General features: G+C 40.1%; 3 protein-coding genes across 6 annotated transcripts in view; all 3 read left to right on the top strand.

Moving 5' to 3' along the window:
- The first annotated feature begins 42,465 nt into the window (after positions 1-42,465).
- On the top strand, positions 42,466-59,844 carry cnot6l (CCR4-NOT transcription complex, subunit 6-like). Of its 4 annotated transcripts, XM_061672744.1 has the most exons (13): positions 42,466-42,597; positions 45,754-45,849; positions 45,937-46,058; positions 48,616-48,802; positions 49,970-50,055; positions 50,179-50,268; positions 51,754-51,822; positions 51,915-52,072; positions 52,859-53,013; positions 53,103-53,254; positions 53,778-53,984; positions 54,744-54,967; positions 57,275-59,844. In XM_061672744.1, exons 3-13 carry the CDS (start codon positions 45,947-45,949, stop codon positions 57,533-57,535), a joined length of 1,701 nt encoding a protein of 566 aa, XP_061528728.1. In that variant the 5' UTR covers positions 42,466-42,597; positions 45,754-45,849; positions 45,937-45,946; the 3' UTR covers positions 57,536-59,844. The 4 variants fall into 4 exon arrangements, with proteins under 4 accessions (XP_061528728.1, XP_061528727.1, XP_061528726.1 ...); XM_061672743.1 differs by lacking the exon at positions 45,754-45,849; XM_061672742.1 differs by lacking the exons at positions 42,466-42,597; positions 45,754-45,849 and adding an exon at positions 42,636-43,100.
- A 396-nt stretch (positions 59,845-60,240) lies between these two features.
- On the top strand, positions 60,241-69,361 carry mrpl1 (mitochondrial ribosomal protein L1). The gene is made up of 9 exons (XM_061673541.1): positions 60,241-60,316; positions 61,064-61,163; positions 63,317-63,587; positions 63,830-63,913; positions 66,591-66,662; positions 68,519-68,630; positions 68,698-68,798; positions 68,888-68,969; positions 69,208-69,361. The coding sequence occupies exons 1-9, from the start codon at positions 60,286-60,288 to the stop codon at positions 69,312-69,314; spliced, it is 960 nt and encodes a 319-aa protein (XP_061529525.1). The 5' UTR covers positions 60,241-60,285; the 3' UTR covers positions 69,315-69,361.
- A 1,989-nt stretch (positions 69,362-71,350) lies between these two features.
- The window catches only part of fras1 (Fraser extracellular matrix complex subunit 1), a 229,904-nt gene continuing 229,165 nt past the window's right edge, over positions 71,351-72,089 (top strand). Inside the window, 1 exon segment of the mRNA XM_061672741.1 lies at positions 71,351-71,677. Coding sequence (XP_061528725.1) covers positions 71,608-71,677 — 70 coding nt within the window. The 5' untranslated portion in view covers positions 71,351-71,607.

The raw sequence follows: 72,089 nt of genomic DNA, 5'->3' as shown, positions 1-72,089 counted from the left end.
AACTTCAGCTACATCTAATCCTATTTCCTTCACAGGTCTGTTAGTGCATGTGTGTGTGCATGTGTGCGTGCGTGTGACAGTGTGTATTAAGGTGAGAAAAAAATATATGTGTGTGTGTTTGTCTCCAGCTTAATTCTTTTTCTGCCGACTCAGCAAAGCCCCGACACACCTTTAACACGCACACATATATACGCAGACACACAAGCCATCAGAGACTTTGCTGGACATTTGGATGCAATTGAAAGCAGTATGAAAACAGGAAACAGAAACTCAGTACATGTGTCTTTGTTTTTATTTTCATGTTATTGTGTTATTTTATTTATTTGAAGAATTCCCACTGCGAGTCGCGAGTGTGTTGAGCAGCAAAGCTAATGGCGCACCGGAAACATCAGGCGCAGCGTGACGCATGAGGAAAGTTACTTTTCTCAAACTTAGCCAAGCTTATTTATGCATACAGATGCTGTGTACTTATTTATCTCATTATTATTTCATTCCAACACCAAACTTCCATATAACCCTTCTAAAAAATTGGTTGTGATTCATTTCTGATGTCTTTGTCTTGTTTAAAATGTTTTTAAGATGACACTGATGATAATTCAACGTTAAGTGTATTTCTTTTTTAATAATAATGAACATTTCCAAATGAATATAGAATGTAATTTTTTTAACGTTGTAATGGATTTCTAAAGTCAGACTATTACAATTTTGATATTCACTTTATGAAGTACTCAGAGGGAAAATGAATAAATCATGAACAATGAACAAAATTATTTAAAATAAAATGAAATCTGAAATGAAATTGACACGCACAGTTGAAAATCAAAATGGAAAGTTATCGCACGTCAAAAATAATTTAGATCAAAACGGAGCCCGACTCTGCGCACTAAAAATTCAGTGTGGACCCGTACATTTTGAAATTGAAAATGGGAAGTTCCCAACTTCACCCACGGTGAAGAAATTTGGTTCAAAATGGAACCCGCACACTCCAAATTCAAAATGGCAGCTGTATATTTCCATCCATTCTCTCTCTTCCATGTTCTGGACCCTCCACACTTGAGAATCATTACATTGAAACAGTTTGTGGACACAGACAGTATACATGAATTTTGAAATTGAAAGTTCCCACAGGTCACAGTCATTTCATCCAAAATGCAACACACACACTCAAAATTCAAAAAGAAAGCCATGCCTTCGAAATTAAAAGTATCCCACAAGTTAATTAGACTTAAAATCGAAATTCAGTATGGACCCCATGCACTTGAAATTGAAATGGAGCCTGTGCAATTATAAATCATTCAATTCGAAACCCTGAGTGTATGGACTGTGCACACTCGAAAAATTCTCACTGGAGCCTGCAGACTTCAAATTGAATTAATTCGGAATGGATCTGCACACTCGAAAATCAAAATTGGAAGTTCCCACACGCCCAAGTAATTTAGTTCAAAAAGGAGCTTACACTCATGCCGTGTACACTTAAATTTCAAAATGGGCCCCACGAGGGCTTGTACAGAATAGAATACTAGTCGAGTTTACTACTTCGAAATGGCAGCCTTTGACTAGTCGATAGTCAAGTGTTTTTGGTTTGAGGAGGCGACTGAACGCTTGTAGCAACACTGGATCAAATGATTCCTTCCATCATCTTAATTGACTACAATTGTGCTCTATTTCTGTAAGTGCAGCTTTGGTACGAGAGGGAGAAACAGTCCTCTCCCTGAGCCGTCACCTTATCGTGGTGGAGGGGTTTGTGTGTCCCAATGATCCTAGGAACTAAGTTGTCTGGGGCTTCATGCCCCTGGTAGGGTCAGGTCCTAGGTGAAGGACCAGACAAAGCACGGCTCCAAAAACCCCTATGACGAATAAAATATATGGATCGAGGTTTCCCTTGCCCGGACGCGGGTCATCGGGGTCCCCCTCTGGAGCCAGCCCTGGAGGTGGGGCTCTAAGGTGAGCGCCTGGTGGCCGGGCCTGCAACGGGCGGGCACAGTCCGAAAGGGTAACGTGGGTCCCCCTTCCCATGGGCTCACCACTTGTGAGAGGGGCCATAGGGGTTGGGTGCAGTGTGACCTTGGCAATCCGATCCCCGGCTACAGAAGCTTGCTCTAGGGACGTGGAATGTCATCTCTCTGGCAGGGAAGGAGCCCGAGCTGGTGTGTGAGGTTGAGAAGTGAGCTGGAGAGCGCGCCTGCTGGGGCTTCCATCGTTCTGCTGGGGGACTTTAATGCTCACGTGGGCAATATCTGAGGCGGGCTCTCCTATCTCTGGGGTTGAGGTCACCGAGGTGGTTAAAAAGCTCCTCGGTGGCAAGGCCCCAGGGGTGGCTGAGATTCGCCCGGAGTTCCTCAAGGCTCTGGATGTTGTAGGGCTGTCCTGGTTGACACGCCTCTGCAACATCGCATGGACATCGGGGACAGTGCCTCTGGATTGGCAGACTGGGGTGGTGGTGGTCCCCCTTTTTAAGATGAAGTTGGTTGGATGGATGGATGGAAGGAAGGAAGGAAGGAAGGAAGGGAAAGAAAGAAAGAAAGAAAGAAAGCCAGCCAGTCCCGGTTGACAGAGTTGTGCAAACCTTACCTGGCCAAGCACACTGAGCAGAGGATTTTTTTCCTCTGGCTGGCAGCCACATCCGTGCTCGTGTTCTAACGTATGTGTTCGTCTTAAATTCTGTGTATGAGCTGTCCATTGACAGCACTGATTACTATACTACTACTACTTACTATAGAGTAGATTACTGCAATGCATTTCCTCCACCTGTGATTTTGTTTTCATTATAGTACAGGACTGAAAAAAAATTGATGAAGTAGCATGTGGTCCGTTGTCCAAACTTATTTTGTACTCTCTGTTCCAAGTAACTGCAAAAATAAATTGTATAGTGTCTAGCATAGCATATTTGTCAGAAGACCTGGTTTACTGCATTCTGCCCCATGCAATGTCTCCTCTGGAAATACAACTTATGTGTGTGTGTGCGTGTAAACGGGGTTCATTAGTATAGCGACAGCCGCTAGCGTTCACGCCGCATCCACACCACCTGGGACACACATATACACACGAAAATGTGCACCTGGCCGATAATCTACAAGAGTGTAAACAAAAGCATGCACACACACATCTTTCAAAATGGAGTTCTATGTTTGCTTTATGAGGGTGTGTGTGCGTGTGCGCGTATGTGTGTGTGTTTTATTGTGCTGTTATGGCTAAGTAGCAGAGCTAACATGAAGCTAAATGACGCAAATAAATAGCAGGGGAAAGGCATATTTGTGTGTGATGTACACAATTGTCAAAGAATTGGTTCACCACCAGTCTGCATGCATTCTTCCACTTCGCCATTGCTTTGGTTTCTGTTTCAGTGGGTTTTAAAATCAAAGGTCGACATGTATTCTTCCACTGTGCCATGGCTTGGGTTTCTGTTTTAGTGGTTTAAAAAAAAAAAAAAAAAAAAAATCACCCGTCTGCATGTATTCTTCCACTTCAATGTAGCTTTGATTTCTGTTTAAGTGGGTTTTAAAATCACCGGTCGACATGTATTTTTCCACTTCACCACGGCTTGGGTTTCTGCTTAAGTGAGTTTTAAAAGTCACTGGTCCACATGTATTCTTTCACTTCGTCGCTTGGGTTTCTGTATAAGTGGTTTAAAATATATATATATATATATATCACCAGTCTGCATCTGTTCTTCCACTTTGCTGTGGCTTTGGTTTCTGTTAAAGTGGGTTTTAAAATTGTATGCATTCTTCTTGTATGTATTCTTTCATTACACCACACCTTGGATTTCCGTTTAAGTTTGTTTAAAAATCACCAGTTGACATTGATTTAGAGTAAATGTGTATAAGGTGATGAGCAATGTGTTAGTGTTCGTGTTCGCTGTAATCTCTTATTTTATTAAATAGAAGCAGATAAACCGAGGATATGAAAGTGTAGCATCATGTGATAGGAGGATGAAGACCATGAGGAGGGAAGACGAAGGGAGGAAATGAAATAAAGACAAGCGGATGGGAAGACAAAAAAAAAAGTTTGGAAGTTGATCAATCGTCGCCTGCTGGCGGGAGCGTCCGATGTTGCAGTTCCTTGTTCAGCAATCTGTGCTGCCCGACAGTGAAACATAACACACGTACGCACATATATGTGTACATACACTCATGCTCGAATGCAGGAACAAGAGAACATTCTTGTCTTTGACTTTAGAGACATTCTGCCTCTCCTAAATGGACAGCCATTTCTCTCTCTCTCTCTCTCTCTCTCTCTTTTTGTTTTCTCACACGCAGGCATGCACACATGTAGTATAGTGCGTTTTGAAAATTTGAAAATTTTCTATTTGAAAATAGAGAGAGCGCGTGTGAGAGGGGAGGTGAGTCTCTCTATGTGCCCACATGAGCTGCTCATCCACGAGTGTGATTTTTTATTTTTTTTTAACCTGTCCTGTTCAGCTGCATGGCCATGCGGAATGGCAGATCTGTATACCTTCTCTTTTGTAACAGGTTTGCTGTGCAGCAGGGGAGTTTGAAACACTCCCTCTGCTTATTTTATAATTTTTTAATGATTCTGCTGTTTATTGAAAATGCAGCCGGACGGAAAAGGGGCTTTAGGGGACAGACAGAGGGACAGAACGGACAACAGGAATAGGGGTGAGAACCGCAGTAGAACAATAGTTAGACAGTCTCGATCAGGGGTGGGCAAACTTTTGCGCTCAGGGACCACATTGACTTTTAAAGTTTGACAGGCGGGCCAAACCAGGACCAGATGCTTAAATATAAAAAATAAATATATATTTTTTTAAAAAGACATTGTAGTGTTAATACTTAGATGTACTTTTAATGGGAACCGTGTTGTTTTGTTGATCACCTTTTGTTTGCCAGTGCATCAAAGTGTTAGTTTTGTTGTGGCAATTCTCAGAACACATGTGAGGTGTTCATCACTCAGCTGGGATCTGTAGGATGTTTTGTTTGTGTTCATCACACTAAAAGTCACATATGTAGAGCCAAACACCGCCAGCATCCTGTGTGCCATCTTCTGGATTTTTGGAAATTTGTCTTCGCCTAATGAAGCATAAAACTCATTCAGTTTGAGAGTTTTTTTAACTCTTTTAAGACAGCGTCACAATGGAGATAAATCAGTTCCATCTGCAGCTCCCGTGGTGCTGTTTCAGGTTCTTGTGTGACTGAATCTTGGATGACAGTTTGTCAGATAAAGGTGTTTTGCTGAGCCTGCAAGCTTGATTTTAACCGCCGAGCCGCAGCGGGTGGGGGTGAAGGTACTGCCAACACAACAAAGGACTTCATCAGGGGGAAAAAGTGGAAGGTCATAGGGTGGCCAAGTCAATCACCGGACCTTAACCCAATAGAGCATGCATGTTACCTCCTGAAGAGGAGAGTGAAGGCAGAAACCCCCAGGAACAAACAAGAACTGAAAGAGGCTGCAGTAAAGGCCTGGAAAAGCATTTCAAATGAAGAATTCAACAGTCTGGTGAAGTCAATGGGTCACAAGCTTGGTGGAGTTATTGCAAGTAAGGGTTATGCCAATTAAATGATATTCACTTTAAGTTAATTTAATAATGTCTATTCCAATTCTGTGTCACTGATGGTGTAGTGGTACACTTGCCTGACTTTGGTGCGGGCAGCGTGGTTCAGTTCCCACTCAGTGACGATGCGAATGGTTTTCCCTGTCAATAGGTGACCTGCGACTGACTGGCGCCCAGTTCAAGGTCTAATCCGCCATTCGCCCGAAGCCAGCTGGGATAGCCTCCAGCTTCCTGTGACCCTAACCAGGATAAGCGGTGTTGAGAATGGATGGGTGTTCCAACAAGTTCCCCACTTGAAAAGTGGGTGGCTTCAAACAAAAGGTGCTCTGTCCTGAGTTGTTTAACACATCTAGATGTTAATACCATGAAATAAAAGCTGTAATTCTGAACATTCGTCTTCTATTCATATTTTGATCTAAAACCCAAATCTCTTTGGTATACAACAAAAACAAAGGACTTGACCTTTCTGTTCCAATACTTTTGGAGGCGACTGTACATACACAAATAGTACATGTGGACACATATACAGTAGTACACATGCATACAGTACAAACAGATGCATACATACATACACACCTCTAGTGCACGCTCAGACACAAGTAGTACACATGTACACTCAACCATTTTACACACTTTCAAAACAGCCAAGATTTTGACTGAGGGTGCAATACCCCACCAGATCCAACAGATGGCGGTTTGGTATCCACAAGTGCCAAATATGGGCAATGCCTCAACAAGGTCACATGACAATCACACATAATGATTGACAGCTATGTGAACCACTGCACTATCAAGAACAACCTTGTTCATTTTCTACTAAATCTACTCGTAAAATCCGATTTTTGAATCATCCTGCTAGTATCCTTTATAACCTCCGCCTTTTCGTTATTTTTGTTATGTTTTGTGATTCTTTAAGAAAAAGCCTGATGAGTTGATTAACATTCATGGCAGGCGGTGTTTTTATTGCGCCCACTGCAGGGTATGCCTGCGTGTGTGTGTGTGAATTTGCGTTCTTCGCACTCAATTTTGGTGATAAAAGAAGCAATTTGTCGACTCGTCTGGGTGCTTGTGCACACAGTTTAACTTACTGACGCTTCTACGGCGTTTCATGGAACAGCCCGTGAGGTAAATTGGCAATTTCTATTAATAATACATGCATTTGTGATTGTTACTGGCACAAATAACGAGTCAACATCTCTGGAGTTGCTTCTTCAATACTCCCCCCCCCCCCTATAATTTGTTTTATTCTTCATTTTCTCCTCATCTTTCTCTCCAGCATCACTTTCTTTATTTTCTCAGAGTAACTACTGTATTATGAATATGTATTTTTTTATGTTAACTCCAGTACTAATGTTGTCGATACTTTTTTTCACTCAATTACTTGATCAGTCCATCAGTTACTTATCCAGTCTGTCACTCAGTCAATTAGTTAGTCAGTTAGTTTCTCAGTTTACTTTTAGAGTCATTCCGCTAATTGGGGAGTTATCATGTTTGTTTTTAGGTAGTTTGTCAGTAAGTTAGTCAGTTAAGTTAGTTTTACAGTCAGTTATCTAGTTAGATAATTAGTCAGTGAGCTAGTAATTATTTACTTAGTTATCCACTAAGTCAGTCGGTCAGCAAGTTAGTTGGTTGTCTCGTTAGTTGGCCTGTCAGGTGGTTGTTATGCGCCCAGTTAGTTCGTTAGTGTGACAGTTTGTCACTAAGTCAGTTATGCAGTTAGTGCATTATCAATTTAGTCCGTCATTCAGAAAGTTAGTTAGTTGGTTAGTTAGTTAGTTAGTTAGTTAGTTAGTGTACATAACATATTCCCTTTTATTCCAATGATGTCTTTCCCTTTAGCCTTGGTGAAGCAGCATGCGGCTACTCCGTCTGAGTAAATAACTGCATGTTTGTGATCACCGGGTGCTCCTTATACTAAGCACGCGCGTGAAATCAGCTGACATGCGAGTCGGGAGACCGTGTGTACTGCATTCCGTCTTGCTCTATGCAATGTCTCCTGTTCCTTGCTCGAAAGACAAGTGTGTGCGTGTTTCAGCGCGTGTCCCGAGTGACAACTAGGACACAGCCAACGTGTGTGTTTTGCTCCTGACTGTGAATGTCATTATTTGCTGCTTTAAGTCAATATTTTCTGTGCAGTGTATTTATACACAGCGTGTATGGGAAATCATTGTGACACGTGCATCACCTCTTCCTCATCTTCATCCTCCTCTTCTTCTTCATCTTCTTTTTCTTCTCTCAATGTCACCAGCTAAGTTCAATTTTTTTCTCTTCTCGCTGCTAATTCAATTAGCGAGATGCCATTGCCACAATTAGACTTTTCAATTAAGGCTGCACAACGGAGCTTTTCTGCTCTGCTTTTTTCGTTCTTCTTTGTGCTGGAAATGAAAAAATTACGATAAGACACGCTCGCCGTAAATATCCATCCATCCCTAGGAAATATTTATAAAGTATTCATACAGCAGATAGAAAAGTTTGTGCTGGAAATGAAAAATGACGATAAGACACGCTCGCCGTAAATATCCATCCATCCATAGGAAATATTTATAAAGCATTCATACAGCAGATAGAAACGTTTGCTTCTCCTCCCGAGAAGATTTTTTTTTTTTTCAAATTGAGTTGGACAGGTTATATTGTAGGTTACATTGATGGTGGAAAATGTTTTTCAATTAATCTCAGTCTTCACCTGGCATTTGAACAGGAGCGTGTAGACTTTTATATCCACTGCAGCTCATCTGATCATATATAATTATTTATAGTTTGATGTTATTTGAGATGATTTTTTTGTAAATGATTGTATTGTTTATATTTTAATTTACATTTTTTTGAAATCATTTTTTATTTAATTAAATGGAATATCATTACTTTTCATTTTTTATATTATCTTTTTATTTATACATTTGCTCATTTAATTTAGTATAACCTTTATTACAACTTTTGATTTTATAATTTTAATTTTATTTAAAATTTTGACTTTAGTTTATTTTAGTTTAATATTATTTGCTATTGTGGTTGTATTGTATTTTTTGTTTAATTAAACACTTTTAAGTTGTAATACTTTCTATTATTGTTGTATATGTTAAGTTATTTTCTTTTAAAAGTAATTTCATTAAATATAATCCTTTTTATTTGAAGGGTATTATGTTCTTTTGACAATTAGATAGGATTAAAATTAGTGGATATTATTCATTTTATACATTATTGTTTTTTAGAATTTTGTTTTAAAATTAGGCGGCACAGTGATGACTGGTGAGCACATCTGCCTCACCGTTCTGAGGACTCAGGTTCAAAACCCGGCCTCACCTGTGTGGAGTTTGCATGTTCGCCCCGTGCCTGTGTGGGTTTTCTCCGGGTGCTCCGGTTTCCTCCCACATCCCAAAAATATGTAAGGTAGGTTGATTGAAGACTCTAAATTGCCCGTAGGTGTGAATGTGAGTGTGAATGGTTGTGTTTATATGTGCCATGCAATTGGCTGGCGACCAGTTTAGGGTGTAACCCGCCTCTCACCCGAAGATAGCTGGGATAGGCTCTAGCACGCCCGCGAACCTAGTGAGGATAAGCGGTCCAAAATGGATGGATAGTTTATCTTACTTTCTGTTCTGATTGAATATGAGTTATCATTTCATTAAATAATTTCACTGTATTAATATTTGCTAATATTGTTTTTATTTTAATTTTACATTTTTATTTTAATGTTGAAATTATTTTTAAAGTACTTTAATGAAGTGTTCTTATTCTTCATATTATTTATTTTAAAATGAAATTTTATCGATGTAACTCATCTATATTTTAATGTTATGTTCTGTTTTTAAATAAGATTTAAGATAATTTTATTTTTAAATTAACAGATATTATTTGTTTCAAATATTTTTTCCAGTAATTATATTTCTCTTTTTTCCTTTTTCATCGTGTAGATAACTATTAGTTTGTAATTGTGTAGTTAACTACATTTAATACTACTAAAAATATCTGATTGTATTATGAGCCACAGCTGGGTCGGTGGAGCGCTGAACTTGTCAACTAAAGCAACAATTTCCGGCATTGATATACTGTATATCACATATACCATATAATAACACATAGTAATAAAACAAAATGTCAGAAAGCAGGAGGCAGGTGCACACAGCTGACAAGGATCTGGATTTTTCACCACAAATTGATGATGATGAAGATGATTCCCAGGGTAACGAGTGCGAGGCAAGCGGGAAGAGAAAGTGGGAGGGCAGCACCAACGTGCATGACGCTCGCCGTTTTGTCAAAAGATGGGGGGGAAAAAAAGAAGAACAAGAAGCGCTAATTAAAATGTTTGATGGGAACGATTACGAGAGTCTTTTCAGGAGACGCTCAGCTGAGATGTCAGATAGTCAAAGCCAGGCGCAATTAACATAAAGTTGCTTGAGTTATGCGAGTTTCCTGTTTTATGGTGAGTCATCAAACTTCGTCGCCATGCTCCACCCGCATGCATTGACAAAAAGTCAAATTTTTTGTAATTTATTATCATCAATTCTTCTAGGATACGTGCTTCAAGTTTGGGTAGCAATTCGACAAAATCTCTGAGGGTGAAGAGCTGGTCCACTGTTCCACAGCCAGGACGCAAACCACACTGCTCCTTCTGAATCTGAGATTCGACTTCCCGACGGACCCTCCTCTCCAGCACCCCTGAATAGACCTTACCGGACGTTCCCAGCAGACCCTCGCAATACGTTTGGGCCTGCCACGTCGGACAGACATTTTACCCCACCATCGGAGCCAACTCACCACCAGGTGGTGATCGGTTGACAGCGCCGCCCCTCTCTTCACCCGAGTGTCCAAGACATGCGGCCGCAAGTCTGATGACATGACCACAAAGTCGATCATCGAACTGTGACCTAGGGTGTCCTGGTGCCAAGTGCACGTGTGGACAACTTATGCTTGAACATGGTGTTTGTTGTGGACAATCAATGGTGAGCACAGAAGTCCAATAACAGAATACCACTCGGGTACTGATCAGGGGGGCCGATCACGCCCTTCCAGGTCTCAGTGTCATTGCCCACGTGAGCACTGAAGTCCCCCAGCAGAATGATGGAGTCCCCAGCGGGAGCGCTCTCCAGCACCCCCTCCAATGACTCCAGAAAGGGTGGGTACTCTGAACTGCTGTTTGGTGCATAGGTACAAACAACAGTCAGGACCCGTCTCCCCACCCGAAGGCGGAGGGAGGCCACCCTCTCGTCCACCGGGGTGAACCCCAATGTACAGGCGCCGAGCCGGGGGGCAATAAGTATACCCACACCTGCTCGGCGGTTCACGGACACATGTAAGCATGTAGTCTTTTATTTTGAAGGGTACGCACCAGAACTCAGCATTTTGGCACTAAGGGTAACTTCACACAAAACCAGTGTAAAAGAAAGTAAAACGAGACAGCATGAAAAAGAGGAATGCATGGAACAAAATGCTCTGTAAAACGTTGATTCCTTTACCTACCTACCAATCAGGCACAAGTTTAGTGTTTGTGATACTGTGAGACAACGTTTATATGAATTATGTCCCAATTTATTGTGACATAAAGTTGCTAGTTTGACCTTCGGTGAAGCTCAATGTTAAGCTTGTAATGCAACTATTTCTACTTTCTTTCCAGTATGGTAAAATCATTTATATTTTATTATTTGTGTCTGTCATCAGTTCTTATGTTGGTTTGAAGATGAAAATAAACACTAAAAACCATCAGTGCAAGAGTGCAACCCACCGTTTAAGTTGTTAGTGTTGGAAAAAAGGTATTTTATTGTTTCACACTCACCCAATTGACTTGACTGAAGTTCCGTGCGGTGTAGGCTGAGGCTCGGAGTGGGAGGGAGCACGTCAGACCTCTACACATCACGAAAGTCTCTTTTGCACAATATAATCTTATTCAGTATTGCACTGTCGCGACTGGTGGTTTATTTTAACAAAGTTAAGAAACACTTTTGTTCGCCGCCACCGTTGGGCACAAGCACGTCTTTGTGCGCGTTCTTTGTTGGTTTTCGCCACTTTCTTCTTCGAGGTCGGCGGACTGTCGGCATCGAAACTGGGAACTGAAATTTTAAAAGTTTAACGAGTCCGTGAGAACCGGAATGTTAGTCCCGGTTCCAATCGGTTCTCCATTCTTGATGGCCAACCCTAGGGTCTAGTCAGGACAGACATGTCTTTTTTTTTTTTTTTTGTCCTGTTCGGCTGTTAGGTCAAGCAGAATGGAAGATCTGTATCCCTTTTATGCTGGAACAGTTTTATTGTGTCACAGTGGAGTTTTTAAGCTGCTGCTGTGGTTTCTTAGTATTATAATGGATATTTATTGAGAATCAGAGTCGATCAGTCGAACAGAACAAAGTTGCTCGAGGTGAGTGAGAAAAGAAGACAAATGACCAAGCGCTAATTGTAAACAAGATGAGAAAAGTAAATCATTATCTATCTCGAAAAATGAAACATTAGATATGAGTGTTGTATGGGGCAGTAGTGCTACACCCGGTAAGGGTACCAAATTCTAAGTACATACAGTACGTAAAAACTGGCTTTGAGGGCTGAATTTTTAAAAACACTTTTGGACAAGTTTGTGTGAAGGACCATTGGAAATGGCCAAGATGAGGCTAAGATGCCAACTACCAACCAAAATTGCTGACTTCCTATGTCTTTTCAAGCATGGCTTCTTGAGACTTTTTTTTTTGCGGGTCCACTCATGGTAGACTTGTCTACCAAATTTCATGTTGTGGGCTCACCCAATCAACTTTAAAGATGGACCAAAGAACCCCCCCCCAAAAATACAAATTTGACATACCATAGGAAATAGTGTTTTTTAAAATCCTGCCAAATTTGAATAAATACACCTTAAAATCCCCGTCTTTGTAAGATAAGACTGAAATCATGAAAACTAAGCTTTGCCCTCAAGCTGCAGGACTGTGTGAGTGTGTCAGCTGAAGGTGAGGGAGACGAGCCTTTCCCCTGTCAACTAAATACATTCGCTTGCACGCTATGTCCTCAGTCACTGTTGTCAACTACCAGCTAAATAATGTGTGCCGCTGTGGTTATGGTTAATAACAGTTAACTTTCCCTTTAGTGTCTCTGTGTGGATCTACATGCGGTGCATGGAGCAAGGCCGTGGCGTATTGGATGGAGCCAACACTAATCCAATGGTCCGCCGCCGGTTCACAAGCCTACGGGCGTCTAATACGTACTAGCCTAGCCGCTAGTAGCTGGCCACCTCGCAGTGGAGCCATCCAACTCGTTGTCGGCTCGCTCCTTGAGCCGCACGTGCGTCACCACAATAGACACTAGCCCAAATAACAGAAGGAAATGCATCTTCTTCAAGGAAGAAGCATTTTACGGGTCCTCGGTACAGCTTGAGGGCTAACTGCACGATGTTGTGCTAGAAATGCCTAAGCTATTATTACTCAGTAACTAGCAATTCTGGTAAATAGCCAGATGGCGCTCGTTAATTATATAGTAGAGGAGGGTCTCATGTCAGAAAGTATAGGCCTATGCCCCGGCCTGCTTTGGTCAGCGGAGCTGGTTTTCAGCAGCGCCCCAAAAAAATCCGGCTAACTGAGATGGTGAAACATAGATTTAAGCTATAGCTCAACAATTCAGTGCTAAATTGTTCTCACATCTTTGCAGAAGTTTTCAGCACTTACCTACAAACATATTTGATGTATTTACAACAACAAACAAAAAAAAACGTAAATGACGGGTTAATCTTTAAGAAGTGAAAGATTAAACTTCTTTGACTGACTGATCTTCATGATCATCATCATCACTTCCAATTAATTTCCACTTTTCTTCCCAGCTGACTGATTGGTTCATTTGCCGATCATCTCTGCAGCCTCCGTTTTCATTAGCCGCATGCTGAGTGATGATCGCACACACGCATGCGGCGAACCAAACAACGCTCACGTTTATTACTTTTATTTGACTTTTTACTGGCCGACTTGTTTCACGCTGGAGTCAAGATTTAGGATGATGATTATGAGAAGGTGCTTCTGTGAATACATTTCTCTCATGCCGGAGGGAGCCAATCAGAGCGTCCAATCATTCAGACACCGAGCCGAGCGACGGGTCGGGACGAGGAGCAGCGGGGCGTCAACTGTGATGTCATTAAGCAGGGCGGCAATATTTCACTTTCTGTCTCGCCAATGACATCACTTGAGTGGCTCTTCGCACTTGTGAGTTGTATAACATACACATGCCGAAAACACGTGACCTTTTTGGGATGAAGTGATGAGCATACGGCGGCTAGCCGGTCAGCGGCCAGGTCGTTAATGTGAAGAAGCTAACATCGCACCCTATGCCTTAACTCAGTGCTCCTTCTTTCTTGTCAAAGAGCACAAAACAAGAGAGGTGATTTTTTGTTTCATTGAGAGGAACAAGAGAGGTGTTTTAAAAAAGAAGAGGGTTTTTGTTTTGTTTTTTCCAATTGAAATAAAAACGGGGAAGTGCTTCTAAAATGGAGAGCTAGTTATAAGAAAATGTGATATTTTGTTTTAATTTTTTAACTTAAAAACAAATAGAAGATACTTTTTTTTGACTGATAGTAAAAAAAAATGTTTTTTGTTTTTATTTTCTCAATTGAAAGACAATTGTAGTGACAGTCAAAAAAGTAGAAGTGATTTTTTTTTTGGTCGATTTTTTTCAACTCAAGTAAAGTTAATCAGAAAAACAATCCCCCACAGGTCCTTCGAGGTATTTCTGTTTCATCTTGTTTTAAGAAAATTTCATATTTTGTTTAAATTTTTCAACCTAAAGACAAAAAATAAACATTTTTAATGATAGTCAAAAAATTAGGTGTCATTGTTTTTATTTTCTCAATTGAAAGACAAAAAAGAGGTGTTTTTTTATATCACCTGAAACAGAAAAAAATATTTGTTTTTTTAACTGCTAGTCAAAAAGGTGAGGTGATTTTTTTTTGTTTAATTTTTCTTTTAAATGAAGGACAATGTTTTTTTTTTCAAAATTGATAGACAAAAAGGAGAGGTGACGTTTTGTAAATGAAAGACAAAATAAGGAGATTCATTTTTTCAATCAAAAATGAAACAAAATGCTGATTATTTTTATTGATTGTCAAAAAGGAGAGGTGATATTTTTCAATTGAAAGACAAAAAAGAGAGGTAAAAAAGTCTTTTGAAAAGCAGATATTTTATTAATTGAAAAAACTGTAATTTTCTGACTATTGAAAGTAAAAAAAAAAAAAAAGATTTTTTTTTATTGATACTCAAAAACGGTGACTTTTGTCAAATGAAAGACAAAAGCAGAGGCTATTTTTAAAGAAAGGAGAGAGAATTTTTGTTCAGATTTTTGTAACTGAAACACAAAAAAGCAGGAAAAAAATCATGTTGACTATCAAAAGTAAAGAAAATATTCATAAAACCGTATTTTCACGACCATAAGGCGCACTTAAAAGTCTTACATTTTCTCCAAAATAGACGGGGTGTCTTATAATGTGACGCGCCTTATGTGTGCACCGAGTTCCAAAATCTGTAAATGTTGTTGTGTGACACTCTGCTTATCTAGAGGAAAGGCGGACGTGACTGAGGACAGCATGGCTGGATGGACGAGGAGAAAATGAGAGAGTGGCTGAGTGAGGTGTACGTAAAGAGACCGGATGGTTTTTTCCACACGTCACCGTCCCTGTTGATCTATGAATCTATGAGCGCCCATCTCACAGCCGCTATGAAAAACCAAGTGCAGCAAATGAACTCGGAGCTTGCCATCATTCCAGGAGGCTCGACGAAGGAACTCCAACCGCTGGACATCGGTGTAAACAGGGCGTTCAAAGTGAAGCTGCGAGCGGCGTGGGACCGATGGATGACAAATGGCGAACACAGCTTTACTAAGACTCGGAGGCAGCGCCGGGCGGGTTACGCCACCAAATGTGAATGGATTGTGGATGCCTGGGCTAAGGTATCTGCTTTGACTGTTGTCCGAGCTTTCGCGAAAGCCGGCATCATTGCTGAAGAGCCCCCCGGGAACGAGACTGACTCCGACAATGACGAGAGGGAACCCGGCATGTTTGATGGAGAACTTGCCCGGCCGTTTGGAGGATTGATCAAAAAAAATAACGTGAGTACATTGTTAAATATGTACTATATGTACATTAAAGTACAAACAACCAAACTCAGTTTTGCGCCCGCTGCCTTTTAAAATCATACGCTAGCATTCATGCTAGCATATGTTTTAGCGTGCATGCATGCTACCGTATGTTTTAAGCTAGCGTATGTTTTACCATGCCTGAGCCCAATAATACGGTGCGCCTTACGTATGTGTTAAATACGGAAATAGACCCCGCAACTGAGACTTCGCCTTTTAATACGGTGCGCCATATGGTCGTGAAGATACGGTGGTCAAAAAAGTAGTGGGTATTTTTATTCTGTCAACAAAAAAATCGGCAATTACCATTACATTCAATGCTCAAAAAAGGGGTGATTTTCTTTTTCAATCAAAAGAAATTGGCTTTTTTTTTTTTTTTTTTACTTTCAATAGTCCAAAAAAGAGAAGGGATTTTTTTTAATCAACAAAAAAAAAAGTTAATTTTTTTTTTTTACTTTTGATAGTAAAAAAAAGAAGAGGTAATGTTTTTCAATCACCAATAAAATTGCCTTTTTTAACTTTTGATTGTCAAAAAATTGGCTCTTTGTATTACTTTCCATAGTCAATAAAGGAGAGATGATTTTTTTTCACCCAATTTAATCAAAAAGAGCAAGGTAATATATTTTCAATTGAAAGTCAAAACAGGGGTTACGGAATGTGTTTGTGTGGGTGTGTGTGCGTGTGTGTTTGATGTCGTGCACAATGTTTGCATGCATTGGTTAGAGCGGCAAGAAGAAGAGCAAGGATGGCATCAAAATGCATGAAAATGGTCAGCAATCTGACACTCACACGGCAATCGCTGTCATCTCACACAGACAAACGTCTGTGTGTGTGTATGGGTGTGGGTGAGCCGTTCAGCGGTTTGTCATCATGTCAACACACAGCAGAAGACGCGTGTCCAAATCAATGCGGAGGTCACCATGCTGATTTAACATCTGCTGCCTGTCCTCCTACGTTCGCTATTTTCTCCATACACAGGATGAAAGTGTCATGTTGAATTTCTTGGGCTTTATATTATTTGCCGAGTCCTTTCCATACGATGAAGACAGATATGGGGGGCCCGAGGGTCCACTTGAGTCCACGAGGGACCTGAAATGTCATCAATAAAAGTTGATACATTCAAGAAAATAGAAGCATAGACAGCATCAAAGAAACATTAGGTCACACATAAGAATGTATTTTTTTTAATGAAGGGTTATGGCTTGGGTTGAGCAGGTGATTTTTTTTTTTTTTCAAAATCTATGCAGAATGCTGTTAAGTTAGCAACATTTAGAATTAATAGCAATTTCTGTATTAGATGCTCTTTTTCTGAAAGACACAGTGGCACACCACTTCTGGTTAAGGGAGTTGCTGAGTAAGCCATAGGTATATGCATTTTTCAAAAAATAAACATTATGTAAAACACTCTAATAATGCATTCTGGTGCAACATTTCATTGCTACTGCAAAGAAGGCACTTACTTGTGTGTTGTGACGGACTTTGTCATTGACACACACGCTACCAACTGAGTCGCACTCTCTGCTTCCAGCCAGTGAGCATAAGGTCACTGACCATGGACAAGCCACATGAAGTGACTTGAGTCAAATGTCCGGTGTGGATTCATTTCGATTTCCCCATTGAATAGAACGAGAAGTGAGTAAAACCTCTTGACAGACCTTTTACTGTCTGCAAACGTTGCTTGTCCTGTACTTCATAAGGAAACACAAGAAATATGACCGAGCTCCTCATTTATTCGTATCCTGAGATAACGCTTGCTGGACACGCAACAGTCGAGTGAAACGGGTAATGCCAGCGAAACGACGAGTGAAGAGTTCCAATGAAAAAAAAAAAACCAGACATCTACATTGTTTTGTCAATTGAGTAAAATGACTTATTATTTCTGGTTCCAGGTAGGAGCGCATCATTTTCATTTCGGGTATTCTAAATGAATAGGTATTAAGCAATTAAGGGGCTAATTTGGAGGGAAAGAAATTATTGAAAAGGTCTTTCTAAGAGACCTTGATTTCATTTATTAAAATAAACAACAACTACTACAACAGACAACTCCAAGAAAATAATTTTAAAAAAGAAAAAAAGAAAATAACCCATGAAATGGGAGCACTTATTGCTTAGGATTTGCAGCCCTTTTCTGTGGTGGAAGATGTGTGGTTTGGTCACATAATGAAAATGGTGCACCAACGTTTTGTTGTGCCTGTGCACATTTCGGCAAGGTTTTCAATCCCAACAGATGTTGCGTTAGCCTGGGTCCATTGACTGTTATCGACTGTTACACAAATCGTCGTTCTACGTACATTTTTGTATGTTCTAATTTCTGATGCATATTTTTACGGCAGCGAATAACGATTATTTTAATAATAAATTAATCCGTTGATTATTTTTTCAATGAATTGGATAGAATTTTTTTCCCAATGTCTTTATTCAAAAACAGGACATCACTTCAAATTGGTAGTGCAGAAAATGAATAAACATAAATCGATTATTATTCAGCTACTTATTTGGTTCTAACATGTCAGAATGTCATTAAATATGTCCAAAAATAGCCTAAAATGTTGATCATTGTTTTTCAAAGTAAAAGCAGTTGTTGGTAAATGTCTTATTTTGGATAAACACAAAGATAATTAGTCTGCTTTCATAAAGGACTTCAGAAATCTGAGAATATTTACTGTTGAGAGGATGAAATTGCGAGGAATTGGACAGTTTTAAGTTAAACAAGGCGAGCCCTTTAAGAATTAAGAAAAAGAATTCATCGATTATCAAAACAATTGTCAATTCATTTGATATTTGATTTGTTGTTGATTATTCGTTGCACCTCTACATATTTCATACTACTGTATTGTCACGTGTACACAAATAGCCGAGGAATAAGAGGCAGTTTACATTCAGAGTTGTTCTGAAATAATAGTTAACTTTAAAAGGTTTTAATATTCAGTTCACTACAATATGCAGTTTTTGCTGACCAGTAAAATGAAGATATAAAGATAGTACTGTCCCATGCCCAGTATTCAACTACATTTAAAAAAAAAAATTGTAAAAAGGCAATTCGCATCCAATTTGAATCCAACATATTGTTTGTTTGCTGGGTCATAAATCATTAAATCAAAGTAAAGTTACCGGTAATCTGAATCAGACCAAGATTTGGCAGCAATGTAAACCTGGATTTGACCTGTCCTCTCTCAGGCCATTACTTTGTTCCCTTGGATCTGGATTATTTACTATCAAGATCCAATTATCTTCGCTATTAAGATTGTAGCTGGGTATGCCCCTGAGTGCTCTCGTTTTGTGTGTTTTGTAGATCCACTCTGAGTGGACGTGTGTTTAAACAGCCTTTAAATGCGCACACATGCTGTTCATCACTCAGGGGGTTCATGACTGCTGTGCTTTCTTAAGCAAATGTGCATTTAAAAAAAAAAAAAAAATTTAAAATTCCTTGCTTTGCCCCCTCCGCCTCCCCCCTGTAATTACCACCAGGCACTCGTGGGCCTCTCCAAAAAGTCCATTTCCTGTGCAGGCACGGAGGAAGTTGTTTCATTAATGACATCCTCAGAGCAGCTTGGTTTTGGTCTCAAAGTGATATGACGCTCGTCCGTCGCCAGCCTGCTAATTACACTCTGACACGTAGCTGACAAGGACGCCGTGTGACAAGCGCCCTTTTAAAATGGTCCGCTCGCGTCAAATTATTTCTCTCGGAATACTCAGCGAAGGGAGTCCGACGTGAAAAAAAAAAAAAAAAAGTGTCATGAAAGCCAAGGAATCGTTACCCCAAGTGTCCTCCTTTAACGCCGTCGTGTTAAAGACACATTGGTTGGACAATTACATGAAAGGAACTTGGAGGTGAGTGACTTCAATTTTTAATTCAGCCGTTTTCACATACCAAGATGAAATCTGGTAGACATGTCTATCATAAACCGACAAAAAAAATCTCAAGAAGCTGAAAAAACACAGGAAGTCTGCTGTTTTGGTTTGAAGCAGCCAATTTGGGGGTCCTTTTAGCCATTTCCAGGGGGTCTTTAAAGTACAAACTCCGACAAGAGAGTTTTTGAAAACTCAGCCCGTGGAGCCTGTTTCAGTTAGTGACGTTAAAATTTGGTAGGCATGTCTATCATGAGGAGACCCACAAAAAAGTCTCAAGAAGTCATGCCCAAAAAGACACAGGAAGTCTGTCATTTTGTGTTTAAAGTGACCATTGTACTGTAATTATGGCTGTTTGTAGGGGTCAAATTCCAGACAAACTCCACCTGAGAGAGTATTTTGAAAATGCAACCCTCTTGAAGAATGACTTAGCAAAATGAAATTTGGTAGGCATGTCTGCTTTGTCATGAGTAGATCTACAACAAAAAAAAGAACCAGAAGTCTCGCATTTTGGGGTCATTTTGGACATTTTCATGACTCCTTTAAAGACGAACCCCTTGAGTTTTTGAATATTGAGCAACGAGAAATTTGGTAGACATGTCTATCAAGAGTACAACCTTGAATTCTTGAATAGTCTCAAGAAGCCATGTCCAAGACACAGGAAGTCGGGAATTGTGGTTTGGAGGGCACATTTCCAGGGGTCCTTCAAAGATGACCTCCTCCTAGAGAATTCAGCCTCTGAAACCTATGCAGCAAGAGGAATTTTGGTGGGCATGTCTATCATTAGTAGACCTCCAAAACAGCCTCAAGAAGCCATGCTCAAAAAGACACAGGAAGTCTGGCATTGTGGTTTGAAGCACACATTATAGAGTCATTTAGATCATTTCCAGGGGTACTTCATAGTTGTACAGTCTCAAAATATGTCATGTGAAATTAATTACAATTTATGGTAATTTGGCAGATTATTTGGGTCAAAATGACTTCAATTGAAGAGAATCTATAGCTCTACACATGTAAACTGAGGATAATATGATAATATGACCTAGTCGTGCGATGTCAAAGTCACTTTCAATTGATTGATTTTCATTAATGAGACTTCTTCCGTCTTTCAAGTTTGGACGACGCGTCCAAGGTCAAGGACGTTTTCTTTCAGCTGACTCAAACACACACACACACACACGCACAGCGCACGCGCACGCACACATACACACTAGCTACAAACGCACACTGCACTCTCACGCATGCAGACGCGAGCTTAGCGCTTCGCAGTATGGCTGGCACCGTCAGACCATGTGCTGCTGGGTTGTTAATCACACCTATGTGCATTAGCACCTCTCTCACACACACGCGCACACACACCTATGCACATACGCACGCACACACGCACACACACACTTGCTTATAGTGGAAGTGAGAGATGTTATTTTTCTGAAGCAACGCACCCCTTCCAACGTCCCAAAAGAGTAGGCGCCCCCCTCTGCACACAACCTTAAGCATGACCAAAATGTGACAAAATGTTCAATTTGGATTAACCACAACTGAAACAGCACAAAAAAGAAGGGGGTGCACGCATCACACATTGGAAATGCTTGGTTTAGGTTTTGACAACATACCAAAATAAGAGTCACACACCCTTTCCTTCGCACACACCCTAAAAAAAAAGTGAACAAATAAAAAAATAAATAAAGGCTGTTCATTGCTCAAATCAAAGGAGGTGTGCATGCATCAAACTAGTCGAGCATGTGTCTTTATACCCGTCTTTTCCAAGCGTTTTTAACCACACACCCCTTAAACACTGCAAAAGAGTAAGCGCACCCACTTTCTCAATCACATAACTTTAAAAAAGTCAAAAAAAATACCTTACATTCAATCATGACAACAGCAACGTAATGCACATGGACAGTGGTCTTCCGATCTTAAATGGTGCCCGTGTGTGGCCCCACATATTGGACATGGCAGAAACCGCGACTGCACATGAATTAAATTGACAGACCAACAAATGGCCTTTGAGATCCCATTACAGTAGGCACACCCCCTCTTACCTGCACAAGCTAAAAAAAAAAAAACATGCAAACAACGTAACGAAATAATTCACGTGGTTTAGTGTGAAAGGGCACATCAAAAGAGGGTTTTGTGTGCACCACACTTGGGGACCTCTAATCTAGGATCACAAAAGAATCCGTGCACCCACTCTCCCCTGCACACACCCTGAAAAAAAAGCCTGTTTGCCAACTAAAAACATTTTTCAATCATGACAACATGAAATCAATTTGACTCAAAAAATGGGTGTGCGCATCACTCTTTGAGAACAATGTGCCACGAAGCTACTAAGTTGACCTGGCAGTTATGGAAATGAAGCCGGCCTTTATCTAATATAACGTATTATCTATACAGTACATATAAATACATGGGCTCAACATGAGAGCACATTTTTAGATTCAATATCATAGAGCGACAACGGCTTTCACGCCCAGGCTTTACTGTACTTTACACTCACACGCTCCAAAAGCCCTCTACTGCCACCCAGTGGACAAAACATTCAAGTGTCACCACTTGACTCGCACCTTTACAGGATCGTTTTACAGGTGAACCAAAGAATATGGACTCGTATCGATTCATTGATTAATAATCAATTGGAGTCTTTGTTCATTAATGGTTCTGATTCGTCCCAAAACGTAGGTCCATGTTGCTCATTAAATTTGGGTTTGCACGCTCCGCTACGTGGGTAAATGTCACGCTTGAGTGTGTGTGTGTGTGTGTGTGTGTGTGTGTGTGTGTGTGTGTGTGAAGATTGGCATTCAGAGAGAGTGCAGCAGCGGAAAACAAAGCACAAACACACACACAAACTACGCGCACACAAGTGGGGATAAATGTGTGTGTGCGACAGGGGAATGAATGAGGCGGGGGGGGGGGGGGGGGAACTCTGCCGTGTGTGTGCGTGTGAGTTTGCAATGTGGATTTCATATTAGAATATTTAATTTCTCCTCATAGGAGATAATGGAAATATAAATAAACTGTTCCTTGATGTAGGTCATCATTTTCCTTTTCTTTTTTTTTTTTTTTTTTTTTTTTTTTTTTTAGTTAATGTGAGTGCGAATGGTTGTTTGTTTGTATGTGCCCTGCGATTGGCTGGCAACCAGTTCAGGGTGTACCCCGCCTCCTGCCCGAAGATAGCTGGGATAGGCTCCAGCACGCCCGCGACCCTAGTGAGGAGAATTGTCTTGGAAAATGGATGGATGGATAGCTACGCAACCCCTTTAACCCCCCTCCTGAATTGGTGCACCGCCCCCCCCCAAAAAAAAATTAAGATAAAAAAAAAAAAAAAGTAAATGTGTAATTGTGATCTTCCCTGGAGGATGCTTGCACACCCCAGTCTGGGACTCTTGGGTTTCAATCTGCCTTTCCCAGACTTTTCTAAGCCACGCACCCACTTCAACCTCCCGACTGCGTTAGCGTACCCCCGTATATATTGATGGCACTCATGCACCCCCAGTTTTGGAATCCCAAGTGAATTTCCCACACTTTCTGGGTCAGTGCACCCCCCCTTCAACATTCCACCTGAGTTATTGCACCCTTTGTCCTGAACACACCCTAAACAATGTAACTGTGTCATGTTCATATTTTGCACCCTCTTTGAGGCTATTTGCACACCCAAGTTTGTGAATCCCTATCTACTGAAGATTCTAGGCTAACCTTTTAAAACACACCCCATTCAACATCCCAACAGACTTGGCTCACCTTTTCTCCCTCACACACCATGCAAAAAAGCAATGTGTCATTTTAATCTTGTACACCACTTTTGAGGACACTGGCATACCCTAGTTTGACAATCTTCTAGGTCAGCCTTTCTCAGGCTTTTTAAGCCACAAACCTCACTTTTGAGTTTGCGCATCCCCTTATACCAGGTTTCCCCAGGTGTCCATTAAATTGCTTCAGTTCAATATGAGGAAGACTGCAGACTTGACAACTGGCCAGAATACCATCTTTGATACCCTCCGTAGGATGGGTAAGCCACAACAGTTCGAAGTTAAGGAGGCTGGCTTCAGTGGATTATCAAACAGAGAAGCTTCAAGAATCTATCTGAGATCCAGAAAGAGTGGAATGAGGCGTGAGTTACATCTTTGAAAAAAAACACGATTAGACACATCTGGGAGATGGGCTACAGCTGTCAGGTTCCTCGGGTCAAGCCGCTTCTGAGCCTGAAGCAACGTAGGAAGCCAAGGAGAAGAAGGACTGGACTGTCGGCCACTGGTCAAAGGTCTTCTTTTCCGATGAAAGTAAAGTGTGCTTTTCTTTCGGGAATCAAGGTGAAAGGGTTTGGAGGAAGACGGATGAAGAACAGAACCCAAGCTGCTTGACGTCCAATGTGAAATATCCACAGTCAGTCATGAATGTGTGACTCATGAATGAATGTCCAGTGCAGGTGTTGCTCTGCTTTCTTAAATACAAGGTCACCGCAACAGTCTACCAGAATGTTTTAGAGGACTTCATGATTCCTTCTGCTGATGATCTGTATGGAGATGCAGATTTCATCTTCCTGCAGGCCCTGGCCCCTGCCCATGCCGCCAGAAGCACCAAAACCTGGTTTGATGCCCATGCCATCACAGTGCTTGACTGGCCAGCCAACTCACCGGATCTAAACCCAATTGAGAATCTATGGGGTCTCATCAATCAGAATCAGATTCATCTTGATTCGCCAAGTATGTCAGAAAAACACACAAGAAGAGATGGAGCGTAATTAAGAGCAAGGAGCTGTTCCCACAGAGCAAAAAAAGAAATAAGCCCGCGTGTATTGTTGTATGCTCTGTTTGTATGCATTGTTTGTATGCTCCATGTGTGTTAAACTAGCAGTTGTCATTGAGCTAGCAGAATGATAGGTTTGGGTGAACATTTTGGTGCAGTACAGTAAACTTCAAGTGTGAGTACCAAATAAACAGCTTGAAGCAAGAACGCTTTGCCTCCTATTTGGAGAACTGGTCTTCTTTTTGTTTCCTCAAAGTGATGTCGTACGATAGTCTCCCATTTCTTGACAGTGAGAGAGTGAGAACAGGCGCTAAGGAATACTTTGAAAAGTGTCTTTTAATACATTTTAAGTGTGTTTTAATATGTTTAAATGTGTTTAAAGCGTATGGAAGAGGTAAAACTTTTTTTTAATGGTTTTTATTATATGGTCTATCTATATTGTGGCTTTTGACTGCGGGTGGGTCTGGAAACTATGTAAAGGTATAATTAATGATTATATCAGACCACCATTTCACAATCCTGCTCTAATTGCATATTGGAATGCAAGAGCGATACCAAACCTGCACGCCATGAATTATTCAAAAGTTACTTATCATTCATGAGAAAAAAAGATCAACATAAGACAGACACGTGTAGAAGGAGAGGAACACCAGACAAAAAGGAAGCCCGGGCAGGAAAAGCGAGCGAAAAGCGAGGTGCTGAAGCGTTCATGCGGAACTCATCTTCTGACATTGTTGACAGCCTGTGACCCACACACACACACACACACACGCACACACACACACACACACACACACACACTCGTGTTTGGTCACAAGGAGCATACAAATGTTGAACAAAAAAAAGCTTGGACACATACACAGTAAATAAGTATTTAGTACAACAAACCTGCAGGCACACATGCTCATGTTGTAGTGTTATACGCCATAGTCTCCACTTTGCTGGACTTTGCCCTCAGGCTTCTCTCGAATAAAACTGCTGCATCGTTTGAGGATACTGAAGGAATGACAAAACAAACATGCTAAAAAGAGCTTACTGTACCTGTTGCTCTGTAAGCTGTGGTGTTATATGCCACAGTCTGCACTTTGCTGCACTAAGCCCTCAGTCTCTTCTTGAATGCAACTGCTGCATCTGTGTAAAATTTGAGGACAGCCAGAAGAAACACACCATGTTGTTAGCTTTCCCTTGGCTCCGGATTTGTATTGTTATACTCCACAGTCTCCACTTTGCTGTCGTGTCGCCTTCATTGTCGTCTCGAACACAAAAGGAAGGCCGAGCTGCATCATTTTAAAATTTGAAGATGACAAAAATAAGCACATGCTAAGGTTAGCTGAGCCTCTTATTGTGCCTTAGATCTGGAAGCTGGAGTAATATGCTCCGTCGTCTGCACTTTGGTTTCTTGCTGCCTTCGTTCTCCTCTCGAATAAATTTGTCACATCATTGTAAAATTTGAGGATGACAAGAAAAAAATCCACGCTAAAGTTAGCTTAATCTGTTGCTGTGGAAAGTGCACGTTATAGTCCACAACCTCCACTTTGCTGCAGCACTCCAGTTTCTTGCTGCCCTCGGTCTCTTCTTGAATGCAACATTTGAGGATACAGAGCTCAGGTAGGCGCTACCGATCAATGCAAACTAGAACTAGCAGACATTTCCAACAGCTTCTTCCCTCTTGCAATCAACTTCTTAAACAGCTAACCTACAATTCCATTGCAACATGCTGCCAATTTTTTTTTTTGTCTTGAGTTTGTTGTCACATTTCTGTTAGGCCAGTTATATATTACTCGTGCACTCACTGTAGTATTATCGCCACGCTGCACTATTTACACATCTGTTGTTGACCAAAACTGGCCACTCGTGCCAGAGTAGCATCTGCTCCATTTGCACACTGACTGAGGAGTATCTGCAACATTTGCACAATCAACAGATTAATTGATTATTACAGATTATCGCACTACTCGTCACTTTAAACTGCATACACTCCTTGAAGTCTCGGCGCCCTTTGCACAATGGTCATTGCACCGGACTATTGCAATATTCGTCATTCGAACTGCTCTAAGTGCTAGAGGACTCTGCATCCTTTGCACAATTGTCAAAAAAAAATAAATGTACCGGCATTACCAGATAACTATTAACGCTTTATTGCTCAGTGACTGTTTTTTGTCAATGTCTTTATGTCTCCAAAGTGTTCTCTGTCAATTGACTGACTGTTGTCGTACTAGAGCGGCTGCAACTACCGGAGACAAATTCCTTGTGTGTTTTTTGGACATACTTGGCAAATAAAGATGATTCTGATTCTGATTCTGATAAATCACAATAAATATACATGCTACTCTTAGCTTATTGTGTTAAGTCTGGACACTGCAGTGTTGTACTCCACAGTCTCGACTTTGCTGCTCCTTGCCCTCAGTGTCCTCTCAAACACAAATACTGCATCATTATACAACTTGAGGATACATGGCTAAAATATTACAAAATTAAACAAATGTTTAGTTACTCTGTTCTCTTGACTCTGCAGCGTTAGACTCCAGTCTCCACACCGCTTCTCTCAATCTAGTCGGAAATAAATTCACCACCAAATATTAACGTTACAGTCACTGTAATGCTTTTTTAAAGCTCATTTTCTCCATTTTATGGTCAGAAATTGGGTTTTTTTTTGTGTGAAAGTGCATGTTCAACTGCTGATTACTACAGAACAGAAAAAGCTATATATGAAAATTTTCTGGGTGAAAGAAGAGAGTCTACTCTTTCTTTTTGGTGGGGTTCAGTGCTTATATTGTTCCAGAACATAATATTCTGTCGGTCTTGAAAGTTGAGTCAGAATGTTCTAAAACAGCTGGCAATATGGGGAATTCGGCTTTGAAAATGGCTGGCAGTGATTGAATACAACATCATGTGACAAGTAGACATTAAACAGCTGTATCCTCATTTAAAGCCCTCAGGTGTGTTTCTGCTTGACTCCTCGCCCCGTGTGATGACTTGACACTAGCCTCCAGTGGAAGTGAAGGTAAGAAGGCTCAAAAGAACATAAAGAGCATCAAGATCTTCAAGATCTCAGCTTTGTTTACGGCAGCCTGCAGCTTTTCTTTCATGTGTGATAATGAGTGGTAGTCATGTTATGTGGGGGTGTATTGAGGGGGTGGGTGCTTAGAGGGGGTGCACAGGTGCTCTTGAAGTGACTGGAGGTTAGATGTCACGATGAGTTTAAATGAGTGGCAAGGTGGACGTGGGACTTTTCCTCCTGAAGCCAACCATGGAAGACTTCTTCATAGTTATCATACGTGAAGAATAATACAGGAGTACTAACACAGGCTTGAAACTACGGCCTGACCAATTAATCAGCTGATTTGAGCCCTTTTATGCAAAAATCTGCCATTTTTTTTTGTTTAACAAATTAATACATTACAACATTAGACAAAGATAATGACATTCAAACAAACATAAAAGAAACAAAAAAACGGCAGATTTTTTTGGGTGAAAATTTTCTCTCATTTGTTCAGTTTAACAAATATTTTAAGGATATTTTAAGTATCGTAAAAGACTCAAATGTTCTGCTTGTACATCATACAGTATATTGTTGAAAGCGTTAAAGGACAAAAAAAGATGTTATTTTATTCATTATATTTTTTTGTAATTAATCGCCCGATTGATCATTATCGGAATTTTATTCCGCCAAATATCGGAATCGGCACTAGCCTCAAAAGAAGGCCCCAAAAGACATATTGATCGGGCCCTACTTCAAACCCTACTTTGAACCCATAACCCTTGTTTGAAACCCTAATTAGAAAACCGATTCCATCCTAAAACCCAAACTTAAATCCCAAACCATGGTTTCAAAGCATAATTTGAAATCCTAACCTTGGCTTGAAATCCTAATTTGAACCCTTAACCCATGTTTAGAACCCTACTTTGAAACTTTAACCCTTATTTGAAACCATAACATTGGCATGGAACCCTCATTTAAAACCCTAACCTTAGTTTGGAACCATATTTTAAAGTGATAAAGTGGTTATGAATGTTTTGTATACAACATTTATTGTTGCATTTACAATGCCTTAATGTGTCAGTCACAAGTCCAAGAATCTTTTCCTTTTGCTTTGAGTAAACTTGGAGTGGCCTTTTTCCAGCACACCACAAGAGTGAAGCTTTCCCTTCAGAGAGTAAACAAAGAGATTGCAAGTTGAATGCGAGTGACAAGCTTATGTTACGTCTTAGCATGAAGTCCATTTTCCATAAGTCGACACTTCACTTTACTTCACTTTGTGCTCATGTGCAGGTGGTGTTGTGTTGTCACTCGCAAATAAAAACAACCTTACGCAGTGACCTCATTGACAGTTATGCCATTTTATTGTGTTGTTCATCAGATGTTCTGCAGTAGCATGTGACTTCAACAACACCATCAATAAATACAAACAAAGACCAGTATTGCGACTTTATTCAGGTAACAGTATGACTATTTTCTCGAAAATATATATATTTTTAAAAAAAAAGACATTTTCTCATTTTCAGTCTTAAGGAAAAAACATGATTCTGTTCTAAAACTATGGAAAAAGATTGTCCTTTTTTAATTTTGCGAGAAAATATCAAACATTTTTATAAATAAAATGAATTCATGATTAATGATTTTTTTTTAAAATGAAGGACAAATCCATCCATCCATTTTCAACACCACTTATCCTGGTTAGGGTCGCGGGACGCTGGAGCCTATCCCAGCTGACTTCGGGCGAAAGGCGGACTACACCCTGAACTGGTCGCCAGTCAGTCGCAGGGCACATATAGACACGGACAACCATTCGCACTCACATTCACACCATCGCTGAGTGGGAACTGAACCGACGCTGCCTGCACCAAAGTCAGGCGAGTGTACCACTACACCATCAGTGACCTTGAATGACAAATGTTTCTTAAAATGTAAACAGTACTATTATTGATTCAGAAATAGTTTCCTTAAAAAAAAAAAAAATTAAAAAAAGATTTCTAGACTATTTTAAAAGTCCATACCTAATATACATGACATTCATATGCAGTATTTTGTTTGCATATGGAGTGTGCTATTTTCTTGGACTCACAGCACAGGTGAGCGCTCGTCCAATTAGGCTTCAAAATAAAACGCCCATGATATATAAGACAGCCCATAATAGTCAGCGTGCGAGCAGATCATCGCCTTTTGTCGCACGGTGTCACTCCCCGTCAAAGCTCTTTGCTTAATTATAAACACGCGCACACACACAGACACACGACCAACTACTTATTCTCTTTTTTGTTTTCTTTTTACTGACACAATCTTTGTTTTCGCCCTCAAAACACTGACTTCCTCTTTTCTTGGTCTGTTTTGGTGCACAAACAAGCTTTGATCTCAGTGCAAAGTTGTCAAAGTGGATCATCCCCAACACAAGTCTTATCATTAGTGGCTTTGCATACTTAAATTTTTCTACGTTTGTTTTAAATGTCTCCTTTGTTGCAGTTTGTCCTTCATATGACACCGGTGATTGGCCGTCCAGTCCACATTTCAAAGCAGGAAGGTTTGGTTTGTGACCAGAAATGTTTAAAACCCAGAGATGGCAGGAGTCAGCTCAAGTCCACCGATTTGTGGAGAGGGAATGTCAAAAGAAGAGTTGGCCAAGTAGGTCGAGTCAGAAAAAAACCCAAAAAAGATTTGATATAAGTGGATTAAGAAATATTCTCATTTGTTTGAATCTAAAGTTATTCTCATAAAGATGTTACATTGTTCTTCTACTTTATTTGTTTGTGTAACCTGACGACTTTTGCCAACAAAAACATTACAACTACACTGAACTCCCGTGAATGGGAGGGATATGTTTGAAAACTAAAGTATTTTTTAAATTATTTTAAAAATTATTGTGTTTGTTCTGTTTATGTCGACAACTTCCTGTGAGCTAAGGCATGTTTCTTACGTTTTTTAGTTTGTTTTTGTTTAGTTTTTTCTGGTTGTTTATTTTTTCATTTAAAAAAAAAAACAAAATTTTTCTTCCAAAAACATTTTCCATAAAAACAATTCTCAGAAAAAAAAAGGGAAACGGTTTCTCAAAAAATTACAAATTTTCTCTTGTAAACAAGAGGTCGAAAAATATGACACCACTTTGTTTCTCATAATATTACATAAAAATGTCTTAATGCTCTAAAAAAAAACATTTTCTTGAAATAATACAACTTCATTCTCGTAAGATACGTTTTTTTCTTCAAAAATATATGTTTCTTAATCATTTATATAAAAAATAAAACTTTTTCACTGTGGAAATGTTAATCTTTTTTGCTATTTGTTTCTTGAAAAAATACAACTTTCTTCTAAAAAATACAACTTTCTTCTCATAAGATTATAACTCATTTCCTATATAATATTATATTATATTATACTCGATATATTACTATTATATATATATATATATATATATATATATATATATTTAATTTATTTTAGAAGAAAATTCAATTTGAAAAATTCAGTTTTATTTTGTTTTCTCTTTTTAAAAGCGTTTTCATTCTTGTAAGATTTTGACTTTTTCCCTTGAAATTATTATTTTTATAATTCTTTAAGAAAATACCTTTTTCTCTGATTTTTTTTTTTTAATTGGACAACCTTTTTTCAGAATATTAACACTAAGTTTCTCTTAAAAAAACAACTTGATTGTCCCAAAACAATATCATTTTTTCCTTGAAAACATACAACTTCAATCTTGTGAAATTTTGATATTATTCCTTAAAAATATGAGTTAAAAAAATTGTAAAACTGCACAAATTTTCCTTTTTTTTATTACATTATATCTGGAAAAAAAATACCTTTCTCGACAGTATACAACATTTATTTAAAACAGCACTTTTCTTAAAACAAAACTCACTTTTTCTTTGAAAAAAAGAAAAAGCTGACAAAACAAACTCAACAAAAGTGTTTTTCTTCTCCTATGTTGATGAGGTCTTTAATTGTTGTTTTTTTGTTTGTTTTTTTTGCTGACTTTTTTTAGCTAATGCGTGTGTTTTTTTTATCTTTTGTTTGCCACGCATGTGACAGGCAGTCTGGTGGCATTAGCTTCAACAGCTAACCAGCGGCGTCACTGGCTAATTGGCTAGAATGTACCAACACACATGCATGCACACACACACACACACCCAGGGTTGTAATTGGCTGTGATTGCTTGGCACTTGAACGCTGATTAGCGGTGTGTCACTAACAAAGGAGACAACAATGACAACGCAAGCAAAGGTGAGCAGAATTGCATATGCATAAGCACATATTGCTAATAATAATTAGCTTCAGTGGTGGGAAGTAACAATGTATTCAATACTTTGTTACAGTATGCCTGTGAATATTCTCATTCATCCAGATCATTTCATTCTCAGGGCATTGAATCGATCGCAACTGGACTGTTCTGTTTGTTTTAGAAGACGTTTCACCGAGCAGGCTTCATCAGTTCATGCAACAAGGCTTAGTTAGGACTCAATAGCTAGGGTATGTGTAGAAAACTCAACTACTTATGCTCCAACTTAGAGACATGCCCCACACCACGTATAGTATCATTCTATCATTGTTGAAGGCAGAATTATTAGGTTTCTTTGGAATGGACAAACGGACACCATTGTAAGTAGGAGATAGGTGATATCATAAGACCCCTCCTCTGTTAAGCAGGTAGTTTTTTCACCTTTGTGTATATGGCCTCTCTCACACATTCTGGTTTTAGTCAATGTCATTTTTTATTTATATATTTTATTCGGCCGGCACGGTGGAGACTGGTTAGCACATCTGCCTCACAGTTCTGGGTACCGAGGTTAAATTTTTATTTTAATGTGTTTTATTTCATTGAATTCATTTATTTTTCAGATTATTGTTTTATATTCTTTATTTCAGCTGAATTTTATTTTATTCATTGTTTTATTAAATCACTTCGATTTTTTCAGTTGCATTGTACGTAATTCATAGTTATATTTAAATCATTATGCATTTTATTTATGAGTCATTTTATTTCATTACATTTTATTTTATTTAATCTTAACTTTTCCTTATGTGCTCCACCTACATATATGTTTTTAAATAGATATGTCCATCATACTTATCTTGTGTGTTATTAAAAAATAAAATAATAATAATAATAATAAATAATAATAACAATTTTATCGACACCTTTAAGGACACTCAAGATCATCGTAAAAACATAGTTAAAAGAAATACATTAAAGATAACAAAACATAAAACATCAATTAAAATGGCAAATGTTTTGGGAAATGTTAAAGTGAATAGGCAGTCCAGAACAGGATTTTCTTGCGTTTCGATTCGAAGAGGGTTAATGAGTAGGATGTGTTTCAGAGGTTAGGTTGTAGTGAGCAGCTGAAGCCTCTGTCCCCCACGGTGGACAGGCGGGCAGAAGGGAAGGTGAAGTGGATGGAGGACGAAGATTTGAGAGAGTGGGAGGGTATGGCAAGGTGAAGGGGGCCGGCAAGGTATGGCAGGGTGAGGTTATTGATGGCCTTCAGGGTGCAAATCAGTGTTTTATATTGGATGACAGGGAGTCAGTTGAGATGTTGCAGGGCAGGAGTGATGTGGTGAGTGGAGGGGGTCCTTGTAATAATACGGGCGGCAGAGTTCTGGAGACGTAGTTTCTGCAGTGACTGGTGGGGGAGACCAAACAGGAGTGTTGCAATAATCCAGGAGGGAAGCGACAAGGCTATGAACAAGCACAGCAGCGGTGTGGGGGATGAGGGATAGACAGAGGGGATTGATGTTTTGTAAAGTGAAAGTGCACACACCCGATGATGTTGTTTATGTGTGTTTGGAAGGAGAGTGTGCTGTTGAGGATGACACCCAGAATCTTAACCTATCTACAATTTCACTTGATATGAACTGGTTCCAATGGAGTTGTGTTATTAATTTATGTTTTCTTGTATTCAGTTGGGCGGCATGGTGGGTGACTGGTTAGAGCATCTACCTCACAGTTCTGAGGACCGGGATTCAATCCCCGTCCCTGCCTGTGTGGTGTTTGCATGTTCTCCCCGTTCCTGCATGGGTTTTCTCCGGGCACTCCGGTCTCCTCCCACAAAAACAAAAACATGCATGGTAGGTTTATTGAAGACACTAAATTGCCCGTAGGTGTGAATGTGAGTGCGAATGGTTGTTTGTTTATGTGTGGCCTGTGATTGGCTGGCAACCAGTTCAGGGTATACTCCTGCTCGATGATAGCTCCAGCACTCCCGCAACAACTTGTGAGGATTAGAATGATTACACTGATTAGAGTACACGATCTGACGAGACCAGTGATTTCCAACCTTTATGGGGAACAAGGCACATATTTTACAATCTCACGGCACACCAACAAACAAAAATGTCACAAAAAGTGGATACATTAACTACTGTACATACTTCCTGCCATCTAATAGAAAACCATTCATTTGTTCTGTATGTCACTATGCCTCACTGGCATAAATAGAGGAACAAAGATACATTATTTGTTGTAAATATAATTTTTGGAGCAATTAAGTACACAAATATATACAGTAAATGAACAGGTCATTTTAATAGACACATTGCTCCATCTTGTGATCGGATCGGTGATGGTTGTCTGTGTCTATATTTGCCCTGTGAATGACTGGCGACCAGTTCAGGGTGTCCTCTCCCTTTCGCCTGAAGCCTGCTGAGATAGGCCCGCGACCCTAACCGGGATAAGCTGTGTTGAAAATGGATGGATGGATATTTACTTGTTTTATTTGATATAATAATTTCTTGTCGTCTAGTATGGTTTTTTTTATTTATTTTTTATTTAACTCAATTTTAACGGTTGCGTGAGGCATGTGCACAAAGTCAACATCAAATGGTTTGAGCGTGACACGTGTCGGTGTGTGCTGTGTCGTTTAGGAAAATGTCATGACATTAGACATTAGACGTTTAGACTATTAGACGTTCTTCCTCCCACTGCTCATCGAGCAGGAGACATCGCCGTCGTTTATCCTCACATGCAAATGTCGTTGGGGCGGCGGGAAGAAGCCAGACTCATCACCGACTAGAAATAGACAGTATAGGTACAGTGTAAAGTCTCTTGGAGCCATACCCTAAAACCAAAAGGAAGTCCGCCATTTTTTATTTACTTTTAAATTCTGACCTGTATTTCGCCTTTTACAGCCGTCATGTTTTAACAAACTCCTACAAATTTTATCCGATTGACTTCAAACTTTGGGTGTCTCATCTTAAGATGTTGAAGATGAAAGGTTATTAAAAGCTTATCATTCCGTATCATGCTGTTACTTTTATGTCTCGTCATGACAACAGCTGTTTTAACTTGACAGCAGATGCTCATATCTTTTCAAAAAGTCACACATTTGATAAGAGTCCAGGCCAGAAGACATCTACAAACAATTATTTACTCATCGTTACAGCACGTCATCACACATCAAATGTTCTTGCTATTATTGCTATATGTACAGTGCCAAACTTCCCTCATTAGTTGTTGATTATATATAAATAAAATATAAGAAGAAGGCATGCCAAGCAAATACTGTGCTGTGACTCCAGCACATACACGGAAAAAAAAAAAAAGAGTCCTTTGAATATACTTAATTTGAACATGTACATTGGTTTCACATGATTAAAATGTGTTAAAATGAATTTTGTTTATGAAAAGAGGAGTAAATTATGTCATTTTAACACATTTTAATCCCGTGCAACCGATGTACGTTCAAATTAAGTAAATTCAAAGGACTCTTTTTATCAGTCTGCACGTTGTGCAGCAGCAGCCGGTTGTTGGAGCATCGGAGGAGACGACAGGGACGGTGGACGAATCCCCCGAACATGTTGCACGTGGCTGCGACTGCACATAAAAAGAGTCCTTTGAATTTCCTTCATTTGAACATGCACATTGGTTGCACAAGATTAGAATGTGTTGAAATGACATAATTTACCACTCTTGTCCTAAAAAAAATAACAGATTTTTTTTTCATTGTGCGTGTCCTCTCCTGTGTATTAAAATAATAAATTGAGTCATCAAAAAGGACTCAAAGTTTTTGATATCCTCTTTGATATTCTGATGTGCTTTTATTTGAATTCAAAATATTTATTACAAATACCATACATACAACATTTACGCATGAACCTTTATCTCACAGGGCTGAGTGTAGGTTACTGTATGAACACATTTGTTATGAGTTATAAAACTACATGGTATTAACCTTGTGGGGTGATCAGAGTCAGCCACATGTGCTCTCAGCACCCGAAAGAGTAGTGTCACTCATGATCGCAGCGATTCTCCTCAAACGGGGTGAGGCCCCCCACGCCGGTTCCGCCGCCTGTTTTGGCCACACTTTGGCGGTGGGCAGCTGTCTTCCGCTTCACAGCCACCTTAATGTCTGACCACTTCTTTTATAGTTCAGCGTGCGTGCGCTGTTCTGACCCCACGGCATTGACAGCCGCACACGCGCTGTCCCATTCGCTCCTCCTTCACGTGTTGTTAACACCGGAGGACAGCGTGCCAAAGAGGATTTTCTTGTGCACCTCTACTTCATTGAGTAACTTTACATTCAGAAAATTTATTTTTCTTCATTACCTTGCTCATTGCCCTTTTTTCCTGATCATGCAGAGATCGGGATCTCAGGTGCAGGGTTCATTTAAATATGATTTGCATATTTAAATCTGGGCGTGGACATAGAGGAGTCGGCAACTCCAGCTTGTGCGCTCATTTCCAAGTTGATTGGAATGTACGAAGGAAATGTGCTTGGATTCATGCGTACGCACAGATTCATACATCTGGATATTTTTGTGCGTACGACGTTTTATGGATTTGAGTGTACGCCATGTTTTAGTAGGAAATCCACGCAAGTCTTTGCACATGAGGCCCCTGGAGAAGCTCATCCATGCTTTTATCTCAAGTAGGCTTGACTATTGTAATGGTCTTCTGACAGGACTCCCCAAAAAGAGCTTTAAACAGCTGCAGCTTATTCAGAATGCTGCAACTCGGGTTCTGACCAGAACAAAGAGGTCAGAGCATATTACTCCCAATTCTGAAGTCTTTGCACTGGATTCCAGTCAGCTTTAGAATAGATTTTAAAGTTCTGCTACTGGTCTTTACATGACTAAGTGGTTTAGGTCCTGAATACATGAAAGAAATGCTAATTGAATATAAACCCAGTAGGGCTCTGAGATCGACAGACTCAGGTCAAATAGTGAAGCACAGAGTCCAAAGCAAACATGGTGAAGCAGCATTTAGCGATTATGCTGCACACAAATAGAATAAGTTGCCAATAGAATTGACATCAGCCCCAAGTGTGAATTTTTTTTAAGTCCATGTTTAAAACTCTTCTTTTTTTCTCATGCTTTTTAGAGCATTTCCACTTTTAAATGATATTTCGTGCACTGCACGCTGTTTTAATTGTACTTTTATTTTATTTTTCTCTTTGTTTTAAATGTTTCTAAGCTGGGTTTTTTTCCATGTGTTTTAAATGCTTTAATCATGTAAAGCACATTGAGTTACCTTGTGCATGAAATACGCCATATAAATAAATTTGCTTTGCTTTGCTTTACAGACTTTAGTCATTTATTGCAGTTCAGCGTGATTGCAAGGTATGCTGCCAGTGACACAATGAGTGAGGAAAACAGTACAGTTTTATTTTGCTGTTGTTTTTTGTGATTGCAGCATTTTTCTTTTGGTGTTGTTTTCTGTAATTACAGCATTTTTATTCTTGCAGCATTATTCTTGCAGCATTTCTTCTGCAGTTGTGTTGTGCTTGTGTGTTTTTTGTCTTGCGTCGTTCCTGCTATGTAACCTATGGTTGTTTGCAGTGCATTTGCCCCTGTCGGCCACCGTAGTATTCAGTATTAAAAAGAATATATGTCTCTCACGGAAATAAGATAATAAGATGCGGCTTTCATGGCCCTCTTTAGCCAAAAAGGTTCCCGACCACGGTCCTACAGATTTTTTTCCAATTGCTACCAAATTTGGAACACAGATTTTCTCAGCAATAAAAGTAATATTTTTTCGACATTTTTTTTTTTTTTTAAGTTGTACTTTATGAAAAACAGAATTTCAGGGCGGAGCCGAGGCGTAGATGGCGTCCGGTTTGGTAGCCTCAGTATTGCATCTCTGCTTTTTGCAGATGATGTGGTTCTGTTGGCTTCATCAAGCCTTGATCTCCAACTCTCACTGGAGCGGTTCGCAGCCGAGTGTGAAGCGGCTGGGATGAGAATCAGCACCGCCAAATCTGAGACCATGGTCCTCAATCGGAAAAGGGTGGCATGCCCTCTCCAGGTCGGGGATGAGATCCTGCCCCCAGTGGAGGAGTTCAGGTATCTTGGGGTCTTGTTCACGAGTGAGGGAAGAATGGAACGGGAGATCGACAGGCGGATCGGTGCGGCATCTGTAGTGATGTGGACTTTGTATCAATCCATTGTGGTAAAGAAGGAGCTAAGCCGAAAGGCGAAGCTCTCAATTTACCGGTCGATCTACGTTCCTACGCTCAACTATGGTCACGAGCTGTGAGATCCCGGATACAAGTGGCCGAAATGAGTTTCCTCCGCAGGGTGTCCAGGTTTTCCCTTAGAGATAATGTGAGAAGCTCGGTCATCCGGGAGGATCTCAGAGTAGAGCCGTTGCTCCTTCACATCGAGAGGAGCCAGATGAGGTGGCTGGGGCATCTGATTCGGATGCCTCCCGGACCCCTCCCTGGTGAGGTGTTCCGGGTACGTCCCACCGGGAGGAGACCCCGGGGATGAGCCAGGACACGCTGGAGAGATTACGTCGTTCGGCTGGCCTGGGAACGCCTCGGGATCCCCCCGGAAGAGCTGGATAAAGTGGCTGGGGAGAGGGAAGTCTGGGCGTCCCTGCTAAAGCGACTGCCCCCGCGACTCGACCTCGGATAACCGGTAGAAAATGGATGGATGGATGGATGGATGGATACTTTATGAAAAGAGTCCAAGACTTACAAAATCCATTTCTTTTTAGAAAAACACTGTGTAATTTTTTAAATGTAACTGACAATATAATGAAAATACAGAAAATTATTTGGCACGCATCACGTATCAACACTTTCCTCGCCTCTAGGACATTTTTTTTTGCCAAGAAAGCAGTCCAAGCCCACGACGCACGCACACAAGCACACCACACACACATGCATGCATGCACGCACACACACGGAAGGGGACAAATGTGTCACAGTCTGGGCGGGGGCGTCGAGTTTAGGTGTGAACATGCAATTGACAGGCGTGTGCTCGTTCTGTTTTCTCTGCGCTATGAATAAAACATGGTCAACTCAAAGAACTCCGGAGGATTCAGACAGCATGCATATACTGGGTGACATAATGAGGCATATTTATACATTTTTACACTTCCTATTATATTTTAATGACTCTGTTACAAAAAGTATTTTACGGCTGACACTGGTCGCTGGTGTGTGCAGTGATCCAATTAAAAGGACAACTCCAACCACTGGGAATGTTTACATTTCAACCACATGGAGCACTGGTGTCAAACTCAAGGCCCGGGAGCCAAATCTGGCCGCCAAGTCATTTCATGTGGCCCACGAAAGCAAATCATCTGTGTCAACCTCCATGATTATTGATCAAATTCTCATAAAATAGTAACAATAAAATAGTAGCGTTGAGACATTGCAAGCATTTTCTGTTTATGGTAACGTGAACAATAGTTGAACAAACTATTATCCTTGACTTCTGATTTCAAAACTAGGTATCCATCAATTTGTATGTAATAATGAGGTGACTAAATATTTATATGGTTTCACAGTCAACGGCCCTTTGAGGGAAACCGTGACTACAATGTGGCCCGCGACAAAAATTTGTTTGACACACCTGACATAGAGTAGACAGATGGAAGCAAAAAGTCGTAATTTTCCAGTCATATTGTTTTGAGGGAAAAAAAGTAATTTAACTGATACGAAGTAGCATTTTGAAATGTAGTTGTAATCTTATGAACAAAATGGTGCATTTTTCATTTCAGTCATAATTTCACACACACACACACACACACACAAAACATTTTTATTTTTTAAAGAAAAATTTGTATTAACTAAATGACATACTCAAAAATCATAATCTTACAAGAATGGTCATAATTTGTTACAACAAAGTTTTTTTTCCAAAATAAAAGTTGTAATTTTACAAGAATATCCACTTTTTTTCTTTTGATAGATAGACTAAATCTTACAAACAAAAAAAGTGTATTTTGAGAAAGTAATTGGAATCTAAAAAATCATGAGAATAATCATATTTATACAATCTTACGCCTTAATGACTTTGGGGGGAAAATATGTTTTTGGTCTGACATTGGTCGCTGATATGTGCTGCGGCCCAGTTAAAAAGACAACTCCAACCACTGTGGGAATGTTTAACAAACTCCTTTTATCGTAATTTCCTATCGTAATTTTTCTTTAAAAATACAAATAAAATTCAGCCCCCACTTCAGCATGTCCGATAAACACGAAATACGCTCGACTTGTTTATCATGATGAGATGCACGAAAAAGTCTCAAAAACCTATGCTTGAAAACGCACAGAATGTTGGACACCTTTCTTTGAAGTTGACATTTTAGCCCTATTTAAACTTCATGCAAAAACACAAACTCCCGCCAGTTTGGTTTGAAGGGCTCATTTTCTGGTCATTTCGGTCATTTCTGAGGTTCTTCCAAAAGTGAATTTGTTTGAGAGTTTGTCCAATTGCTACCAAATTTAAACCAAGTATACTAGACTCGTCAATGCTAAACTGTGAAAAAGTTGAGTTTTGACCATAGCAAGTGGGCGTGTCAGGACAATGAAGTTTGCCCCGCCTCTGGGCCTGAACCCAAGTCTTAATTGAGTCCACTGCAGAGGAGATAATGCACTAAGTGTCTTTTCATTGAGTCAACACACTACATTTACCATGCTTGTATTGCATTTACATGACATTTAAGATGTCGCCTGTGCACTGGCGGTGACAAATGTGCCGACAATTTCGACGCTGTGAACTGGGATCGTCATTAAGGTCGACGGCGGCCTGACATTTAAGTCAACGGTAAGGTGCAGTAAATCGTCTGGAAGAAAGACGGTAAAAGAGGGCGAGAAAGATGAAGCGCTTGCAAAAATAGTGCACTAAAAGGCATCACGTGACAACATAGACAAGCGTGTGTGCATGTGTGTGTGTGCGTGTGTGTGTGTGTGTGTGTGTGCGGCTGCTGCTGCTGCTGCTGCTGCTGCCAGGGAGACGCAGGTGCTGTGTTTGGGGCACCGCAGCCCTTGGAGGCTGTTCAAACCACCCAGGACCAAAAGAACATTTGAAAAAAAAACCTGACAACCCTTTCTCTCTATTTATATTACTAGTCACTACCCTCCAAGCACTTTTCACTTCACCCAATTCAATGTGTTTGTTACAAAAAAAAAAAAAAAAACTTTTTATCCACTCCCTGCCAGGGCAAAACGTAGCTGTGTACACGTAGCATCATCTAGTGGCCAACTTGATGCACGGCGGCTAGTTCTAAACTGCGGCCAGTGGTTTTTAACGTTCACTTATGATTTTAAGTCTCCTTGTAAACCGTCTACAATAATAAAAAAAATAATAATCTAAGCATTCATTTAAAACTGCACATTTTCGAGTTGTCTGTTATTTTGGGCAATCTAAGACACGCCTGTGTAATAACCATGCTGTCAAATCAGCATCTTTATATTCCACACCTGTGAGCTGCAGATTAGCTCAGCAAAAGAATAATGCTCGCTAACACACATTTAGACTGATTGGTGACCAATATGTGAGAGAAACATGCCTAATGTGTGTGTAAAAGTCTTAGATCTTAGAGTTCAGTTCATGGAAAAAAAAATAGGAGCAAAAACAACTGTCACAATTATAGTTTTGTTTAGTTTTCTCAGTGGTGTCAAATCTACGGCCTGCAGGCAAGAGCCGACCCATCACTGGATCTAATCCGACCTGTGGGGATAGAGAACATGAGCAATAAAAGTAACTAATTTTGTCCACTGGAAGTCGCAGTGACAACCATTTCAGAATCAGAAACAGAATCATCTTTATTTGCCAAGTATGTCAAAAGCACACGCGGAATTTGTCTCCGGTAGTTGGAGTTGCTCTAGTACGACAACAGACAGTCAGTTGACAGAGAATGAGCAATAAAAGGTTACCACTAATGTGGTAATGCCGGTACAATTTGTTTTTAATTTTTTACAATTGTGCAAAATGATGCCGAGTCCTGCAGCAATTAGAGGACATGACATTACCACCTGTCACTGAAAGGACATTCTGAAATTGGCTGCTATTCAGGATTTCACTCCTGATTTTAATGCACTTGTGAAGGCTAAAAGATGCCAAGTTTCAGGAGCAAAGTAAGCCCACTTCCCATAAAATGCTGTGCCACCTTTGTACTGTGATGAATACAATTCTGAATTCATCAATACCTACTGTAGAAATATTTCAAGACATTGAATATTGCAAAATGTCAGCCAACGGCTTCAGCTAAATAGATGTTTTGTTAGGTGGAACAGTTTTCTGTGTTTTTTTTCTTAATGCACTGCCACAACTTGTATGTACTATTATTTGGGATGCAGTGAAAATTCGCTTCTCATCCGGTGTCAACGCAGCATAAGTCGCTAATCATCGACTCTATGGCAGCGAATAAGCTATACGTTTGACAAGTATCATGTCAAAAGGAGGACGACGAGTAATTAACCGGAAAAAGACGTAGAAGCCGTGCAAATTGCAAAGCTATCGTCACATGTAGTCGCAAAACTGAAATAAAGTGATTGGGTGATACAGTACACTTGTCACATAGGTCTGGCTGGATTTTTGTGGAGAGTAGCCAACTTTGAAGAGCAAAATAGTAGTCAATAAGTGTCTGGAGAGAAAACAATTTACACGGACACAGGACACCTTCTGGAACCAGAAATGAATTAGTACATCACCACATACGTCACCAGAGAAGCTGCAACTGTGTCTGCCATTACTTGGTTGATGCAATAAATACATTAAAATAACAAATAATGAAGCTGTAACTTATTTACAATTATAGAGTAATGATTATGTTGTGCAGTTGAACAGTATACAGAAATATTTTTTATCCGACTACACAATATACTGCAATAACTGTCCTGCAGAAAGGTTTTTGAAATAATTCAAATTATTTATATTAAAAAAAACACCGTATTTTTTTGTGATTACTGTGCTAAAAACTATGTAAGAAATATTTGTATGTACCGGTACCGTTTAGTTTTGTACTGCTGTTATTAAAATCGGATCGTTTTAATCACTTCAGCCAGCTAGTGCGCACGCGCACAAAGGAGCGGAAGTAGACCTGAAGTGACGTTTGTTGTTAGCCCCCCTGTTTCCGAGACGTTCAGGGTCTGCTGCGGACGGACGGAGGGACGTGCTCCCACAAACAACAGATGCCGATCATTCCCCCTGTCTTAAACTCGGCTGCCACCACCCACGAATGAAGGTAATAGCACTGTGGGGCTTGCTGCTTAACGGCGCCACTGTTGTCGATGCCGTCCCGCGGTGCTTCTATATGTACAGTACTGAGTACTCACACGTTGGCCTGTAAAATCGCCCGTGTTGCGCGTTCATGGCGGACTGACTTCGCCTTATAACTTTGACGCTCTCCCTTGAGGACAGTCCGGTTAGTCCCACATATTTCACTTTCAGCCGTGTTTTTTGATAGCGTAAATAAAAAGCGGCTTGCTCGGCTGGAGGGCGTGGCAATACCTGCCTTGCCAGGTGAGTGACAGCTGGTGGTCACGTGGGCAGAAAACTAAATTTGGATCCTCGTGCGCATGCGCATACGCGTGCATACGTGCCTCAGCTGTTGCCGCAGTTGACACGCTGCATAGTTTCCATTAGGTCTTTTTTTTCTTTTATGCTGCCTCTTTTTCAAATAACTCCTCAAGGGCTAATAAGTGTGCGTGCGTGCGTGCGCGCGTGCGCGCGCGCGCGCGACTGTGAGTGAGTATGAGATGATATTTTTGTGTGTGCGCTTGCATGTGTGTCAGTGTCAACAAGTTATGTAAGACTTCCAGCAAACTTGTCACCTCGAGCTAACCTCATGGCTGCGGCGCCTACGTGTTCCCATTTACGACTGTAATTCAACTACGTGTCGTAACTTTATTATTATTGTTGTTATGAAAACATGAGACATTTGACTTGGGGAGGAAATAATGTGTTAGTTATCCGATGACCATTATTGACTGTGGAGTTGGCAAAAAAAAACCAAAAAAAAGTCAAATAATGCAAAACGTGTTTTGGTTGTTCACGGGACTGTACGATTTCTTCATTCTGGAGTTGGCTAACAAGTGAAGAAAAACGAAAAAAGAAGTATTTTTATTGATGCAAATTGTCAGTTATTTAGTAGGCTACGAACTGGTTCACAGAGGATGACATAACTGGACGAATTGCAGCAGACCATTTTTGAAAGTGGAGTTGGCTAACAAAAGTGAAAAAAAAAACAGGTTTTTGTTTTTGTTTTGTTTTTGTTGTTCACGGGATCGTACCATTAAAAATGTATATATATATTTTTTTAAATTCTGGAGTTGGCTAACAAAACGCCATGTTTTGTACAACTGGAACAATTTTGGATTGTAAAGTTGGGTAACAAAAGTAAAAAGTAACCCAGAATGTGTTTTTGTTTGTGGAGTTGGCTAACAAAAGTGAAAAAACAGGGAACGTTGTGTTATTGTTGTTCATGGGATTGTACCATTTTTATTTATTTATTTTTATTTATTCTGGAGTTGGCTAACAAAAGTAAAGAAAAACGAGAAACGTCATGTTTTGTACAACTGGATGAACTGGATCAATTTTTTTATTGTAAAGTTGGGTAACAAAAGTGAAAAAGAACCCATGATTTGTTTTTGTTTGTGGAGTTAGCTAACAAAAGTGAAAAAACAGAAAACGTGTTTTTGTTGTTTACGGGACCGTATAATATTTTTTTTTAATTTTGGAGTTAGCTAACAAAAGTAAAGAAAAATGAGAGCCCATGTTTTTGTTAGTGTTTATTAGTTAGTAGGCTACTAACTGGTTCATGGAGGATGACATACAACAGGATACATTTTTGATTGTAAAGTTCAGTAACAAAAGTGAAAAATAACGCCGAACAATGTTTTTTTTTTAGTAAATTGTTTGTTAGTAGGCTACTTACTGCTTCATGGAGGATGATGACGTACATGCTGTAACGATTGGACGAACCAGGCTATAGCATTTTTATTCTTGCGTTGTCAAACAAAAGTAAAAAAAAAAAAAAAAAAAAAAAAACAGAATTTGTTTTTCTCGGTTAAATTGTTAGTTACTGTGATTGGCTGGCAACTAGTTCAACGTGTACCCCGCCTCTCGCCCAGAGTAAGCTGGGATAAGCTCCAGCACGCCCGAGACCCAAGTGTGGATAAGCGGTATGGAAAATGGATGGATAGATGGAATTGGGCGGCACGGTGGACGACTCATTAGAGCGTATGCCTCACAGTTCTGGGGACTGGGGTTCAATCCCTGGCCCCGCCTGTGTGGAGTCCGCATGCCTACGTGGGTTTTCTCCAGGCACTCCGGTTTCCTCCCACATCCCAAAAACATGCATGGTAGGTTAATTGGCAACTCAAAATTGCCCGTAGGTGTGAATGTGAGTGCGAATGGCTGTTTGTTTGTATGTGCCCTGCGATTGGCTGGCAACCAGTTCAGGGTGTACACCGCCTCCAGCCCGATGATAGCTGGCATAGGCTCCGGCACGCCCGCGACCCGAGTGAGGAGAAGCGGTTCAGAAAATGGATGGATGGATGGAATTGTTAGTTAGCAGGCTACTAACTGGTTTATGACGGATGACGTACTATATTACAACTGGGAGAATGGGATGTACCATTGTTGATTGTGGAGGAGTTATCGATTGTTAGCAGGCTGATTTCTGGTTCACTAAGAATGACGTACAATGTAGAAGGCGACAATATCTTAAAAAAATCGTGTTTGTGTTTGTTCTGCCATTTGTTAGTAAGCAAGATATTTCCTGGTTTATGAAGTATGACATATATCATTATGAATGGGATGTACCATTTTTGATTGTGGAGTTGAGGAATAAAATTGAAAAACAAAATGCCAAACGACATGTTTTTGTTCATTAAATTGTAAGTTATGTGGCTCTTTCATGGTTCACTGAAAATGACGTGCAATGTTACGTTAAGACTTAGGCAGCAATATTGTAAAAAACAAATAAAAATAGTATTCCATCCATCCATCCATTTTCTGAGCCGCTTATCCTCACAAGGGTTGCGGGAGTACACCCTGAAATGGTTGCCAGTGTCTTTGTTGATTTTTAACTCGTCTGCTACTTCCTGGTTTGCGTAAAAAGATTCAGCATAGACAGATTGCATAATCCTGTTGACAGCGTCTAGGGGGAATATTCATTGATTCATTCATCTTCTGTACCGCATATCCTCACGAGGGTTGCGGGCATGCTGGAGCCTATCCCAGCTATCTTCGGGCAAGAGGCAGGGTACATCCTGAACTGGTTCCCAGCCAATTGCAGGACACATATAAACAAACAACCATTCACACTCACATTCACACCTACGGGCAATTTAGAGTCTTCATTTAACCTAGAAGGCATGTTTTTGGAATGTGGAAGGAAACCGGAGTACCCGGAGAAAACCCACGCAGGCACGGGGAGAACATGCAATCTCCACGCAGGCGAGGCAACATTTCAACCTGGATCCTCAGAACTGTGAGGCAGATGTGCTAACTGGTCGTTCATCGTGCCGCCGGGGGTATGTTCGTACAGCTTTAATAAACAATATTTATCTTTTTGCAGATTAAGCGGTATGCCAAAGGAAAAATATGATCCTCCGGATCCTCGCCGATGTTACACCATCATGTCAGCTGAGGAGGCAGCCAACGGGAAGAAGTCTCAGTGGGCCGAGCTGGAGATATCCGGTGAGCAACCACACTATAGAACTGTGTCTAACCAAAGTCCACTAGCTTAATGCTAACGTAAAAGCGCAATAGACTGGCTAGAACAACTTTTTTTTTTTTAAAAACACATCGAGGAGCATACAACAGTACTCACAGGCTTATACAGTGGCTATAAACAGTCTACATACCCCTGTTAAAATGCCAGGTTTTTGTGATGAAAAATAATTTAGACCAAGATAAATCATTTAAAAACTCCATCCATCCATCCATTGTCTGTACCGGTTTATCCTCACAAGGGTCGCGGGCGTACTGGAGCCTATTCCAGCTATCTTCGGGCGAGAGGCGGAGTACACCCTGAACTGGTCGGCAGCCAATTGCAGGATTTCAAAACTTTCAGAATCATCTTTATTTGCCAAGTATGTCCAAAAAATACACAAGGAATTTGTCTTCGGTAATTGGAGCCGCTCTAGTACGACAACAGGCAGTCAAGTTGACAGATAACACTTTTGAAACATAAAGACATTGACAAAAAAAAACAGTCACTGAGCAATAAAGGGTTGCTAGTTATCTGGTAATGCCGGTACAATTTATTTATTTTTTTGACAATTGTGCAAAGAGATGCAGAGTCCTCTAGCACTTCGAATGACTAATATTGCAATAGTCCGGTGCAATGACCATTGTGCAAAGGGCGCAGAGACTTCAAGGAGTGTATGCAGTTTAAAATGACGAGTAGTGCGATAATCTGTAATAATCAATTCATCTGTTGATTGTGCAAATGTTGCAGATACTCCTCAGTCAGTGTGCAAGTGGGGCAGATGCTACTCTGGCATGAGTAGCCAGTATTGGTAAACAACAGATATGCAAATAGTGCAGCGTGGCGAGACTACTACAGTGAGTGCACAAGTAGTATATAATTGGCTCGACAGAAATGTGACAACAAACTCAAGACAAAAAAATTGGCAGCATGTTGCAATGGAATTGTAGGTTAGCTGTTTAAGAAGTTGATTGCAAGGGGAAGAAGCTGTTGGAATGTCTGCTAGTTCTAGTTTGCATTGATCAGTAGCGCCTACCTGAGGGAAGGAGCTGGAAGAGCTGGTGACCAGGATGTGGAGGGTCTGAGAGGATTTTGCATGTTCTCGTCTTAGTTCTGGCAGCGTGCAAGTCTTCAAGGGTCCCCACAATTAAAGTGACCTATAACCCGTACAACTGAATTAAAATAAATATTTTTTTAGAAGGGAAGTAAAACATAACAACTGTGATAATGTGGTTGCACAAGTGTCCAAACTCTCATATAACTGGCATGTAGCTGTGTTCAGAATTAACATTTAACATTCAAACTCATGTTAAATGGGACACAGTATACAGTACACACCTGTCACCATTGAAAGTTTCTCTGATTAACCCCAAATACAGCTCAGTTGTTCTTGTAGGCTTTTCCTTACATTATTTTTGCTTTTTAGCAGAAGCCTGAAGGTTTTGCGCCAACAATTACTGCTATTTCGCTGGATAGCTAAAAAAATCTATTATAGTAGCAGTGTAAATGATGAACAGCAGGGGATCACTTTAAAAAAAAATAAAAATAAAATAAAATCCCTAACATACAATAAATACATATTGGATATGTATCGTTCCAAATAAAGTACTGTATTTTCACGACCATCGGGCGCACCGTATTATTGGGCGCAGGCATGGTAAAACATACGCTAGCTTAAAGCATACGGTAGCATGCATGTTTTTAAACAATGTTTTTAAAAGGGCAGCGGGAGCAAAACTGACTTCTGTATCCGAAATGACAGCTGGGCAAGTTCTCAGTCAAACACGGCAGGTTCGAATCAGTCTCGTTGCCGTGCGAAAGCTCGAACAACAGTGCAAGCAGACACGTTAGCCCAAGCATCCACAATCCATTCACAAATGGTGGCGTAACTCGCCCGGCGCTGCCTCCTAGTCTTAGTAAAGCTGTGTTCGCCATCTGTCATCCATCGCTTCCACGCCGCTCGCAACTTCACTTTGAACGCCCTGTTTACACCGATGTCCAGCGGTTCGTCAAGCCTCCCGCAATGATGGCAAGCCCCAAGTTATTCTTTGTTCATTAATCCATTGCCCGAGTTGGAAGACCAACTCGGGCCACCTGGCCTTGTTTCTGTGTTTTGTTTTTCTTTTTATTCCGTGAAAACTCAGGTTCGTCTTCATGACTTGGCGAAGCTCGTTTTCCTGCTTCCTCCACTTGCGAACCATGGATTCGTTGATCTTGAATTCTCTCGCGGCTGCTCGGGGGTCCTTAGCCAAACCGATGTTGTTTTGCACAATGCACACCCCGGAAATGCTCCCAGTCAGTAAAGCGGTTTAGTGTTTTTCCTCTGTGTAGGCGAGCGGAGCGCTCATCACACAACAACATTTATAGATGTTGGAACCCGGCGTACACATAAGGCGCGCCGCATTATGAGGCGCCCCGTCCATTTTGGAGAAAATGTAAGACTTTTAAGTGCGCCTTATGTTTGTGAAAATACGGTAGTTCTTCAGCAGAAACTATGAGAAGGTATCACAAAGCTTATTAAATGCAATGCAATTTGCATGGTAGGGCGAGTGCGTAGTCTGAGCAGCTCGCTGTGGACGCTGACCCACCTGACGGCGCTGCACATCAACGACAACAACCTGATGCGCATCCCGCCTGACATTGCCAAGCTGCCCCATCTGGTCTACCTAAACCTGTCATCCAATAAGCTCCGCAGCCTGCCCGCAGAGCTGGGCAACATGGTTACTCTCAGGTAGGGTGCCTAAACTGACCGATTTTGACTACCGGTACTTTTGGATATTTTATTTCTGAAGCAAAAATTCAGCCCCCCAGAGCCAGTTTCCCTTAGCAGCATGGAATTTGGTTGGTGTGTCTATCATAAGTCGACCCAAAAAAATTCTCAAGGAGCAGTGCCAGAGAAGAAACAGTAGGGCTGCCAATTAGGTTTGAATCAGCAGTTTTGTTTTGGTCATCTTAAGGGGGTCCTTCAAAGATAAATTTCTACGTGGGAGTTTTTGAAAATTCTGCCTCCAAAACCAGTTTCACTGAGCTTCATGAAATTTGATAAGCATGTCTTATGGGTAGACACGCAAACAAGTCTCAAGAAGCCATGCTAGAAAAAACACATGAAGTCTACCGTTTTGGATTGAAGGCCGTTTTAGGGTAATTTTATCCGTTTTGAATGGTCTTTTAGACACAAACTCCTCGTCGAGAGTTTGTAGAAATGTAGCCCTCAGAGTCAGTTTGTCTTAGCAACATGAAATTTGGTAGACATGTCTATCCTGAGTAGATCCACAAAAAGGTCTCAAGAACACATGCTTGAAAAGACAAAGATAGTCTGCTATCTTTGCTTGAAGCAGCCGTTTTTGGGTGTTTTTTTTATTTTATTTATTTATTTCCAGTGGCCTTTCAAACACAAACTCCCCCTTGACAATATTTTGGGAAATTCAGCCCCTGCAGCCTTATTAATTTAGCAACATGAAATTTGGTAGGCATGTCTATCATGAGTAGATGCACAAAAAAATCTCAAGAAGCCACGTTGCAGCCATGTTAGGATTATTTTTCCATTTCCAGGCATACTTCAACCACAAACTCCCAGAAATGTTTGTCTGACTGCTACCAAATTTGAAGCATTTATACTAGACAAATGTGGAACACTAAATTGCAAAGAGTTTTGAAAGTTTTCATCATTGCGTGCGGGTTTCACTTCCAACATTAAACTTGGTAGACATGTCTATCATGAGTTGATGCACAAAAAACTCACAAAATAATGCCCGAAAAGACACAGGCAGGCAGCCATTTTGGTTTGAAGCAGCAATTTTCGAGCTGTTTTAGACATCACCACGTCCTTCGAAGGTTAATTCCTCCACGAAATGTCATCATAAACACAAAACCTTTTTTTATTTTTTCCCCCCCCCAGGGAACTGCTTTTAAACAACAATCTTTTACGAGTTCTGCCTTATGAACTTGGGAAGCTTTTCCAATTACAAACGCTGGGACTGAAAGGTCAGTTATTCAGTATGCTGTTTCTTAAAAGTGATCATTTGTGTCCGTGTAACAGTGACTGCATTCTCTCTTGGGAATTAAATTAAATTTTCTATCTCATTGACTGTTTTTTTGTTGTTGCAGGAAACCCTTTGTCACAAGACATCCTCAACTTGTACCAGGAGCCTGACGGAACACGGAAGCTTTTGAACTACATGCTTGACAATCTAGCAGGTAAAACCTCATAAAATATTGACATTTTTAATTGATGAATGATTTTCATACGACCAACACAATATGTGATCTGGGAAAATGTAAAAATGTGAGAAAATCTCATCACGACCATCGTAATGACTCATAGGGATATTGTTTCACTATTATGGATAAAAAGGAAGACTTCCAATTGCGTAAAAAAAATAATCCTGACTGTTATTTCTTTGTTTTAACAAACCAAAGTGCCAACAACCTTCAAAAATCAAAAGTGATAAGCATACGATTGACAATGAAAGGCAAATTTCACTTGTTTAGATGAAGCGCAAATACTCACAACAGCATCAAGCACGAATGTGATTGTTGCTACATTGTTTTAATCAACCAAATTGCCAAAAAACCTTCAAAAATTCAAAAAATGTTTTTATAAACTGATTGCATACATCCTTCTTCAAGCAAAAGTCTTAAGCAGATGATTCATCACAAACAAAGTATGTTTGTACCTTTTGGATGAAGAGCAAAGACTCACAACACCGCCAAGAACAACGTTAATAGTTAATACTTTGCCCTAATAAATCAAGGTTCCTGCAACCTTTGAAAATTAACCTAAAGTTTTAAGCCAATGATTGCCAATAAAAGTAAACAATGTTCCCTTGCTATATTACAGTTAACCTATTGTTGATTCAGTGTATTGCAGATATTTGTTTATATCCATATCGCGCATAATCCGCCATATTGCGGGATTTGGAGTGTATGCTGTAATTTTTTTGTGGTAAATTAAAAGATTGCTAGCCCAAAACATAAAAACTAAAAAATAAGAAAAATTCATTAAAACACAGATTACAACAAATACCATTTACATAGTGGACAGTTCTACTTTGCATTACTTATGTTCAAGAGTTTTAAAGGTGTTGAAGAATATAGAAAGTGTTTATTCTGTAAGTGTATGGAAGAGGTTAAGTGTGAGGAAGATTAATAAGAGCCTTGGGAGGTTCATAAAGCTTTAAAATATGTATAAATAATCAAACAAAAATATGTGGTCACTACTTCATAGATTTCACTATTTCGGGGGTGCTCCAGGTACCTAACCCCCATGCTAAACGAGGGATTACTCTTATCACTTTTTTGGACATAGAGGGAAGACCCACAACATTGTCAAGTACTAGGCCGACTGTCGTCACTTTGTTTTAATAAACCTAAGTTGCCAAAAACCTTAAAACATCAATAGTATTAAGCAGATGAGTAACTATAGGTAAGCTTTATTTGAACTTCTTTGGATGAAAAGTGAAGACTGGCAAGAGCATCAAGAAAAAAGCCGACTGTCGGTACTTTGTTTTAATGAATAAAAATACAGCTGTCAGTCATGAAAAAATGTATGGAATTGTATTTTATGAATTTGCTGTAGTTAAATTGAAATTCATAAATAGGTGATCATTCTTGCTCTGTTGACATATTTGTTGACTTTTGAGGAGCTTGACTTAGCCTGGCTAATCACTGTTGTGTTCGCAGTGCATCCAGAGCAACTCCCCGAAAGACCGTGGATCACCTTGCAAGAACGAGACCAGACGGTCCCTACAGGTTAGCTGTGTGCCGCTCAAAGCTGCATTTTTTTATTATTTTTTTTTTTGTACTGTCATTGTGACGCCTTCGTCCGTCCTTTCCCGTTGTAGCCGCCTTCACCGTCATGTCCTACAACGTGCTGTGCGACAAGTACGCCACGCGGCAGCTGTACGGCTACTGCCCCTCTTGGGCTCTCAGCTGGGAGTACCGCAAGAAGGGCATCATGGAGGAGATCAACAGCTGCGACGCTGACATCGTCAGCCTCCAGGTGAGAAGCTTGGCGAAACGGTTGCTAGCCAAAACACCAGCACTTATAGAAACACGTAAACAGACTGTCAGATGAATTCTAACCCAACTTCTTGGCTGTAGGGAAAATCTTTGTCAAGGACCCCCTCATAAGCCTTACCCTAATTCATCCTAACTACCATGTGCACCCCTAAATGCCATGGGAATAATTTATTTTGTCAATATTTCCACCCTAGATGAACCCAGTTTGAGAACCACTGAATTAAAGTCAGGACTGTAACGAAGATCATCTTAATTTATGCGGAGACATCTCATCCATCTTTACTGACATTACCGTGTGTGAAATACCAAAATAAAGTTGTGATGTTAAGAAATAAGCCATAAAGTTACAAGAATAAAGTTATGTTTCAAAATAAAAAAGTTGGAATATTTAATGGAAAGAATTGTGACACTATCAGTAATAAAGTGGTGATATTAAGAAATAAAAGTCCTAATTTAGGAGAAATAATATGTAAATTTGTATGCTTCTGACAAAAAAAGTCGCAAAGTTAGAAGAGAAATAAAATAACTGGTTTGACATATTTTTGGGAGACTAAGTCATAATATTTGAAGAACAAAGTCGAAATGTTATGGGAATACATTCAAATTTTTGGAAAAACATAAGAGAAAAGGTCGTAATATTACGAGAAAAAGTCTTACTTCTACCGGAATCGTGCTTTCAAGAAAAAAGTCGTAAAGTTACGAGAATGACATGAGGGCGAAAGTTGCTTCTGATGCAAAACTGGATGTATTTCTGTTGTGTGTCTAGGAGGTGGAGACAGAGCAGTATTACGCTTTCTTCCTGGAGACGCTGAAGTCGCGAGGCTACGACGGCTACTTTTGCCCCAAGTCCCGAGCCAAGCTGGTTTCGGAGCAGGAGAGGAAGCATGTGGACGGCTGTGCGGTCTTCTTCAAGACGGACAAGTGAGCATCCCACCCGCCCCACGTCGTCGCCCCCCAGGTTTTAGCATATTTGATTGTTTTTGTTTAGTTGAAATGTTTTATGTGCACAGGTTTACTTTGGTCCAGAAACACACGGTGGAGTTCAACCAGGTGGCCATGGCCAACTCTGAGGGCTCCGAGGTGATGCTCAACAGGGTCATGACCAAGGATAACATTGGCGTGGCCGTGCTGCTAGAGGTCAACAAGGACCTGTTCTCCGGTGGTAAGGAGGACCTGCTTATTTCAGCAAGACAATGCCAAGCCACATTCTGCACGTTATACTGTAACATCATGGCTTCATAGTAAAAGAGTGTGAGTACGAGACTGACCTGCCAGCAGTCCAGACCTGTCTCCCAATGAAAATGTATGGCTCATTATGAAGCACAAAATATGGCCGACCGTTATGTTGTTTTAATAAACCACATACTGACCTTCAGAAATCGAACTTTTTCAGCAGATGATTGACAAAAACGGTATATTTCATCTTTTGGGTGAAGCGCTAGGACTCAAAATCAATATTCAGAATTAAGCAAACTTGTTACCGTGTTTTATTGAACAAAGTTGCCGAAAACCTTCGAGAATCTGTGTTCTGCAAATGAGGAACAATAAAAGTATATTTTAAGTTTCTGGAGATGAAGAGGAAAGTCACGTAGCATCGTCATGAATAAAGCTGACCTTTCTTACTTTGTTTTTAATATAGCAAGTTGCCGACTTTGGATGAAGAGTTTGATGTACTCTGCTTTCAGACGCGAAGGCGGTTCCAGAGCGGGCGCTGGTGCTGGTGGCCAATGCCCACATGCACTGGGACCCTGAGTACTCGGACGTGAAGCTGATCCAGACCGTCATGTTCCTGTCGGAGCTCAAGAGCATCGCAGAGAGGGCGGCAGGCGAGTCGGGCGCATCCTCCATCCCCATCGTGTTGTGCGCCGACCTCAACTCGCTGCCCGACTCAGGTGTCAACGCCGTTGTGCTGAATCGAGCCTTGTTTCTGAGCTACTTTTTCTTCCTCTCAGAAAGAAGCTGATTAAGTAAAGATTGATTGATTTTGATATTTTTTTCAAATTGACTGTGCATAAATTGCACAAAGTCATTATGATTCAGTGACTCGTTTGGTCAGTAAAAATTGGCAAATATGTTGATCATTGTTTTCCAAAGTGAAGGAAGATGTTTACAAATTTTATTTTTTTTATTTTATTTTGATTAAACACAAATAATCAGTCTGCTTTCATGAAGGACTGCAGAAATCTGAGAATATACACTGCTGAGAGACTCAAATTCTGGGGATTTGGGCAATTTTAAGTCAAACAATGTCTTTAAACGATAACTAATTGAAATAGTCGATTAATTTGATAATCGATTAGATGTCGAAAAATTGATACATTTTTGTTCCTCTAGTTGCATGTTTTCCAGAAGAGATTGTAAAGTTTGAACAGTAAAGACATATTTTTGAGAAAAAGTAATATTGAGAGGGGGAAAAAGTCATACCAGTTACCAGAATATTACGAGAAAGAAGACGTGTCTTTTTCACGAAACAAGACATAAACTTACGAAGAGTACTTTTATTTTTTTGAGAGAGGAGTTGTAAAATTAAGAGAATAAAGATGTGTACATTTGTATTTTGAGATGAATATTGTACGGTTATGTGTCTGATACAACACCTTTTGCGGTAAACTGTGTGTGCAAGTTGCCAATGTACTTTGGTGGTGGCGCAGGCGTGGTGGAGTACCTGAGCAACGGCGGCGTGGCCGACAACCACAAAGATTTCAAGGAGCTGCGCTACAACGAGTGCCTCAGCAACTTCAGCTGCAGCAACGGCGGCAACAGCAGCGGTAGCGGCAACAGCAACAGCAGTGGCAGCGTCACGCACAGCTTCCAGCTCAAGAGCGCCTATGACAGCCACGTGATGCCTTACACCAACTATACATACGACTTCAAGGTAACGCACCCGCGCCTAGTTCCCAGATAGTCTCAATTCGCGCCCATGGCGCACCATTTGGAATTAGACATAAACATAACAAAATTTAAAACTGGAAATATACGTCCTGCTACGTTAAAGGATAACTGGTTTGCTTTTGCTTTTCGCTTTATTTATACACTTATTCCAAAATAAGTTCGAAGTTAGAGTAGTCTATTTTAAGGTAATCTTAATTTACCGTAAATAAAGTCGTAAAATTAAAAAAGTCGTGTTTTCGAGATTGTTTTCATGATTTACAATGAATTAGTACGATTATGTTTTTATAGGTACTTATTTTTAATAACAAAAACAACATAATGATGATAATAATAATAATGAATTAGGTAACTAAGATGATTAACTGAAATAGTGAAAAAGTATATATTATAATATTATAATTAAATACATTTTTAATACACTTATTAAAATAATTCTATTATATTTTCATATTTTTAATTCTTTACTTTTATTATGAACAGAGCTTAATTTATTTTTACACTCGTGACAGTTTTACTTCAAAGTTGTATTATTTTGTTTATTTTTATTAATCCTTGAAATATATCAGTGACAATTTTAACAATAATGATTGTAATTGTAATTGTACAGGGCTAACTTAATTAATCAAAATTGAAAAACATGTTATAATATGAACTAAAAAAAGTTCAATTAAAGGTTCCATATTTTAGCAAACCCACTTTTTTCTAGTATTTGGGATCATATAGTCTCTATGGTGCCTCATTAAACATCCATCCATCCATCCATTTTCTGAGCCGCTTATCCTCACTAGGGTCGCGGGCGCGCTGGAGCCTATCCCAGCTGTCATCGGGCAGGAGGCGGGGTACACCCTGAAGTGGTTGCCAGCCAATCGCAGGGCACATACAAACAGACAACCATTCGCACTCACAGTCACACCTACGGGCAATTTAGAGTCTCCAATTTATGCATGTTTTTGGGATGTGGGAGGAAACCGGAGTGCCCGGGGAAAACCCACGCAGGCACGGGGAGAACATGCAAACTCCACACAGTGGGGGCCGGGGATTGAACCCGGGTCCTCAGAACTGTGAGGCTGACGCTCTAACCAGTCGTCCACCGTGCTGCCTCATTAAACATGTGAAGAATAAATTACAGTTGTCCACGCATTCCTGAATTGCAGGCATTTTTCTGCAAAAAAGCCTGAAATCAGGTCATGAATTTCTCGAGCTTATCTCCGTCACTAGCGAAGATCTCAGCCTACCTTTCCACTCCCGAGCCAGCGCTGTCGTCATAACAAACGCGTGTGGTGGTCACAGGTGGGTCTGCTCCACGGAGGCAACCAATCAGAGAAAAGGGGGTGTCCATTCTCTTCGTTTGACTTTGAAACTGGCCACGTTTGGGAAGCCAGCACGTACTGTACATTGAGTGGCCTGTGACATTTTTCTGTTGGCCAACAAAAACACTATGCATGCGTTACATTGAGGTCCATAGCAACCATTCAGCCACTTGTTAAGCTGTTAAACTCCTGAGAAGATTTATCAGAGTCAGCCCACTAGTTTGAGAGCCAAAGTTTATGCTTGCCACTGAGTCACATGACCGAATCATGTCCGCTGATTCGGCGAATGAGGACTCTGCAATTCCTCGTTTCTCTCCACCTCCTATGCCGTTCATGCTCCTGTTTTTGTTTTCTTTTGTTTTTTCAATTTCATCCAATATTTATGTTGTAGTACAAATATAAAAATATAGAAATTCAGGCTCTCAAAGTGAAACACCTCACCAGGGAGGGGTCCGGGAGGCATCCGAATCAGATGTGGAGGAGCAGCGCCTCCACTCTGAGATCCTCCCGGATGAACGAGCTTCTCACCCTATCTCTAAGGGAGAGCCCGACACCCTGCGGAGGAAACTCATTTCGGCCGCTTGTATCCGGGATCTTGTTCCTTCGGTCACGACCCACAGCTCGTGACCATAAGTGAGGGTAGGAACGTAGATCGACTGCCTTTCGGCTTAGCTCCTTCTTTACCACAACGGATCGATACAAAGTCAGCATCACTGCAGACGCCGCACCGATCTCCCGTTCCATTCTTCCCTCACTCGTGAACAAGACCCCAAGATACTTGAACTCCTCCACTTGGGAACACAGTGTACAATAAATGTAAACAATTAACAACTGTATACGAGTTAACATTTAGAATGTTGCTTAAAAGTTTAGTTTTTTGAATGACCAAGGAACAGATTATTTGGACTTCAATTATTTCCTGTGGGGGGTAAAAAAATGCAATGTGCCCTCATTATTCCTGATTCTTGTTTGGTTTGCAGGGTGTGATTGACTACATCTTCTTCTCGTGCACGCACATGAGCACGCTGGGCGTGCTGGGCCCGCTGGACGCCCACTGGTTGTCCGACAACAACATGACGGGCTGCCCGCACCCCCACGTGCCCTCGGACCACTTCTCCCTGCTGGCACAGTTGGAGCTCCGACCCCCGCAACCACTGCCACCCAACTCCCTCTCCTCTTCCTCCTCCACGGTACTACCACACCAACTCAACGGCCTCCACCTGGCCCCTGTACACAGGTAGTGCTGCCTAAAGAAGTAGAAGAAGAGCCCCTTTATTTTTTAACATGCCCGCCCCCTCCTCACCTAAAGGACCCTGTACAGTTTCATATCAAGACATCTTCTTTTGGAAGTATTTGCCCTATGTTGCACACTGAAAATGTTTTATTTTCATTTTTCTCCCATTCATAAAAGTTCAAAACCAAATGTTGCCACAGTGACCTCAATAACATTTTTTTTTTAAAAACGTAGTTTCTTTAACAAACACTGAAATAATGTTGTTTGTCTTCACCACATGAGACAAAGTGTACCTTTACAGACACAAAATCCTAGTTTTTAGAATGCTATTTTAGAATAAAACACTAAAGTCAGTGTGAGAAGCTTCGTCTACTGTGATGTTCACAATAGTACAAAAACAACATTACAACTAAAGAAAACACTAATGTTAGCGTAAAAATGTGCAACAATGTTGTGAAATGTATGGTGGATATAAAAATTCTACACACCTTTGGTCAAATGCTGGAATTTTGTGATATATAAAAAATAGGACCAAGATAAATAGTTTCAAAATATATTTACTCCGTGTCTTTTTCCATTGTTAATGTGACCTATAATCTGTACAACTCGATTGAGGGGGGGGGAACTTATTTTCAAAAGGTGAAGCCTACTAGAACAGTTGAACTTCGTTTCAGTTTTAATCCGAGGCACTTTTAAATGTGGCAGGTGTGTGCTGACTCCCAATAACATGAGTTTGAATGTGATTGGTTAATACTGAACACAGCCGCATACCAAGTTTGTAACTGTAACTAAGTAACTTTCAGTAATGTAAAAGTAAGTAATTGATTGTAATTTTAACTAGGTAACTAAAGTAAATAATATTGAACGCAACCACATTCCCAGTTTGTAACTAAGTAACTGTTACCGACTGTAAAAAGTAACTAACTACTGTATGTAAAAGTGGTTGTAACAAAAGTAAATTGGGAACAAATGTCAGGAAAGGCCTACGAGAACAGCTGAATTTCAGTTGGGATTAATCAGAGTCACTTGAAATGATGGCAGGTGTGTGCCGACTTTTATTTAACGTGAGTTTGAATGTTATACACAGTTATAACAGGGTGTGCACACTTGTGCAACCACATTATTTCAGTTTATTTTTACTTCCCCTCTTGAAAAGATTTCATCTGAGGTTGTAGGTCACATTGTTGGTGCAAAAGGTTTTCTATTGATTTATCTTGGTCTCTTTTCTTATATCACAAAAGCCTGGCATTTCAACAGGGGCGAAGAATGGATTTTATATCCACTGTAAAAAAAGTTATGGGAATAAAGATGTTTTTCAAGGAAATACTCACAAAGTTAAGATGTTCGTATTTATTGTGAGAGGTCATAAAATTACATGATTAAGTTCTATTTTTTTTTTTTTTTTTTTTTTTTTTACAATAAAGTGACAATATAATGAGAATAAAGTATTTTTTATTTCCGCTAAAAATGCGCAATGGCATGCAAATAAAATTGTATTACAAATTGCAATATTACAAGACTGGAGTTGGATTTTATTATTTTAAAAAAATTCAATGTTACAAGGGAAAAAAAGGTGAAATAATGCAAAAATTATGTTAGAATAGATGTATTTTTTCCACAGAAAGTTGTACTGTTACACAAAGTTACGAAAATAAAGTTGTAATATTACAAGAAAAAGTTGTAAAATTTCCAGAATTAAGTCATAATTTCACAAAAAAAAAGTCGGAATATTTTGGTGGAAAAAGTTGTAACATTACAAAAACACAGTTTTAATATTACAAGAAAAATACGTAATATTACAAAAATAAATACCTATTTTTTTCGAGTCCTAATCTTATGTTATTGATTCATATTCACTGTGGCCCTAATATTCTTTAGTTCTCTTATTTCATGGCAGTCCCTGAATGTGTCATTGCAAGTTGCGTTGATGTCATGTTAGGCCAAATATGAAGTATGAAGTTGCATTCAAAGGCAGAACATTGGTTGGGATATTTCAAGGCCCATATTTTAAAAATAAAAAACCACAGAACGTGAAAAGTCTTTGTGACCTTTTAACTTAATGTTTTATTTTATTATTATTATTATTTTTTTATATTATCAATAAAAACATCACTGCCACTTTGACAATGCCCAATTTTGGGAAGTATTTTACGTTTTTTCATGTAATTTCTTCAACAAGACACTGAAGATGCTCACATTTTACTATCTTGCTGGAGAAATAATTAAATGCAATCCAACACACAAAGATTTTACAGCAAGCATTTTTAATAGAAAATATGGAATAAAAAATAAATGTGACTGCACACAGTCAATAAATTCTGTGTCTGTTGTTTTTTTATTAGATTTTTGCATCGTTAAATGGTCTTTCCATTTTTAAATATAGTTTAGTTATAGTACATTATATTTTCATCTATTAAATGATTATTTAGGGAATTTGTTATTTATTTAATGACAATTTCATGATGCAGCACCTTCCATGAAGTAGGCGGGCGGGACCATTGATCTGATACACAAATAAAGTTACGAAAATAAAGTTGTAATATTACAAGAAAAAGTCGTCAAATTTCAAGAGTAAAGTCGTAATTTCACAAGAAAAAAAAGTCGGAATATTATGGTTAAGTTATATGTATGTAATGATAGATGATTGTTTTGTTTTGTTCAACAACAATTTCGCCAGGAAGTTTGGCGCTACCTCTCGGACGGAATCTTGCGTCATTTTTTTTCACCCGGACCGGATCATCTCTGCTGTCCACAAAGATGGCGACCTGCATGCATAGCGTATGGAAAGGTTAGCAATGTTTTGTATTCACTTCCTTTTTACAATTTGAATCTAATTGTTAGTGGCATTGATGTATTATAATAGCTTGAATTAGCACTTTTGAGCTAATAGAGGCTATGGTTGTTGGTATAAAAATGCTAAATGGTCGCAATACGCTGCTAGCAAGCCTGGTATTACAATTTCTCTCGGACTCAGAAGCCACAGCTCAACTATATTTGTATTTGCTTCATTTTTACAACGTGACTATTGTTAATAATGACCCGCATTCATTGTAATAATTTATATTGGCACCTTTTTTCGGCGCTTTCGTTATTATTAACGCTAAATGTTCGCCGCAGCCTCTTTTGCAAACCTGTTTCTCTCGGACTCTATGGAAAGCTCAACTGAGGTTGTACTGTATTTGCTTTCTTTTACTCTTGGTATTGTGATAATGTCTTATATGTGTTTGAACAATGTATGCGAGTACTTTTTTCTTGTCGACATTCGTTGGTTAAAATGGTAAATGGTTGCCGGAGCCTGTGGGCAAGTATTCTTTTTCTCGGACTTCGGATGGTAAAAAGTAATGTTTGTATTTATTTCTTGTTTCCAATATGTATTAAAATAAGTTATCGACACGCTCGTTGTCGTTGTTTTTTTTTTAACCTGTTAAATGGTGTATCCAGCTGTCCAGAGTGGGATAGATTGAACAGTATGTTTATAATTGTGGTTCGCTCTTTTTTCCCCCCTATTGATTCTTATTTCCTCATTTATTTCCAGCTGTTGCAGGTTGTCGGCGGCATCTCCTAAACGGCGGTGTTCCGGCCCTCCCTGCTTTTCCCTCCAGCAACATTCCCATCAGGACTTTTGCTGCTGTCAAGTGAGTTCACAAGGGACCATTTTGTCCCATTTTCACTGTTAGGAAACATACAGTATAGTGAACCTCCGTTTATCACAGGGGATACGTTCCAGACCCAGCTGTGGTAGGTGAAAATCGGTTATATAGACCGACCATGTAAACCATTGAACCATGTTTTTTAAAAATAGTTTTACATCCCCCTCACACTTGAAACACCTTTAAACATAGTAAAACACACTTTTTAATCTACAATGAGCCCCCCTATTCTGTTTTTATTTACGTTTTACACGACGTCCCAACTTCATTGGAATTGGGGTTTGTAAGAGAAGCATGTGTTGAGAGGAACATTGCACATAAACCAGTCGTGTGGGAAATATTTACGCTGCCACACTTAAGTCGCATCTTTTCCCGTCTGGAAGCAGTAGGGCGTGTTCTATTGGGGTTCAGCAGCCACTCATAAAGCAGCAGTGGGTGTTTTGAGCGCGTAACACATTCACTGCCATTGACTGCTTTAGAAGTCTAATATCCATGTTAACTGTCACTGAATGAGGTAATATTGGAGCAGGGCGTGTCCTTCCTCGAAACTTTGTGGGAATCCTAATAACGCTATCGCACCCCACGTATCGACATGCGTATTAAATCTCCTTTTATTGATGAGACGCACACCCCTAGAAACTATTGTTCATGTTTGGTAACACAAAAATGCTTGCAGTATTTCAACATTATCATTTATGATATATGACTATTTGAAATTTTGGTGCAGATTTTATCAAGAATCATGGAAGTTGACACACATGATTTGTCTTCGCGGGCCACATAATATCAAGTGGCGGGCTGGATCTGGCCCCCGGGCCTTGAGTTTGACACCTGTGACATAGAGGATTTAAATTATGGTACTGAAGGATCCACGGTGCTACAAAAAAGTATGAATAATAAACATCAGTATAAAGAAGCTTAATAAAACTATGGTATATACAGTATAAAAAGTATAAATTAAATGTGCAAATAGCAAAGATTAGGAGATGTGAAAAATAGTCAAAGTCTGAGTACCTAGGCACATAGACATTTACAAATTAGAAGGTGGTGTGCGCGTGTATGTACAAGCGCATGTGCGTGGGGTTCAGTGTTCAGGTGGACAGCGAACAAGAGAGGTAGAGAGTTAAGCTTCCTGACAACCAGATGAATAAAACTGTCTTTAAGTCGGCTGGTCCTAGCCCGCAGACTCTGCATTCTCCTCTCAGATGGCAGCAGACAAAAGAGGCTGTGAGATGGATGGGTGACATCCCCCGCTATGCGGAGGGCTTTGCGTGTGAGGTGGGTGCTGTAAATGTCCTGCAGGGAGGGAAGAGAGGTTCCAATGATCTTCTCAGCTGCACTAACTAGGCGATGGAGAGTCTTGCGGCAGGATGCGGTGCAGGCTCCGTACCACACAGTGATGCAGCTGATAAGGACGCTCTCTATGGTCCCTCTGTAGAATGATCACATGATCGGGGTCGGGGCTTTGGCTCTTCTTAAGTTGCGCAGGAAGTAGAGATGCCGGTGAACTTGGCCAGTGATAAGATGTTGCTTGTCCAGGAGAGGTCCTCAGTGACGTGTACTCCCAGGAACTTGGTGTTGCGCAGCCACTCCACCGCAGCACTGTTGATGTTCAGGGGAGCATGCTGGGAGTGCACTCTCCTGAAGTCCACAACAATCTCCTTGGAGAGAGAGAGAGTTTTCCGTCCACCACCTGACCAGGTGGCTCACTTCACTCCTGTAGTCTGTCTCGTCCCTGTTGCTGATGAGACCTACCACAGTTGTCGTCTGCACACTTAATAAAGAGGTTGGCGCTGTGTATCAGTGTGCATTCATAGGTCAGCAGGGTGAAGAGGAGGGGGCTTAACATACATCCTTGAGGAGCCCCTTTGTTCAGGATGATGGTGCTGGATGTGTTGCTACTGACCCGTACTGCCTGCGGTAATTCAACACCTTCAATTGCTACTTTATACACGGAGCAGAAACACATACAAACCTTCTCTGGCTCTTCTTGCTCTTAATTATGTTGCATCTATTCCAGTAGAGCTCAGTGCTGCCTGGCATATTGTAGCACAACGTGGTACTACACTGAAGGCGCGCAACTCTCAATTTGGAAAAAGCATATCTTAAAAATCATTATACTGTTTTCATGTTCTTAGGGCATGGAAGAAGGGGAAGAAGGAAGAGGCGGCGACTCCGGAGGTGAAGAAAGAGAAGATGGTGGTGAATGACTCGGACAGGCACAAGCCCTTTGGAAAGACGGCGTGGGCGCCCGTGGATGATGTTTACATACTGAGGTACTACCCCAGGACCGTCTATAGTGCTGCTGAAACCCTAGCCCTGCTCAAGAGCTTCCAGGCTTTGGACTTCACCCCCCGTGACCAACCCGTTTATATGGACCTCAAGCTTGACATGAAATTGGAGAAGAAGGTGAGCATGGGTGTTCTTTTGGCATCTGCTAAATTACCCCAGAAGTAAATTCAGACAATCGTTCTGGTGGTCCAAACGCATAAAGGCCCTCCAAAGCTTCATTTCCACTTAACGGTCCTGGAACTTTTATTTCTCTGTACTTGTATTTCCTAAAACCAAAAAGTTCCAAATAGGTATGTCCAACCACAATGTTTCCTAAAACACTCAAAAGTATTACTTTTTTAAATTTTTGGTACTTTCAGAAAAAGATTGACCCTTTCGTGAGTACAGTGCATCTTCCGCACCCTTTCAAGACAGATGTGAATAAAGTTTTGGTTTTTACTGAGGTAAGCACTTTTTCTCTATTAACTTATACACTGGTACCTTGACTTACAAGTTCCTTAACCTACACATCTTTTGAATTACGAGATGTCGCTGAGTGGATTTATTTATTTGGCTTTCTTTGTTTTGCGTGCCAAAATTTTAGTTATGTGCAAATATCAGATACGCTGCAGCTCAATTGAAGTGTAGAAAAAATAGTACTGTGAAATCCTTATGTGCTGGGAAGGAGAACAATAGTCTCTTTTTAGTGAACAGGACAAACAGTCAAACACAAATACAAAATGAGAACACTCGCAGGGTCTGACGTTAAGCTTTTTTGAGGGGTGCCCCTAACGTGCCACCATGAGCGAAGTTGTGGTGGCTCTGTCAGAACGTATACTAGTCCCGTATATTCATGATATATGTGTTAAGCTTTAGTGATTATTTGATATTTAGCATATTTATACTGTATTATTTAAGCCCCTTTAAGAAATTATTAGTACAATTGCATTCATGGCGATGACTGCACTAACCTCATTAAAATCAAGGCAGAGCAATTGCACAAATTAATAATAATTCTTAAAAGAATAGCTCAATTACAAAATGTATTTACTTAGCACTGACATTCCAACAATGTTTCATCTTGTCTTTATGTTGTGCACACTATGTATAATGAGGGGCGCTCCAATCAGGGTTTTATGCTACCGATTCCGTACCGATAATTCGTGAGTGACATCTGCTGATCACTGCCAATACGATCATTTACAGTGGTTTGAAAGTGCTTCCTGATTTCTCATTTTTTTGCATGTTTGTTTCACTTAAATGTTTCCTATTATCAAACTAATTTAACTATTAGTCAAAGACAAGACAAGCAAACACTAAATGCAGTTTTTAAATGATTTGCATTATTAAGGAAGGGAAAAAAAATAAACTACATTGCCCTGTGTGAAAAAGTGAGGCTGTGAGATGGATGGGTGACATCCCCTGTTATGCCCACCCTTCTCCTGGTTAAAACAGAACTGTGGTTTATCATAATTGAGTTCAATTTCTCTAGCCACACCCAGGCCTGATACAGCCAAACCTGTTCTCAATCAAGAAATCACTTAAATAGGACATGTTCCTCGAAAGCTAGACATCATGCTGAGATCTCAAGAAATTCAGGAACAATTGAAAAATGGATTGATCTATCAATGTGGAAAAGGTTATAAAGCCATTTATAAAGCTTGGGGAGTCCAGCGAACTATAGTCCACAAGTGGCGAAAACATCGAACCGTGGTGAACCTTTCCAGTGGTGGCCGGCAGACCAAAATTACCCTAAGAGCACAGCAACAACTCATCCAAGAGGTCACAAAAGACCCCACAACATCCAAAGAACTGCAGAACTGCAAAGAACTGGGGGTGTCTTGCTAATTCAGGACCTGGAAGACTTGCTGTGATAAATGAACCATGAATTCTGCTGTCTACCCAAAAAATGCCTGAAGGAGAATGTCCGGCCATCTTTTCATGACCCCAAGCTGAAACTTGGGTTCTGCAACAGGACAGTGATCCAAAACACATCAGCAAGTCTACCACTGAATGGCTGAAGAAAAACAAAACGGAAACTTTTGAGTGGCCTCATCAAAGTCCTGACCTAAATCCTATTGTGATGCTGCAGTGTGACCTTAAAAAGGCATTTCACACTAAAAACTCTCCAATGTGGCTGAAACAACAATTCTGCAAAGATGAGTGGGCCAAAATTTCTCCACAGCGCTGTAAGAGACTCATTGCAGGTTATCGCTAACGCTTGATTGCAGCTTTTACTGCTAAGGGTGGCCCAACCAGTTATTAGGTTTAGGGGGCAATCACATTTTCACAAAGGGCCATGTAGGTTTGGATTTTTTTTCTCCCTGAATAATAAAAACCTTCATTTAAAAACTGCATTATTTGTTTTCTTGGGTTGCCTTTGACTAAAATTTTAATTTGTTTGATGATGGGATACGTGTGACAAACGTGCAAAGGTACAAAAAAATAGGAAGGGGGCAAACACTTTTTCACACCACTGTAGATTAGCTGTAAATTTTTCAATTTATTTATGGTGAGTGCTATTGGCTATATGATCTGACATGTTTGTTTGGGTTTGCTACACAGAAACAGAAAGCGAATCGCCTATGATGAGTACTGTACGTCATCAATTTCACCATGCCAAGCACACCAGTGTAGTAAGTTTGGATAAAATGTGAAACTTTCAAACGTTTCCAAGCTTTTTTTTTTTTTTTTTTTAATATCTATTTACAATACATTTGTACTGTACTGGGTGTTTTAGGCCATGAAAAAAATAAAACAATTTTGTACTGTAAGTCATATGGGTGCATATGGACTCAAAAAAAGTGCTTCAATGTGATGGACAATCGGCTATATTAGACAACCCTGCGCCCTTATTAGTCCTTTCTATCGAGGTCCTCTGTACGAAAAAAGTGGTATTTTCTCTCTTCAAAACAGGTGAGAAAATGTTTTTTTTGGGGGGGAGGGGGTGGAACAGATTAATGGCATTTCAATTCCTCTGTTGCGCTTATCCTCACTAGGGTCATTTGATATGAAAGTAAACTGAGTCACGAGTTTGGTCACGGAACAAATTAACTTGTAAGTCAAGGTACAACTGTAGTCATTTCATTTGATTCAGAAACGAATCCGTTCAGCTTCCAACAAGATGTTTTTTTGTTCCAGGACGCTCATCAAAAGAAAGTGGCTCAGGAGGGCGGAGCTTCATTTGTGGGAGGGGCCGAGCTTGTTCAACAGGTGACTTTTTAATTCACTTTACAGAATGAAATCATAAAAAGTTGACTTTTAAATTGCTTTTATATTCCTATGTCTGTGCGTGACTACCCATCAAGTAGGGATTTACACAAGCAAGTACTTTTTTGTGTGTGTGAGCTGCCTACATTAGATGATGCCTAATTAGTACGTAATGCTAAAAATACAAAAAATATCGAATCACAACAAAAGGTATTGGACAAAAAAATAAAAAATATCCGAAAATACAATAGTTGACAAAAGCATCAATTGACAAATACACAAGTATTGGGGGAAAAGATGTAAAAAAGTCGTAGGGCGGCATAGCGCACGACTGGTTAGCACATCTGCCTCACAGTTCTGAGGGCAGGGGTTCAAATCCCGGCCCCGCCTGTGTGGAGTTTTCATGTTCTCCCAGACCCTGCGTGGGATTTCTCCGGGTGCTCTGGTTTCCTCTAGGGTTTACACGATCAGGATTTCTGGGGCCGATCAGCGAGTTTAAAAAAACGATAACTGATCACCGATCCGATCACAAGATGGAGCAATGTGTCTATTTAAATGACTTGTTCATTTTTCCTTAATTGCTCAAAAAATTATATTTACAATATATCTTTGTCCAAGACCATTTGTCCCTCCAAGTTCCTTTCCTAGATGCCGAATTTACCCATCACTTCTTAATCACCGCTGCTTCCTTCACCAACGTTACATTACGTCCATTACAATCTGCACCGATCACAACTGGCTCTCCGTCTGGAATGCTCAGAACTAATTCGTCTAGCTCCTTCCAGAATTTCTCTTTCACCTCTAGGTCACATCCTGCCTGTGGGGCATACCCACTAATTACATTATACATAACACCCTCAATTTCAAGTTTCAGCCTCATCACTCGATCTGACACTCTTTTCACCTCCAAGAAATTCTTAGCTAACTCTTCGTTTAGAACCACCCCGACTCAATTTCTCTTCCTATCTACACCATGGTAAAATAATTTGAACTCTGCCCCTAAGCTTCTGACCTTACTGCCTATCCACCTGCTCTCCTTGAAATGTTTTTTGTTTTTTTTAATGATTTCATTTATTAAGGGAAAAACAACTATTCAAAGTTGCCTGGACCTGTGTGAAAAAGTAATGGCCCCCTAAACTTAATAACTGGTTGGGCCATCCTCAGCAGCAACAACTAAAATCGAGCGTTTTCTATAACTGGCAATGAGTCTTATACATCTCTGTGGAGATCTTTTGGCCCACTCTGAATTGTTTGATTTCAGCAAAAAATTGAGGGTTTCTGAGCATGAACGGCCTTTTTAAGGTCATGCCCCTGCATTTCAATCGGATTCAAGTCTGGACTTTGACTAGGCCGTTCCAAAACCTTCCTTTTGTTTTGTTATGCCAATCAGAAGTTTACTTGCTGGTGTGTTTTGGATCGATATCCTGCTGCAGAACCCAAGTGTGCTTCAGCTTGAGGTCACAAACTGATGGTTGAACATTCTCCTTCATGATTTCCTGTTAAAGAACAGAATTCATGGTTCCATCAATCACAGCAAGAGTATGTATAAAGAATATCCATATAAAATGGGGATGAAAAAAATATTTGGGACAAATGTCAGAAAATACACAAATATTAGACAAAACAAATTAAAATGACCAAAGTGTTACATTTATATGCAATAATCTAAAAATACACTTTATATTTTTGAAATACTTAAAAAATACAGCTATTAGAAAAATAGACAAAACAAAAAAATTGCAAAAATATTAGCTGAAACAAAATAAAAATACACAAATAGGAAAAAAAAGAAAAACATGAAACACACACACACAAAAAAACAGTCGATGAATAATGCGCATCTTTTATTTCTTGTTCAGATCTTAGACGACGAAGTGGTGGCCGACTTCTATGTAGCTGTGCCAGAAATGCTGCAGAAACTCACGCCGCTGAAAAACAAACTGAGGAAGAAGTTTCCCAAGAGCAAGAGAGGTGTGCTAAAACTTCATTTCAACAACTATTTCAACTTTGTGACACGGGTGCTGGCTTTTCTCTTCAGGCTCTGTCAGCGTCAACATTCCCAAAATGCTGTCACTGTTCCGAACGGGCCACGAGTACGCGGTGGAGAGCGAGCGCTACATCCGGACGCAGGTGGCCACGGTACGCCAACACCATCTCTGACTCCGAGCTATTGTCTTGCTCAAGTAGGCGGCGCTTCATTGTTTTTTTCTCCCCTCACTTTCCCACAGCTGGATTTTCCCACTGAACAAATCCTTGCCAACCTGCAAACCATCCTCATCGACGTGTGCTCCCATCGGCCTGCCAACATGGGTAAGAAAAAAAAAACACCTCATCGTGCATCTATCCGTCATTCAGGGAGGTAAAACATGATACATCCGTTGAGATAAAACAAGTGACAACATAACAATTCTCAGAAAATCAAGTAAATTGTGGGTTCTGTGAGTTTTCTATACCAGAAACAATAAAGTCGTGTTTTTTTTTTAAGATTAAAATGTACTTATTACGATTCATTTTTATTTTTTGTCTTTTTTCAATAACCGCTTTTCAGGGCCCTTGATCGAGCGTGCCATCCTGTCCAGTCGCACCAGTGAAGCTCTGTGGTTCAACAATGAACAACTTTTACCAAAAACACCTGAAGACAACAAAGACCAATAACAGTCTCTTGTGTATATATGTACTTAATAAACATTTTGTGTTTTGACTCCATGGAAAGTAGCAGTCCCAGGTTCACTGCATGTCTGGCCACCGGGTGGCGGTATTGCTCCACCATGAAGCTTTTGTGGTTTTCATGCCACTTGTTGCTGCTAAAATAAACAAACTTTCCCATATTACCCCAGGGCAGATGCACCATTCTGGGGTCAGATGCTCCCCGGCTTTAAATCGCCCTCCCCCCTCCCACCCGAGCACGTCTGGAAAGTAAAAAGGCTCTGGTTTGGAAAACATTCTGACTAGCTAGCTAGCACTACTACATCAGTCTGATCTAAATTCATAATACATTTCTTACCGTTGTTTAGCTCATAGTTTAGTTGAACTATAACAGACCAGATCAGTGGTGTCAAACATAGCCCCCCCCGCCCCCCCACCCCTTTAACACTTTATTTATAAACATTTAACTACAAAGCATGCATGACTGAATGGTGCATGCTCACTTATTCATAATACTGTTGAAATAATTTTGGATTCAAAATTTCAAACTGCTCATGATTTGCAACAAAATTTGCAACAAGACAGTAATGAATAAATGTAAATATTTTCCGAAAGTGCTTGTAATTATTTGCACTAAAACAATAGGGGAAATTTTGAATAGCTGTTATTTATGGATTTTAAAACCACAGATATTGAGGTCCGGCCCGCTTGAGATTTAATTGGGGTAAATGTGGCCTTCGAACGAAAAGGAGATTGACACCCCTGGACTAGATATTAACATTTATGAGGATTGGGTTCCTCTTTACCCACGCTCATATTCAAACAGTTTCACATATTGCAAAAAAGTATTTCTTTTTTGATCAAGCTAATGGATAACCCTTCACAAGACTTATGTTACAGTGTAAAAACAAGTTTGTGTATGCGCATCCTTTAAAAAAAAAAACGGGTTTAATTTGTAGTGTAAAAATTTTACATCAAGTTGGCTCAAATAATTTCTTTGGATTCCCCCTAACCAGTAAAATAATTTCAATGTTAATCTAAGTTTAACAAGGCGGCTATAGTCCAGGGAAGCAGATGATATTAAAATAGGCTCCATCTAGTGGTTACAAAGGGAGTAATGGACGAGTGGCATTTTACCCAAGGGGGCGTCTACCCCGCTCAACCCCATTTTCTTTATTTCTAAATATGTTTAAAAAATATTTCAAGGTATTCCAACGTGCAAGATTTTTTAACCGTTTTAATTACTTTTAAAACTTTCATTTCATTCATTTTAAGGCTCCATTAAAATGAAACCAGTAATTCATTCATTCTAGGCAATTTTATTTTAATGTAATGATCTTTTGATTTTTAATATTGAGCCTGAATTCTAATTTGAATCCTTACATAATTGAATGTACCTAATGTATTTACATTTACCTGTTTGCATTCATGCAATTACGTAAATTGTCTTTCAAATATATTTTTTACAAATTTATCATAATGCTGATTGTCTTATTTTTAATACTTTTTTTCATCATTTGAGGCAATTTTAAAACAACGTTGTCTGTTTTGGTCATTATTTAAAATCCTGATATTTACAGACCAACATCATGTACATATTGTTTGAATTAATATCATTTTATTTTATCGTGACATTTTAATTCTATTTTTATTGAACTTGTTTTTGTTTTGTTTCATTTTAAAGTACTCTTTCTGTTTTTTTCAACTCTATCACATTTTTTTCTTATGTAATCTATTTTTATTATTATACAGTATAGGAATTGTTTTTGGGAAATGTTCACATCGCCCCAATTGGAGTGTGTACTGTGCAGGTGTACCTAATGAAGTGACCGATGAGTGTCTGCTTACTTTCCTTTTTTTTTTTTTTTTTTTTTTTTTTTTTTACTTCACTTTCCGGATAGAACAGCTGATAAAGTAGCATGAAGAACATCAAGTGGAATGTGCCTCCCTGGAGGAGGTCCGACGAAGAGGAGGAGGAGGCGGAAGAGCAGGACGTCATGTGCAGGAGCTTCCCATTTTTCTTCTCCAGGAGTGCGAATCAGGGAGGGGCGGAACTGCACTTCCCCACTTCCATCCAGGCTGCCGGACCTCCCCAGTCTTCCTCACCGGAGCGCGGACGCTACGCTTGGGGGAAACATTCCGCAACCTACCGGGGACTTTCCCCAGCTTCCCCTCCAGCTCCTTTCGGAACGAGCGTGAACGTTGGTGCCGCGGTGGAAACAAGACCCTTAAGACCCCTTCCAACACCACCACGAGTACTACCTGGACTACACTTGGATTACAAACCGGCTTGGCCGCGACCATGGCGGCGGCTCGCTGGATGGTGTTCGGCGCCCTGGCTGCAGCCCTGACCGCCCCCCGGGTGACACATGGTGGGTATTTTTGTCAGCAGTTGGCGTTTGTTAAGTGGGTCAGGGGTGATCAGGAGCACCCCTCGGGAGACTTTACAGGCACTGCCGGAGGTAACTCGCTAACATTGCACCTGCTTGCTTGGATAATGGCAAAGTAGCTGTGTTTATTTTTTTTTGCTGGATTGTGCATTAATGCAGGTCGAAGACGGGTTGGGAACGGACCTAAGAATGTTTATGTGCACTTTTGGGGGCGAAATTTGGTTCCAAAATACAGTAGAGCAAACTTGGTGAAACAATAATGTTACATAATGAAATACATAATGCAAAATAATGTAAAAATATTTGACACAAAGTACACAAATAGAAGGGAAACCTTTTGTTTCAATATTGAAAAATATATATTGGTACAAATGCAAAAATACTAGACAAAAAT

The sequence above is a fragment of the Phycodurus eques genome, chromosome 3 (genome assembly GCF_024500275.1).
Source record: "Phycodurus eques isolate BA_2022a chromosome 3, UOR_Pequ_1.1, whole genome shotgun sequence".
NCBI lineage: Eukaryota > Metazoa > Chordata > Actinopteri > Syngnathiformes > Syngnathidae > Phycodurus > Phycodurus eques.
Note: the sequence above shows the minus strand (reverse complement) of the source record. Positions and strands in the feature narration are given on the sequence as shown.

Bases quoted from the DNA above. Each gene is read 5' to 3' on its own strand.
- cnot6l (XM_061672742.1), top strand. From the start codon at position 43,015: ATGCTGCCTCTTTTTCAAATAACTCCTCAAGGGCTAATAAGTGTGCGT. The intron at 50,269-51,753 runs GTAAAACCTCAT...TTGTGTTCGCAG, and splicing joins CATGCTTGACAATCTAGCAG to TGCATCCAGAGCAACTCCCC. The intron at 52,073-52,858 runs GTGAGAAGCTTG...TTGTGTGTCTAG, and splicing joins CTGACATCGTCAGCCTCCAG to GAGGTGGAGACAGAGCAGTA.
- mrpl1 (XM_061673541.1), top strand. From the start codon at position 60,286: ATGGCGACCTGCATGCATAGCGTATGGAAAG. The intron at 68,799-68,887 runs GTACGCCAACAC...ACTTTCCCACAG, and splicing joins TCCGGACGCAGGTGGCCACG to CTGGATTTTCCCACTGAACA. The intron at 68,970-69,207 runs GTAAGAAAAAAA...ACCGCTTTTCAG, and splicing joins CCATCGGCCTGCCAACATGG to GGCCCTTGATCGAGCGTGCC.